The sequence below is a fragment of the Nicotiana sylvestris genome, chromosome 6 (genome assembly GCF_000393655.2).
Source record: "Nicotiana sylvestris chromosome 6, ASM39365v2, whole genome shotgun sequence".
Classification (NCBI taxonomy): domain Eukaryota; kingdom Viridiplantae; phylum Streptophyta; class Magnoliopsida; order Solanales; family Solanaceae; genus Nicotiana; species Nicotiana sylvestris.
Genome location: NC_091062.1, coordinates 31,938,520 through 32,010,608, shown reverse-complemented (window position 1 = coordinate 32,010,608; position 72,089 = coordinate 31,938,520). Strand labels below are relative to the sequence as shown.

The 72,089-nt window shown below is 39.1% G+C and overlaps 2 protein-coding genes across 2 annotated transcripts; both read right to left on the bottom strand.

Moving 5' to 3' along the window:
• Positions 1-13,814: 13,814 nt before the first annotated feature.
• Positions 13,815-18,402, bottom strand: LOC138870441 (uncharacterized). Its single transcript, XM_070148245.1, has 7 exons — positions 18,013-18,402; positions 17,669-17,781; positions 17,507-17,564; positions 17,102-17,386; positions 16,582-16,993; positions 15,637-16,040; positions 13,815-14,705 (listed from the first exon to the last, which is right to left on the bottom strand). The coding sequence occupies exons 1-7, from the start codon at positions 18,400-18,402 to the stop codon at positions 13,815-13,817; spliced, it is 2,553 nt and encodes an 850-aa protein (XP_070004346.1).
• A 3,943-nt stretch (positions 18,403-22,345) lies between these two features.
• On the bottom strand, positions 22,346-24,643 carry LOC104234442 (uncharacterized). Its single transcript, XM_009788005.2, has 5 exons — positions 24,282-24,643; positions 23,623-23,699; positions 23,465-23,513; positions 23,078-23,127; positions 22,346-22,848 (listed from the first exon to the last, which is right to left on the bottom strand). Exons 1-5 carry the CDS (start codon positions 24,613-24,615, stop codon positions 22,594-22,596), a joined length of 765 nt encoding a protein of 254 aa, XP_009786307.1. The 5' UTR covers positions 24,616-24,643; the 3' UTR covers positions 22,346-22,593.
• Between the last annotated feature and the right edge of the window lie 47,446 nt (positions 24,644-72,089).

Sequence of the window (72,089 nt, the reverse complement as noted above, 5' to 3'; positions counted from 1 at the left end):
TGTTCATATTTCTTTTAAAAACAATAATAATAAAGCGGTTAAAAGATAAAATTTGCACATAAGTTCATATTTGTATAAAATCAGACAATCAAGCCGAATATAACAGTTGAGCGACCGTGCTAGAACCACGGAACTCGGGAATGCCTAACACCTTCTCCCGGGTTAACAGAATTCCTTATCCGGATTTCTGGTACGCAGACTGTAATATGGAGTCATTCTTTTCCTCGATTCGGGATTAAAATTGGTGACTTGGGACACCCTAAATCTCCCAAGTGGCGACTCTGAAATAAATAAACCAATCCCGTCTCGATTGTCCTTTAATTGGAAAAACTCCCTTGCACCCTCGCGGGTGCGGAAAAAGGAGGTGTGACAGCTTCTGGCGACTCTGCTGGGGACTTGGCCCAGAACCACTGGTTCAGGGTTAGAAATTCGAGCTTAAAATAACTGTTATAGTTGGCTTTATTTATTATCTGATTTTTACATGTTTATGCTTAATATGCTAAATGATGCTTTTACCGCTTTAATATTATCTGAATTGTGTATAAAACTGCTACGAAACTCTTCTTCTTTCTGAGTCTTCTAAATTTATGGTGTACACGTGCGCGTGACCCACCTTTCTGTTAGAAGTCATACCAAATAAGACGAAGTTGGGACAAGTAACTAGGCCGGGCAGACTTTCGTGCTCCCGGTACGTTGCCCCCATTTCGGCTCAAGCTGTCCACTTGGGTAAGCCAGGGCTAGAACAATATGCCTCAGGTTTTTTTTCACTTAGAATAACTCAGCTTCATGCCGGATCCCTAGTAGGAACGTTTGTTTGCATCACGTGCATTTGACTTTGGAGGCTCAACACAGGGGTTGGGTCTGTCTAGGACAGGTGTACCAAAAAATGAAAATGACCATCCTGATGCATCTTACTTGCTGCTATTTGCGCATTTATTTGATTCGGACTTTTGTGTTGACTGACTTTTGAATATCAGGAATAATATTTTGAAATTGAAAAAAATAGCGGTTAGGGAATTGATTGTTTATTTTTGGAAAAAAAAACAATGCCCAAATAACTGTCAAAACTCTGCCGAAATTTTGAGAAAATGAAAAAAAAATATTTTATTAGTTTGTTTTATTAAAAGCAAAGGAAAAATAGAAAGAAAAAAAAAGAGTCGTTGTTCTGTCTTGTTTTTAAAAAACAAATTAGAAAAAAAATAGTTTGTCTTGCCATAAAAAAAATGAAAATGAAAAAAAGTCTTGTTTTAAAATGAGTTTTTATTTATTTATTTGTTTAGATACCAAAATAAAAATAACTAATAAAATAAAAAGAGTCGCGTCGAAAGTGGTTTTATTATTTGTTGCAAATATGTATATATATAAAAATCCAAAAAAGTTGTTCTTTATTTCCAAAAAATGTATATATATCTTTATTTGTTGCAAAAATATTTGTCGTGCCAAAAGTCTAGAAAAGTTTTTTTTAGACTCTCAATTTTCAAAACAAAAAAAAAATCCAAATTTTTTTTTTCCGTTATTGACTTCTTTAGAAAGTCTTTTTAATTATTAAAAAATATATATATATATATAATAAAATAAAATAAATTTGAAAATATTTTCCTTCTTCTTTAAAAATTGAAAAGAAAATTCAAAATTCAAAAAATATTTTTTTTAGAAAGCGTTTCTTTTATTAAAGGTAAAATTCCAAAAAAAAATATTTTCTTTCTTCTTAGAATAAGAAAAAAATATATCTTCCTTTTACTTTTGAAATTCTCAAAGTTCAAATCAAAAGAAAAGGAATTCTTAGAAATCTTTCTTTCAAAAAGAAAATCAATCAAAAATCCAAAAAAAAATATAAAAATACTTCCTTTCTTCTTTTAAAGCAGTTCTTTTACAAAAAAAAATCATAATTTAAAATCAGTTTATTTACTTTATTCATGACCGGCCCGAACTACGCGGGTTTGATTCTCACCGGATGTGAGATACGTAGGCAACCCTCATCGGGTCCAACCCCCATTTTTGCTAAAATAGCCAAAAACCAATAAATAAATAAAAAACATGTCAAAATTTTAATTTTTTTTCATAAATAAGTCGGGCAGTGTCCAGCCTCCACTTTTTGCTCAAACAAAATAGCCCAAAAAAAAATATGTCAAATTTTAAGAGTCATAAAGAAGTCGGGTGACGTTGTTTTATCAAGACATAGCCGAATGTTCCCGAATGGGACGCCAGAAGGCCGACTTTGCATAAACAACCACCTTTTGGGTCATGTTTAGGATTTTGGTCTAGTTGACCCACACAGCCTTAAAAATCTTCGTCCCCGAGGCGCTGAAGGGCCGTGTTTGCAACACCAGGTTTTTATTGTAATTTAAAAAAAAATAAAAATAAATAGTCGGCGGTCAGGTGAATACCGTTTGAATTTTGTCATAATAAGCCGAGCCAGCTTCGGCCGCGTCTTAAACCGTTCTTGCCGAAATAGCCTCAGAGTATCTTTCAGTTGTCGAAAGGCTATTTTCGTAAAAGAACGGACAAGTGTGTAAAGTGTCATAAAATAATCCTCTCCGGCCTCAAAATTTGGACGGGGCCACATTTGCAAAAATAACCGTTTGGTTGCATTTGTCAAACGGAGAAAGGAAGCTGGCCGTTTGTTTTGGAGTTTGTAAAACTTTTGATTATAATATGTGGGTCGTTTGATTTTCTAGTTTGTAGGTCATTTTTAAACCTTTGAAACCCAATATGAAAATTGAAAAAAAAATGATTAGTATTGCTTATCTTTTATTGGTCCGAACTACGCAAGGTCTGATTCATGCAGGGGCATGATACGTAGGCAATCTCTATAAGATTCGACCACCACAATAAAATATATATAATAAAATAAAATAAAATATAAGTGAATAAAATTTTCAAGAAAACTGGGACGACACAAGCAGTCGAGCAAATGCATAATAGAAAGGGGATATTTGTCTAGGAGCATTGCATCTCAACGTGTAATTATATATGTGTTAAATTCTCAAAACTAACAAGTTTGTTCATTTCCAGAATTCAAGCAGTTAGTTTCTCTAAAGAGTATACTGGCATATTATCATTATCACACGAGATCAAAAGGACGAATACCCGAAAGTATGTCTATCCCAGATGTTGACACAGGTATTGAGCTAGAGGAGATGGATGTCGGGAAAATGAAAGAAGAGATGTTTAAACTCAAACAGCAAATGGCTGAAATGTACCAGGCTTGGTCTACAGGGCAGTTACCCCTATCTTACCCAACTAACCCTGCTCCATCAATGACCCAAACTCAGGATAATATTACCACTGAATTATCCCCAAATTTCCCCATTTACCAACACTACCGAGGAACCACCTCTCAAACACCGCAGTCTCCACCTCCAAAACCAGTTTCATACTTTCCTCCACCTGTGACTCCTGTTTTCGTAGCACCTCCCCCGGCTACATTCCACAAATCTCCTAGTGAGCCTACATTCCAGGCCCAGGACAACCAATATTACCCCCCGGAGCCCACCCTCAAAGCCTCCGAAATCCATTCAACTGCTCCTCGTTTTGATATCCCAACCGAAATTGACAAGCCAGCCAAAAATGCTGAACAAGAAGAAATGTTCAGGAAGGTCAAAAGTCTAGAACAATCATTCCGAGACATGCAGGGATTAGGTGGGCAAGTCAGTGTAGCTTACAAGGATTTGTGCTTGTTCCCAAATGTACAATTACCAGTTGGTTTCAAGATGCCTAAATTTGACCTATACGATGGGCACGGCGACCCAGTAGCCCACTTAAGGGGTTTCTGTAGCAAGATGCGAGGAGCTGGGGGAAAGGATGAATTATTGATGGCTTACTTCAGTCAAAGTCTAAGCGGATCAGCTTTGGAGTGGTATACACGCCAGGACCATGGGAGATGGTACACCTGGGATGACCTGGCACAGGCATTCACATACCATTTCCAATACAATCTGGAAATCATCCCAGATAGATTATCTTTGACAAAATTTGAGAAGAAACATAATGAAAGTTTCAGAGAGTATGGTTTTCGGTGGAGAGAACAGGCAGCAAGAGTGGATCCTCCTATGAAGGAGAGTGAAATGGTAGACTACTTCCTCCAAGCCTTGGAACCAACTTACTATGCCCATTTGGTTTCAGCGGTAGGGAAATCATTCAACGAGGTAGTGAAGATGGGAGGTATGGTGGAAGAAGGCCTCAAGACAAATAAAATTATGAGCTATTCAGCAATTAAGGCAGCTACTCAAGCTATTCAAGGCAGGGTAGGAGAAATCGGAAGAAAGAAGAGAGAGGAAGCAGCGGTAGTTGGTTCAGGAATTTGGTCGGGACCCAGAGGTTCACCGCCTTACTATAATCAACAACGACCTCGCCAATCAACTTACCACCACAATTCATCCCAACACTACTATCACCTTACAGAGCCCCATTCTTCCATTAACCAAGCCCAAACATATACTCAGCCTCCGGTTCGCTCGCAATGGCGCGCACCGGCTCCCCAGAACACACATACACCACTGCAAAACACCTATTCACCACCAAGAGCCTACAAGAACCCTCCAGGGGTAGGTTTCCGGGGAAATCAGGCTTTCAGAAATGAAAAAATACAAAGAACATTCACTGAGTTAGGGGAAACCTATACTGCCGTGTTCCACAAATTAAGGCAGTTAGGCTTGTTGAGTCCTGTTGAGCCCAGATTGCCAAATCCCTTTCCCAAAAATATGGACCACTCGGTAAGCTGTGAGTATTGTTCGGGGGCTCTCGGTCATGATACCGAGAAATGTTGGAAGTTGAAACATGCAGTACAAAATCTTATTGACACCAACAAGATTGAGGTTCAGACACCAGAGGCACCCAACATCAATCAGAACCCGTTGCCGGCACAACTTGAAACCCACATGATTGAGCTAATGCACGAAGGAGGGAAGCTAAAGAAACCCTCACAAACAGTGATGATGATCCGTGTCGGTTCAAAATAAATGTTAACCAGTGGGAAAACGGTGGTATAGTTGGAAAAGGTGGATAACAAGCCAGTTATGGTGTTGGGAAAAGGGTCCAATGAGGCAGATGTACAGTTTGTGGGGTTGAAAGCAAAAATCAACAATTGAATGGCTACTCCTCTTCCTATACGAAGGGAGTCTTGGTAGTGGGCTCTGATTTTCTTTTTTGTTGTCTGGATTATTCCAGGGTTGTAATCCAAATCTTTCTTGTGCTCGCCAAAGTGTGAAACCTTGCTATCCCGTATTTTAATAAAGTGAAAGTTTTTTTCCCTCATTCCTTATTTTGTTTTAATTTTTCTTCTTATTTTTGTCTTCTGAACAGTTCTCTTTCTACTGATTCTAATGACATGGCATGCACGACGGATCTTCAACCTAGTCTAAAAAAAGAAATCAATCAATCTGATTTCGAACTTATAGTACAAGATTGTGATGATAAGTCGGAATACGATGAGGACTAAGCCTTCAGAAAAATTAACAGAGAGTTGAGCCAAGTTGAAAAAAAAAAAAAGAGCCCAACTCAAATGACACGGAAGCCGTCAATCTAGGGGATGCGGATGACATCAGGGAAGCTAAGATAAGCATCCACATGGAACCAAACATCAGGGAAGAACTAATCAAAGCACTTACTGAATTCAAAACATTTTGCATGGTCATACGACGACATGCCGGGCTTAAGCACCAATCTAGTGGTTCAAAAATTGCCCACTGACCCGGCATTACCCCCCGTCCAGCAAAATTCAGGAAGATCAAAACCAACGTGAGTGGGAAGATTAAGGAAGAAGTGACCAAACAGCTGAATACTAAGGTTATTCGGGCCGCTCGATATCCTGATTGGTGGGATAATGTGGTGCCAAAAAAAAAAAAAAAGGAAAATCCGAGGTATGTGTTGATCATCGCAATCTAAACAGAGCAAGCCCGACGCTTTATGATCCACAGATATCGAAGGGAAATGCGTCGACATGGCTATCAATTCTGACGCAGTTAAGAGATATTATGATTTCTGGTAATTGTAATTGTTGTTTGTTTGTACTTAGCATTTATCAGAGAATGAAATGACGGAGGCAATTCTTTCTTCTATCCAAACACTTTGACCTTTGCTTCCCCTTTTGAGCCTTATTTACTCTTTCATACCCCTCTTTTGGAATCTGTAATGAAAACGAAAAAAGTAATGATAATAAGAACAAAAGAAAAGTCAAGAAAAAAAAACAAAGGAATGGGAACTACGTTTGACCTGATTCCTCAAAGAAGGATACGTAGGCGCCTCACGGCTCGGTCATAGTGTAACATAGTGTGCATAAGGTAACATATTGTGACAAAATAAAAATCCCCAAGCAAGAAAAACTGGGGCAGAAGTTGGCGCTTGTAATTTTGGCAAGAAAGTTTGATTCCAAGAGTTGTACTATTTTACCCCTAAAAATTATTTTTGAACTTTTGATACCCCCTTCTCCTTTCAGCCATACACAAAAATCCCTATTGATGTCCAAAAAAGACCTCCCGATCAGTATCTGAGAAGTGCTAAGTCAATGCAAATGGAAGTCGGGAATAACACTCTGATCCCCAGCAAAGAAGAAGATCATAAGCTGGAACTGAATTGATAGCCGAAAGAATCCCCAACAGAGAGAGTCATATCGGCAACACTCCAATTCCCAGCTGAAAAATAAAATAAAATGAGAGAGTCTTATCGGTGAAAACCTTCACAGGCACCATAAGGCGACAGGAGTTGAGAGAAATGAGAGAGTCTTATTAGTGAAAACCCCTCGAAGGGCACTATGAGGCGACAAAACAAGATTGGCGGGAAGGATCCGCAAAGAGTTGAGTGCCTGTTTATCCCCAGCAACATGAGGCCGTCTGGAAGGTTGATTGATACAAATAGACTGGGTTGATTAATCCGGAATGCGCGACATGAACGTTGGAATCGGTTATATCATTCAGATAAGTTCTTTTCTTTCCTTTTCCCTAGCATTTGTTCAGAAAGACTTCTTCTTTTTTCTATTTTTTGAAATCATCACTTTTTCATTTCTTGGTTTAAAAGACTTACCTTCCCAGCAGTTTGTTTTTGAAAAGGATTTTCAGAGCTTACTACCAGTTGCCAAAATGATGCAAAGCAAAATGCGAATAGGACACGCCAAAGATAAGGCGATAAAGAGAAAAGAAGTTGGTCGCAAGACCAAATGATGAAAGGGGCCTAGATCCCAATAGGACCAAATTTCCAGGGGAAGTTGGAGAAAAACAGGAAAACAACAGTTGAGAAAATTGTGGACCTAATTCCAAGAGGGCCCCCGACAGATCATCGAGATGTAGGAGCATCCCCAACAGATTTTCGACCAAGTTCCAAGAGGGTCGGACAACATAGAGTGGGGAAGGGAGAAAGGGAAAAAACCATCCCAGTAGGAGTATCATAACCAACCGGGTTTTTAAACTAACAAATTTTGTTTGGTTTGAAACAGGTAAATGGAATGGCAGTGAAGACCATAAGGGAAAATGCAAACTGGGGCAGAAAATTTTCTTTTCAGTTAGAAAATTTTCTGGAAATCAGGTACCCATTTGGGGAAGAATAAAGATAGCACCAAGGAAGTGGTCTTTGAACCAGGGTTTCCCCCAACATAATAAGCTTCCAATGGAGGAAGTTGATCCCCAGCAGACAAAACAAAGAGATGACATTTGTGCTCAGAAAAGCAAAGAGCCATTATCCTCCCCAGCAGCTTCCAGAAGAATGAAGCATCGATTTGAAGGGATAAAATTCCCCAGCAGCGTTATCCTCAACAACGTTATCCCAAGAAGATAACACTTTTATCCCCAGCAGTGTTAAGAAAGAAAAAAAAAAGAAAAAAAATTGAATTTGAAGGAAGGAAAGAAAGGAGACTCCCCAGTGGTATTATCCCCAGCAATCAGGCATCCACCTGGAGAACAAGGATGAGTAGTTGAAGTATTAGTAATCAGGCATCCACCTGGAGAACAAGGAAGAGCAATGAAATATCAGAAATTCAGGCGTCCACCTGGAGAACAAGGAAGAGCAATGAAAGAAACAGCAATCAGGCATCCACCTGGAGAACAAGGATGAGTAGTTGAAGTATTAGTAATCAGGCATCCACCTGGAGAACAAGGAAGAGCAATGAAATATCAGAAATCAGGCGTCCACCTGGAGAAGAAGGAAGAGCAATGAAAGAAACAACAATCAGGCGTCCACCTGGAGAACAAGGATGAAGAAAAGAAATAGCAATCATCTGGAGAACAAGGATGAAGAATTGAATTAACAGTCAGGCGTCCACGTGGAGAACAAGGAAGAACAGTTGAAATATCAGAAGTCAGGCGTCCACCTGGAGAACAAGGAAAAGCATCAAAACTGGGGCAGAAGATTTTCTGCCATGGTCGAAAATTTTCTCAGAAGAACAAGGAAATCAATTCAAGTTTTAAGAGATAGCAAGACAACAAGATTTGGAGAAAAACAGTCGGAGGTAAGACAATTCCAAGATGTTGAAAATGGGATCATCCGCCCTCGAATAGGATATTTGGGTTCATCCACCCTCGAATAGGATATTTTGGGATCATCCGCCCTCGAATAGGATATTCTGGGTTCATCCGCCCTCGAATAGGATATTCTGGGTTCATCCGCCCTCGAATAGGATATTCTGGGTTCATCCGCCCTCGAATAGGATATTTTGGGTTCATCCGCCCTCGAATAGGATATATTGGGTTCATCCGCCCTCGAATAGGATATTTGGGTTCATCCGCCCTCGAATAGGATATTTTGGGTTCATCCGCCCTCGAATAGGATATTTTGGGTTCATCCGCCCTCGAATAGGATATTCTGGGTTCATCCGCCCTCGAATAGGATATTTTGGGTTCATCCGCCCTCGAATAGGATATTTTGGGTTCATCCGCCCTCGAATAGGATATTTTGGGTTCATCCGCCCTCGAATAGGATATTTTGGGTTCATCCGCCCTCGAATAGGATATTTGGGTTCATCCGCCCTCGAATAGGATATTTTGGGTTCATCCGCCCTCGAATAGGATATTTTGGGTTCATCCGCCCTCGAATAGGATATTTTGGGTTCATCCGCCATCGAATAGGATATTTGGGTTCATCCGCCCTCGAATAGGATATTTGGGTTCATCCGCCCTCGAATAGGATATTTGGGTTCATCCGCCCTCGAATAGGATATTTTGGGTTCATCCGCCCTCGAATAGGATATTTTGGGTTCATCCGCCCTCGAATAGGATATTTTGGGTTCATCCGCCCTCGAATAGGATATTTGGGTTCATCCGCCCTCGAATAGGATATTTGGGTTCATCCGCCCTCGAATAGGATATTTGGGTTCATCCGCCCTCGAATAGGATATTTGGGTTCATCCGCCCTCGAACAGGATATTTTGGGTTCATCCGCCCTCGAACAGGATATTTTGGGTTCATCCGCCCTCGAACAGGATATTTGGGTTCATCCGCCCTCGAATAGGATATTTTGGGTTCATCCGCCATCGAATAGGATATATGGGTTCATCCACCCTCGAATAGGATATTTTGGGTTCATCCGCCCTCGAATAGGATATTTTGGGTTCATCCGCCCTCGAATAGGATATTTTGGGTTCATCCGCCCTCGAATAGGATATTTTGGGTTCATCCGCCCTCGAATAGGATATTTGGGTTCATCCGCCCTCGAATAGGATATTTTGGGTTCATCCGCCCTCGAATAGGATATTTCGGGTTCATCCGCCCTCGAATAGGATTTTATTTTTTAAAGTTGTTGAAATCAGGAGCCCCCTCTGAAGAACAGAATGGCGATGTATTGGTTGAAGAGAGGAATGACATTCATTTTTAAAGTTGTTGTTGAAGTTGGGAGCCCGCCCATAGAACAGAGGCATACATTTCAGTCTTTAATTTTCAAGCATTGAACTTGGGAGCCCGCCCAGATAACAGAGGCATACATTTCAAGTCTTTAATTTTCAAGTATTAAAATTGGGAGCCCGCCCAGATAACAGAGGCATACATTTCAAAATCAAGTCAGAGGACAATAAAACAGAGGGTTACAATAGGAATCCCCAGCAGGAAACAATAAAATTCCCCGGCACCGGGAAACAGAAGGTTGCAACAAGAGGTCACAGTACAAACTCAAGTACATGTGTCAAAAGAAGTAAAGCACCGAAAGAAATGCAAGCAGACAAGGAAGCAAGGCAACAAAAACAAATTGTACTCTAGCCTAGCTTCTTGTTTTTTTTAAGCACGGTGTAACAAGGAGATCGGTAAGCAGTAGTAATAACATGCAACAACAGTAACATTGCAGTCCAACGGTAGTCCCAGCTACCAAAATTTCTCGAACTACATTGACCTGATTCCTGTTTAGCCCAGGATATGTAGGAAACCTTTGAAGCAAAGGTTCGGTCAAATCTTTTTCAAAAAAATGCTTCAACGGAGTACTCGGATGGGCAAAAATCGCTCGCTTTATCTTTGCACGAAAACCCTTCGTGTCTCCGGGCAAAGAGGGGCAGCTGTAAGCACGTGATTTTTGCCCTATATGAGAATTACTCCCAAAAAATTCAAAAATAAAATGATTTTTCTTTGGTGTACAATTTTGTGATATTTTGAAGAATTATTTGTATTTGTTTGTGCGTGTTTATTCGCTAAATTAATAAAAAATACAAAAATATGTCGCATTTTGCATGTAGGATTTAATTCTACAATTGTTAGTAATTAAAATTGTTTTACAAAAATTAAAAATTACAAAAATAGGCATCGTTTGCATTTTTAGCATTTAATGTCCAAATATACAATTTTATGCTTAATTAATACTTAATTGTGCGTTAATTGTTATTGGGAGTTAATTTGCGCCTTTATAACTTAATTTAGTTCTTAATAATAGTTTAAGTATTTTTATAATTTAGTTTTAGAAAAATAAAAGAAGAAAAGAGAGCGAAAATATAAAGAAAGTCGGAATTGAGCCTCTTCTTCAATTTCAAGCTATAGGCCCAAAAAATGGCCCAATCTTCCCTACGACCCAGTCCATTTCGAACTGGGTCGACCCAGTCCATTAACCCAACACCCCTTCTTCATTTTTGTCCAACACAAAACAAAACCAAAAAAAAATAAAAAAATAAAAAGTGAATTATCACTATTAATAGTTTTATTTTTTGTTTTTTTATATATATAAAAAAAATCCGAAAATATTTTATTTTATTTATTATTTTTATTTTAAAAAAAATATATATATATAGTAATTTCGGAAATGATTTTAAAAAAATAAAAAATAAAAAAATAAAAAAATGTAAAAGAATGTAGAAAATTTAAAAAAAAGTAAAAAGTTTTAAAAAATTTAAAAGTAAAAGAAGGTTGGAATTAAAAAATAAATATAAAGATATCTGAAAATTTAAAAAATTTAAAGTAATTGAAAGTAGCATTTTTAAAAGAAAAAGAAAAGATAGTGGTTTATTTTTTAAAGAAAAGTTAAATAAAGTGAGATTCTCTTTTAAAAAAATAAAAAGTGGGATTTTAAATAAGATAAAGTAATTAAAGTTGGAATTTTAAAAATAAAAGTAAATAAAGGTGGGATTTCTTTTTCTAAAAAAATAAAAGCAATTTGTAAGTGGGATTTCTTTTAATTAAAAAAATAATAAAATAATAAAAAACAAATCTGAAAATTTCGAAAATTTTGCTATAAATAGAAGAGAAAATTTAGGAAGAAGGGTGGAAAAAAAGAGAGGAAAAACTAGATAGAGAGAAGAAAAAAAGAGGGGGCGGAGTGAGAAGTATACACCCGATATACATTCTGTATACACTGAATATACAGGGGCAGAATTCATTTTGGAGAGTTTTGAAGTTGAAAAAAAATAGTTACTGCTTCATTGCCTCGCTTAAGATCTGAAATAGTCAGAACCTTCCTGCCTTTTACTTCTTCACTATACTTGGAGTCGTTTATAGTCTCCTGGGTTTTCTGCTATTCCTACTGTACTGGTTTGCGATGTTGCTGAATCTGCTGTTGCTGTGTTATTACTGCTGCTGACTTCTCCTTCTTTTGTTCTTGTACTGCTGTTTCCAGGTACACATTTGTACAATCTCGGCTTGAAGCAAAAAATGAAATATTAATCAGGCTTTGTTCCTGTTGAATTCCTCCTGTTTAGATTTGTGGTTGAATATAATTTTTCTTTCTTCGTATAAAGATGTAGTTGAATGATTAATGAATAATGAGGTTGCATATGTATACTTTCTTCATCTAATAATGTTAGTTTAAATTACGGAGAATAATTAATCTGTTTTGATATTATGGTCAATCTCATGTTCTAGTATTATTGAATAACAGAATATAAAATGAAAGCAGTTTTTCTTTGTACAAACTCGATCGCAATTTTCCATTCGCATTAGCCGTAAACTAATAACTAATAAGTTACGTTTTTCAGCATGTAAATAATTAAGAGATTTTCTTTTAGTTTAGAGACGAACTTAATAGAAAATATAGTCATTGTAGGTTTATCCTGTAAAAATAAAAATGAGACGAGCCTCGCCAAATAAAACGTATAGATTGCGGGGCCCTCACAAAATGTATGGTTTAATTAGAATTCGGAAGGACCGTTTAGCGAATTTCACGGTCTTCCCCAAAATAATAACGCGATAGTCTCTTTAGGCGCGTGTTTAATATTTTACTTTCTTAAGCCTGGGTGTGCATTTCATGTGACCCGAATCCAAATCCCAAAACATCAAATAAAACGTGTTCCGGATTGTGGGTGCATTTCATGTAACGCAGTCCAAAGACGTGTTTTAAGCGATGTTCATATTTCTTTTAAAAACAATAATAATAAAGCGGTTAAAAGATAAAATTTGCACATAAGTTCATATTTGTATAAAATCAGACAATCAAGCCGAATATAACAGTTGAGCGACCGTGCTAGAACCACGGAACTCGGGAATGCCTAACACCTTCTCCCGGGTTAACAGAATTCCTTATCCGGATTTCTGGTACGCAGACTGTAATATGGAGTCATTCTTTTCCTCGATTCGGGATTAAAATTGGTGACTTGGGACACCCTAAATCTCCCAAGTGGCGACTCTGAAATAAATAAACCAATCCCGTCTCGATTGTCCTTTAATTGGAAAAACTCCCTTGCACCCTCGCTGGTGCGGAAAAAGGAGGTGTGACACCAGTCAGTCATTCAAGGTAGAACTGCACCTTGTTCGCCTGCCTTAGAGTCACTTTCCTATTTTCATTATATTGTTTTTACTTTGTTTCGGACAGTATTGTATTTCTTTTCAAACATCGTGTTTAGTTAAACCTGGAATCTCATGTACTTGTGAATCCACATCTTGGATTATTTGCGCTAGATGTTGGTTTTAGACATATTGTATTTATATCAGAGATTGTCTTTTCGTCTTGTTATTATTTTATTGTCAGTCTTTTATAATATTTCTTCTTGATTCTCTGTTATGTATTGGCTTGCTTAATAAGTATTGTTAGGTGTAGAGAATGAAAAGAGAGTGAATTTTGGAAATTTTCTGTGTGTATTTCTCTGCACAGTGTAATCTATATATACAAAAGAATAGAATCTAGTCTAAATAAACTTTGCCAAGTGGCAGTATTTTACTAGCCTATTCCTAACAGCTATTGTAATAAACTAAAACAATATTTACAAAAGAATGATTCTATCTACTATGTAAAATTTCTTTTTCTATCTTCTGGGTTTGTCTTAGAATGGGCCAATGAAATAACTGAAGCTTTAAGGCCCATTTGATGTAGAACTAAGTCCAAAATAAAAGAGGCCTATTTAGAGTTGAGTCCAAGTCCAAAAAGGTTTGACCCATCCTTTCTATAAGATACACCCTTCTCAGACACAAATCAAAAACATAAGTAACCTAGCCGATTTTGTCTCCATTGTCTTTCTTCATTACCTTCATCGGAGAATTCGAGAGAAACTTCTTTTTCATTTCTAACACCAACACCCCCCTCCTCAAGTTGGAGGGGGATGAAAGGACACCCAACTTGTTCAAAAGATGGTGATGAAACGGCCCTGTGAGAGACTTGGTAAATAGATCTGCGAGCTGAGAAGAGGAGCGAACATATGAGAGTGAAATTAGGTCGACGAGGAACTGTTGTCTGACAAAATGACAGTCTAGTTCGACGTATTTAGTTCTTTCGTGAAAAATAGGATTTTTAGCGATATGAATAGCCGCCTGACTCTCCAAATGAAGAGGAACATGAAGTGAAATTGGGATAGAAAGATCATCAAATATGCGTACCAACCAAGTGATCTCAGCCACAACTCGTCGCATTGAACGGTATTCAGCTTCTGTAGAGCTGAGAGAAATGGATGTTTGTTGTTTCGATTTCCATGAAATTGGGCATGATCCAAGAGAAATGTAGAAACCACTGACGGATTTGCGCGAATTAGGACATGTGGCCCAGTCGGAATCACAAAATACAAGGAGTTGGTATGAAGGTGAAGAAGACATAAAGAGCCCAAGTCCAGGATCTTTCAATAAATAGTGGAGGACACGAAGAGCAACATTTAGATGAGACTGTCTAGGATCCTGCATGTATTGGCTAAGGTGTTGTACAGTGTAGGATAAATCTGGTCTTGTATGTGTCAAGTAATTTAGCTTGCCCAACAAATGGCGATACAAGGTCGGGTCAGGGATAGAGTCACCAGACTGAGCAAGAAGGCGAGCAGATGGGTTAAGAGGACAAGAGACAAGCGACTTGTGGAGAGAATCAAATTCCTGTAGTAAATCAAGGGTGAACTTCTGCTGAGACAGAATCAAACCATGAGACTCTCATATAACTTCCATTCCCAAAAAATAATGTAAGTATCCAAGATCCTTGATTCTGAACTCCTGATGTAAAATTCTTTCAATTCAGTCAATTCCTTTGTATCACTCATTGTTAGTAATATATCGTCGACATATACTGTCACAATAGAGATAGATGAATTTGTTCGTTTAAAAAACAAAGAACAATCGTTCAATAAATGTGTGTATCCCTTGAAATTAATAGCAGAGTAAGCTTAGAATACCATTGCCTAGAAGCTTGACGAAGTCCATAAATTGACTCCTTCAACTTACAAACATGGTTAGGAGAAGGTGGTGTAAAGCCAACTGGGAATTTCATATAGACTTCTTCGTTTAAATCACCATGTAAGAATGCATTTTTCACATCCAATTGATACAGACCCCAACTTTTCTTAATAGCAACAACTAAAATGCATCTGACGGTGGTCATCTTGACCATCGGGGAAAAGGTCTCATTGAAGTCTATCTCATATCTCTGTATATCACATCTTACCACCAATCTATCCTTTAGTCTTTCCACACTACCATCTGAACATTGTTTCACCTTATAGACCTATTTGTAAGGTAAATCCTTTCTACTTGGGGGTAATTCTATGACTTCCCAAGTTTTATTGAGCTGAAGAACAGCAATTTCCTATTCCATGGCTTCCTGCCATCCTGGGTGATGTGCAACCTATGAATAACTAATAGGTTCATGCATATTAGATAGAGAATTGAGCATAAGTTGATTAGTGTTGGAAAGATTAATAAAGGATAAGAATTGAGGAGAGACTGGGGCAAGAAAACATGTAGTACTCATATTTGAGAGGTGAAAATCATTACAAATGTAATCCTTGAGGTATGTAGGAGGATTGTGAGGTCTGGTAGATTTTCTAATTAGAGTATCTACCATAGGTTGATAAACGGGTGAAGATAGTGAAGGTAAATGGAAACTAGAAGATGAGCAGCCTGGTAATGATCCAACTGGTAATGGGCTGTTAGGGAATAGAGTTGTACCAGGGTTAGAAGTAGGAGAAGAAACAGTAGGGGTAGGAGAAGAAGAAACAATAGAGGTAGGAGAAAGAGTAGAAATAGAGTGTTGGTTGTTAGATGAAACCAAAGGTGGGGAAGAATCTAAGTTTAAGGGAAATGAATTGTTTAATGTGGTTGTTGGCAGATAAGGAGCCCCTATAGAATCAGATTTGATAGAAGGAAATGGAAAAAATTCCTCATGAAATATTACATCTCTAGAAATAAAGACCTTTAATGTCTTCAGATCAACTACCTTATAACCCTTTTTGCCATGTGGATAGCCTAGAAACACACAAGGAACAACCCTTGAATCAAATTTGGTTCTATGTCTTGAAAGGGTGGAGGCAAAGCATAGACAACCAAAACATCTTAAATTAGAATAGCTAGGTTTGGTTTGAAAAAAAGGACTTCATAAGGAGTCTTGAACTTTAATACTCTAGAAGGGTATGTGTTGATCAAATAAGTGTCTGTGAGCAAGAAGTCCCCCCAAAATGATCCAGGTAAATGAGATTGAAACAATAGAGCTCTAGATGTCTCTAGTAAGTGCTTATGTTTTCTCTCCATAACTCCATTCTGTTGTGGAGTGGATACACAACTGGTTTGATGTATAATCCCTTGGGAAAGAAAAAAATCTGTTTGAACAATTCCAAAACCCAATTCAGAAGCATTATCTTATCTGATTATCTTGACTTTTGTATGAAATTACCTATCTGCCATTACTAAATAAGATTTTAACACAGTGAAAGCATTTGATTTGTTACTTAGTAAGTAGGTTCAAGTCCCCTACTATAATCATCAACTATATTGAGGAAATATTTATAACCATCATAAATAGGATCCTCGTAGGGTCCCCAAGTATCCACATGGATTAGTTCAAAGATCTTTTTGGTTGATATAGAACTTGAAGGAAAAGGAAGCTTGAATTGTCTAGCCATAGGACAAATAAGACAAGGAGTAGAATGAGTAAAGCATGAAAGAACAGAAACATCAGAAAATTTCTTCATATTACTCAAAGGCATATGGCCTAACCTATAATGCCATAGCTTTTCTTTTATATTGGAATCGGGAAAAGCAAAATAAGAATTAAAAACTGGAACATAATATAAACTCTGCCTAGATACAAAAGTACTAGACTTAGGGAAGCTTTTAAAAACTGGGGCTACAAGTCTTGACTTGAGAATGAAGAGTCCTTTTGTCTCCTTACCAATCTCCAGGGGGCTCTTCAGTATAGGGCCCTACAGCAGAAAACAAGAATCAAGAGTGAAAAGAACATACTGTTGGAGTTGTTTGCATAACTTGTGCACAGACAACAGATTGATTCTAAAAGAAGGCACGTACAGTACATTGTGCAAAACTAGGTTTGGTAATAATGCAACAGAACCTGAATATGTAACTTTTACTCTATGTGAATTGGGCAGATTGACCATGACGGGTTTAGGCATGACTTTATAGTTAATAAAGAAATTTATGTTAAAAGTCATATGCTCAGTTGCTCCACTATCTAATATCAATGATTCACTATCAATTTGAATGAAACAGGCAAAAGAATTGAAAATTTTGGCTATACCAGCACAACTCAGATTTGCAGAGGCTTCAGAGGTTCCTGCACCTTGCTGTCCTATGTTGACCTGTTGCAGAAGCTGCAATAATTGTGTCACATTTTCCTAGGTAAGTGACTATGTTCCTAGTACATTAGTGTTTCCTTGGATTTCTTCTTTATTTGTGTTAAACACAATATTAGTATGTACATTCCCTTGAAACTTCCTCTGCTTAGTGAACTTAAAATCTGCAGGAAACCCATGAATCCTATAGCATTTATTAATAGTATGCCAGGTTTTTTTTGCAATAAGTACATATTCCAACATTCTTTCTAGGATCAAAAACCCTTTTGTCCCTTATTTTCATTGAACCTTCTTCTATTTCCTTGTTGGTTTGTAGCAAGAACGGATCCAGATTCTCCTGGATATGCAGGAGCAACATGAATCTCCCTCTGCTTCTCATCCTGTATCACTAGTGAATAGACCTGCCCAATGAAAGGTAAGGGTGAAGACAACAAAATATTGCTCCTAACACCTATGAATATGTCATTCAAACCCATCAAAAACTGCAACAACCTTTCATCTTGTTATGCCTTAATTCTTCACCTTAGCTCCACATTCACATTCACAAACACATGCTGAGAAAGTGTTCAAGGTATCAAGATCATCCCATAAGCTTTTTATCTTAGTGAAATAGGTTGATACACTAGAATTACTTTGTACCACAAACTAAGTTCTTTTTGTAACTGAAATAACTTAGCTCCATTAGTTTGTCCAAATTTGTCTTCTAAATCACTCCACAAGTCCTTGGCACTTTGAGAGTAAAGAACACTCTCACCTATTTTCTTAGGTAGAGAATTGAGTAGCCATGACAATACCATGTCATTACACCTTGCCCAAGTCTGTTGATGTCTAGAATCAGCTTGTGGAATAGTAAGAGTTCCATCAATAAAGCCCAGCTTATTTTTTGCAGATAAAGCAATTACTACAGCTCTTCTCCATCCATCATAGCTTCTTCCATCAAAAACTGTGGACACAAGATTCATCCCTGGATAATCCGAGGGATGAAGGTAATAGGGATGTGATGAATCAACCACTCCACTCATAACTAAAGCTGCTGGTACAACTGGGTCGACTGTGGAAATGGATCATGCGAGAGGATCCAGAGTCTGTCTAGTGGTACTCATAGCTGAAGAGAAAAAAGCAAAAACGAAACAGCAAAATCGTGGAAGGATCGTGAAAAAATGAAGCAGTTCAAGCCTGCTCTGATACCATGAAGAGAATGAAAAGAGAGTGAATTTTGGAAAATTTTTATGTGTATTTCTCTACACAGTGTAATCTAATATATATAAAAGAATAGAATCTAGTCTAAACAAACTTTGCCAAGTGGCAGTATTTTACTAGCCTATTCCTAATAGCTACTGTAACAAACTTTTGTAGCAGACTAAAACAATATTTACAAAAGAATAATTCTATCTACTATGTAAAATATCTCTTTCTATCTTCTGGGTTTGTCTTAGAATGGACCAATGAAATAACTGAAGCTTTAAGGCCCATTTGATGTAGAACTAAGTCCAAAACAAAAGAGGCCCGTTTAGAGTTGAGTCCAAGTCCAAAAAGGTCTGACCCATCCTTTCCTTAAGATATACACTCTTCTTAGACACAAATCAAAAACATAAGTAACCTAGCCGATTTTGTCTCCATTGTCTTTCTTCATATCTTCATCGGAGAATTCAAGAGGATATTCTTTTTCATTTCTAACACCAACATTAGGCATTATCACAACACCAATTGATTGAGATTTCGAGTCGTGACAAATTCCTCTTTCTTTTATTGTAAAGATTAACCTTATTTGTTCTTGAGCTTTTTTCTCCACAAAATTTCATATCATATATGTGTGACTATTTTTTACTCCTAATAAAGTGGGATAAAAATTCATGAAAAATTGGAGTCAAATTAGAATAGAACTATAAAAAAAAGTAATTTCTTTTCATCTATCTGTCTAATTTTTGCAGGATAGTGTTATTCAATATCTGTATTGATGTAAGGTAATAAATATTTATGAAATAGTTAATCTGCACGCAAATTAGCTCAAACATATGTATCAAATATGTGAATCAATGTGTTTGTCACTTCTTTGATTTTTATCTATGCTATCGAAAATGATCTCTTTTGTTTGAACTTATTTGCATGCAACTCAACCATTTCATACATACATGCTACCTTTTATCAATACATCAAATAACTCCCCTTCAAAAACTAGATAGATAAACAGATTAAAATCACCTTTATGATTCTGTTGAAATTTGAATTTAGATTTTTTATGAATTTTTCCCCACTTTATTAGGAGTGACAATTAGGTCACACATATTTGCTATGATTTTATAAAGAAGAAAGCTAAAAAAAATAAAAATACATCTTTCTAATGAATGAGAAAATACAAGATATAAGAAATAAGTGACCAAGATAATCTTTTTTTCAAGGTGGAGTCCATCTCAACAAAGAAATAAGTTATAAAATAGGATATATGAGACATGGAACCCTTAACGAGACATGACCATAATTGGGCTGGTTTGCTAACGGCAAGGATATATTTATTTTATTTGTAATAGTTAAGGGATAATTTTGGACCATGCTTATATGGAGCGAAAGTGCGTGCTAATCACGCTTCATCAAGAGCGCGTAGATAGGAGATATTTTTATTAAAGAATACTAAAATAAAAATAATTATAAAATATAACAAAATATAGTGTATAGCGGAAACTTAGTGGACTGAACTGCCCAAACAGAAGATAAAAAGTAAATAAAAAAGATCAAATTCTCTCCCAAAGATAGGTCAAATTACTCATGTAGAAGTGTTAAAATGATTTTTTTTTTCAGTTATGCAAGTTTTAAGGGCATTGGACTTGGCCATTTTGCCTTTTTTAAAATTAATTCCATCATCTTGACCAGCTTGAGTACATCTTAATCAATTGGTTACATATTATTTCGATATCAACCAAGTATCAAATAACTTTCTTAACCAAGAATTAGGTTTGATGGCACTGTAATTTGTGTTTGCAATTTTGACTTTTCTTTCATGTCGTTATGCCTAGAATTCTTAAAAACTAATTGATGGTTTTTCTCTACGATGCAATTTTACTAGCGAATTTTAAGTTTGTTTTGATATTAAAATGTAATTTCTGTACATACTAACTTTACAAGTTAAAATAAATAAATTAAGTACATTGTTTAATCGTCTTATCACTTATGAGAGTTTCTGGTAATATATATATTGGTACCATAGTCACTGTCTCATTTTTTCGATTCCTTTCACTTCCATTTTCCAATTCTCCCATATAAGAATAATTTTCTAAGAAGAGTAAAATATCTAGCTCCTGGAGTCAATCAGTCCATCTTGCCATCTCTATTTGATTATCATGAGTATATTGAAATTTTAGCTACTTGCTCATCGATTAATTCTCAAAATGAGAATTGTTTTACTGCTCAACTAAAAAACCACCAAGATGATATTTTATTATTTACTGATGCAAATCTACAGATAGATGCTAGATGAGCGAGTATTGATGTGCGGCTTTAGATGGCCTTGGGAATCTGCTTCATGCCACTGGATCCCCAATCCAGTTTGTGAGAAAAGCCACGACCGCTGAAGCGCTTGCGATAAGAATGGCTCTTGAACGTGCAAGTACAAATGGTTGGAAGAAGGTGAAAATTTTATCAGATACAAAGACTGTTATAGATATGATCCAGAAAAAAATTAATATCTCATGGGAGATAGAAGTGACTTGTGAAGACATTTGGAAGCTCTCAACTTTGCGTGATCGTGTCAAATTTGTTTATATTCCTAGAAGTCTAAACAAACTAGCACATAACTTAACTAAGTTTTCCATTACTTAGTTAAAGGAAGAAAGAATTACAAGAAAATACACATGACTTCACACCATAACAAAAAATGGCCCCTGTTTTTAAGTTTTACCCAACCTAGCCTATATTGTGCATATTTTGAAAGCACTAGCAAATTCAAAATCTATGTTCTTACAACCATTGCTTCTAAAAGCTATGGAGTTAAATTTGTATTCTCACAACCATTGCTTTCACTCTCTCTTCTTCTCATATCTTCTACATATGCTTCAAGAGATCGTCCGCCATTGCTGCTTCTTACCTTGTGTCACTTGGTTGCAATGTAAGAAAATTGAAAAGTAGAAGTGTAGAAGTCCACCATTGAAGGCCATTCAAAGCTTGGCTTTCGAAAATAGGATTTTTTGAGTTTGTTAGTTGTTTGGATAGGGTGTTGTTCCAAATGATTGAAAATATCAAAAGGAGTTCAAAATTTAAATTTGAAGTGATTTGGAGTATATTTGAGCTAGAATTGAGTTAAATTTTAGAAAAGACGCAAAGAAGAAGACGAAGCCAGTTTTTTGTATAATTATGTATAATAGTGTATATGAGTGTATAAATACATCTTATACAATTTTATACACCTTTATATAAGCGTCTGTAGATGAACTTCTTCCACGATTTTCAGTTGCAATTCTTGTTCAAAACCAGCCCAAATCTCCATTAAATGACTTTAAATTTTATATACAACCTCCTTATACTATTTCTAACAAGTCTAAATAACACTCACTCCAAATTTCTCACAAAATCAAGTTCGAAATTTAAACCCACATATTTAAACTTGTTAAAAATCTAATTTTCACCATCCAAATGGATTTAGTTTGTTGAACTAATATTTGAGTCACAACTACTGATTCGAAAATTAACTTAAAAGTTTGAGCAATCTTTTTTAAAAATTAAATAGTAATTTCTAGAACCAATTGAAGTTGGATGCTGAATCTTAGCCGATTATTTTTGTGCTAGATGGTTGTAAACTGAAATATGGATTATAAAATTATAAAGTAGGGAGCTCAGTTGTTCTAATGTGAAATTTTCCCTCAGAGGAAGTATCTTGGGAAAATTATTTTCCTATGGGCACTTTTGCTCAAATAATATCTACCTTTAATGGGGGAAAATGGAAGCATTGATAACTTTTATTAAAGAAGACAAATATAAGAAGATAAAACTCAACTTTTATTAATAACTTTTTTATCATGTCCCCGAAGGCACAATGATTATTTGCTTCAACAATAACTATCCCGGTCCCAAACAAGTTGGATAACTATTCCGGTCCCAAACAAGTTGGGTGTTTTATTTGCTTCAAAAATAAAAATAAAGTCAAAAACAAACTTCAAAATCAGGAATCACATAAAGGCTTGCGCAGTCTCACAAACACTCTATATGATCACCAATTTCAAAATTTAGGGAGCCAATTCCAAGGCACGGAGAAAATCTTCCACAGAGTTTTCAGCAATAGACTGAGCCACCATGTCTTCTATTCCAGGTAGAACATGTTCGTTCGCCGCCTCGGTTGGAGGCTGAGGGATGTAGACGTCAGCAGGAGGAGGAGCAAGCGGGATCGATGGAAATTGAGTCAACATAGGCACAAACTTTGAGGAACCAGCTTGATCCTCGAAAGGTAGCATTGTTTGGAACTTCGTCGCAACTTTTTTCATCTGCTCCTACATTAATATATACTATCATCAAGTTGAACTCGATTTACTTATCACTAATTCTTTTCTTCATGAGTTTAACTAATAAAAAAGATAATGTAACAAATTTTATACTATCAGATCACTGTTATCCATTATATCAGGTAATTAACCTGACATTAGTTAAAAGATCTTTCTTCGCTTATATATTCTTAGTTCCTTAAGAGAATCAAGAAGTGAGCGAGGAACGTACCTCCACCTCGTGGAGCAGCTTTTGTTGTCTCTCTTCCAACGATAGCTTCTCTATTTCCAGAAAATAAATGAATCAATTAAATGAAAGAGGTAAAAATTTGACCTAATTAAGCATATCAGTAAAATAGCATGGAGATCTTATATCAATTTATGGCATGAAAAAGTAGGCATGAAATAAATATGATAAGGGTTTTGATAAAGGATTCAGGATTAATTTAATTTAAAACAATAGCATGATTTGAAATATCACTATGTAACCCCCCCACCCCCACCCCCAAGGCAATGCTAAGGAAGAAATGGAACAGGCTCGAGTCACTGAGAGAGCAAAGTGGGTAATTGACGTGAGGGGTAAAAGAAAAGAAAAAGAAGAAATGGAAGGCTAATATACTCATCGGCTTCCTTCTCGCATCATCCGGCTCCTGCGCCATTCTATACTTCTGCAGAGAATAACATATTTTGAGTAATATTAGAATATTGGATTAATTAGTATTAAAACTCTATGAAGAATGAAGATTAATTAATTAAAGATTATTACAAGATATATACCTGTAAGTGACTCTTAATGTGGTACAGAGTTAATGCCCTGACTTGCATTTTTCTCTTAATCGCCCTTGGCTTAGCCTCTGCAAACAGATTGAAACATAAGTAACCTAAAACATAAGTAAAGTGATATTTTGGAGTATGTTAAAATTACATCTCTAAAATTTACAATTTTCATTACGTTATATGTTTAAATTTTTGCATAAAATCTGAACGAATCAGATCTATTAAGCGCAAATAAGTGATTGTAAAAAGCGAAACAAAATAAATGATCACCATAACTGAATTCCACAAAATAAAAAGGATTTCATATGAGGAGCCGCCTTTCGGCCAAGTATTAATTAGTATTTGAGAAAGATAGATTTGCATACTAGTTAGTTATTACTATTGATACGCAAACATATCACAAATGGTTGTGATGAGATGGATAGGATCTCTCTACGGTTCACTAGAGTCCTTGGATTCTGAGTCCTGAAAATGGAAAAGATCCTGATATGGAGCGTTTTCCCTTTAACAGCGGGGACACAACACGGACACAACGCGGATTCAAATTAATCGGAGTTCCAATACAAATACCGAACAACAAATGAGAAAAAAAAGAACATGCAAACACACAGTAGTTACACTAAATATATATAGAAATAAAAAAGTAAAAAGTCACTAACCCCATGCTCCACCAAGTTCAGCAACAGCATTGACAAATCTTTCATGCAACTCTTCAGTCCATTTCATGCGAGGTTTGACCAATCTAGGCTGGTCAACTTCTTGTTCAACATGAGGCACATTACCATCAAAGAAACGAAGATGGTTATCATGATCATTATTCATCACATTCATTCCTCCATAAAATATCAGAGGTTGGTGGTTTTGGTTAGCCAAGGCTGGTACATTGTTCAATGGTAAAGGGTTTAGTGGTTCCTGAAAATGACGGTCCAGAATTGGGATTCTTCTGTATTGACGAGCGTTGTCATTCATGGCAAAAGGCACAAGGGGAAGCATTGTCACAGAGTTCACAGAAAGAGAGGAAACAACAATAGTACTGAACTCTGTGAATGGGATGTAGAGAGAAACCTTATGACATCCTTTTATAGTTGTACTCACCAAGGAGAGGACCACCCTTTGAATTCTCATAATCTTAAAATAACAATAAATAATAATAATAATAATAATAATAATAATTATTATTATTGTTATTGTCCCTTTTAATGTATTTCGCATCGCGGCGAGTAAGAGATTATAACAAGAACAAAAAAGCAGTTGCATGGATCTTGATTTACAAAAGCAATAGATGAAAGGCCTTTTAATTTTACACTTTTCATGAGGTTCTTATGTCCTTTAAGAAAATTATACATGAGGGAGCTTCAATACAATTTTATTTATTTATTGCGTAAAATGTATGATCATTTTTTATTTCAATATTTTGTGATTTACTTATAAATTCTTTAAAGTCAAAAATTTCATATTTAAAAAATCTAATGAATCAAGTCATTAGTCTTCAACTTTGGCTAAATATTAAACACGCTTAACTGCTAACCAAAATTCGCGTAAGTGTGTTTTAGTAAGTAAAGAGTGAAGAGGAAAATAAAATAAAATGATCATAGGCAATGACACGTCAGAAGTGCAAGTAAATCAATCATATCAGACATTGTTAAGTAATGCATTAAACTTGCATTACTAAACGATGCCGTTTATATTTATTTACACATGTGCTTCTACTATATACATAAGTTCTTACCATTGCGGTGAGATTCGAATAATATATTGGAAATTATGCATACATAATTTAAGAAATACTTACTATTTTCTTTTCTACACCTTTTGTTCAACTTTTTCTACACCTAGATTCGCGCGAGAATGGCTGAAAAACTTAAATAAATAATTCACTTGTGCCTGCTCTTCTACCTATTTAATTATATCAAAATTATAATAGCACTTTCTCCTCCTTACAACTTAATTTTAAAACATACGTTTTACCCTTCTTCCTTTTTTCCGCTACCCCTTTTTTTCAAAATTACAAACATCTTTTATGCGCCAAAAATGCCTAACAGTTCTGACCAAAAAATTAATAATAATTGCCTAACATTTTTCTACTCTGGGTTAGGAAAGTTCTATTACTAGTAATAAATACAAGCATATTTAATGAGATGGAAATTGGCTTTTTTGAAAAATAAATAGAATTGGCTAGGAGGACGAAAACTGAGCATTTTGATTTTGGATAAATCTTCGCATAGAGGGTGTCGAGCAGTTGTTAGACCAACTCAATGAATACATGATATACGTCTTCATATACACACTTATCACTAAACTATGGTTCATTAATACACATTCTCACGTTAATTCATGACTTATCATGGTAAACTAGTATATATGATATGATCTAAACATCAAATATGAATGAGTTTTTACTTGAGCGAGCAAAAATATATTTTCAAGATAGTTTGGGAAATTTGCTTCTTCTTTTTTTCCCCTCCTATCCTCCCAATTTTTAGTTCAAGTTGCAATCATTCAAACTATACATTTCGGCTTGGTGCACAAATAAGTTAACAACATGGTTAAAATAATTTTTATCTCACTTAACATCAATAAATAAACACCACGCAAGTTTACTTACAATTTATATAATTTGGGAATTAAGTTATGCTTTGAATTGATGTTAAGAAGTTAATAGTCCAGATCAGGGATGGCTCGAGGGGGAGGCTAGTAAAACTTTTGCTTTAGGCCCCCTAAATGTTGGGGCCCCAAAAATATTTTTAGTTGTAGGTTTACTATCTTATTTTCGTTTAGACAATATTGAAGTTTATAGAAAAAGAAAACAAAAATACTAAATCCTTATAAAGAAAGACTATCTATTTTTTAACAATAGAATTATTTAGAACTTTGAATTAAGATACTCAAATCTTCATATTGATAAATAACATTATTTTACAATAAGATCCAACGTAACCAATTATAAGTACGTGGCTAACATCTTATTAACTTAAATTTTATTACCAATGTGAATATTAATATTATAATTTATAAGATAACTATACTATAGATAAAAAGAAAGAAAGAAAGAAAGGAACCAATGTAATATTACATACTATATTTTACAAGATAACTATACTATAGACAAAAAAAATAAAATCAAGGCCCTTAATTAAAGTTTGGCTTTAGGCCACGAGTTTTATTGAGACGCATTTGGTCCAGACTCAAGCAATAATATAAGGACTACCACCTAAAATATTTAAAAATAAAAAGAAAAAATTTACTGCATGTTAGGGAATGAACAGGAAACTAGGAAATATATAAATCTTATCATATACTTGAAACGAAAATATGATAGGAAGGAAGTAACACTATAACATCAAATTAATATGTTCGCAACTGATTAATTAATAAGACCAACTATGGGAGGTAAATAGTTCTTATTGATAAGTGCTAATAGAGTAATATAATTGATTCAAGAAGCACATAACTTCCATGAAGCAGTCTTTAGAAAAAGAATGAAACCTAATTAATATAATATCTTTAACATTTTCTCAATATACACTTCCTCCAATATAAAAGAATATGAGCCTAATTGCATCTACTCTTCCTTGTAATTTGGACAATATTTTTTCCTGAATTTTGGAAAGCATTCAAAAATTACATAAAAATAATACTACACTTTGTATTCGGTAAAACGTTTTAGTAAATTAAACATTTTTACAAAAAAAAAAAAATTTATTTAATTCTCCAAGTAATAAAAATCATTTTTGGAATAAAGAGAGTAATATTCTTAATAACTTCTCATTTTATCTTGAGGACCAGCTCTAGAATATTTTTGCGCAACACACGACATATTTTTAAAACACTATAGCTAGTTAAGATAGATCGAACGTGTTAAGGTCTTTTTTGGATGTCATTAGCAGCGAAATATATGTTGGAGAAGGTTTTTTGATAATACTCTGAGGAAATTGCAAGCTCGTCGGGAAGCTACTAATGATCGATCTCCTGTACATCCTATGAGAAGTCGCATGCTAAAGAGCTTCAAGATTAGCTGGACTTAATTGGATATCAAGAACTACTGCTAGAAGATGATCTAAAAGGTTCAGAGATGCCTTGTAAACATTTTAACGTGCTTGTGACAATGGAATTCAACTTAGACCCGAGAAGCTGCTGAAAGTCAAGTTTAATTTGGGCTAAAATCTATTCCAAATCAATGACGTGGTTCTACTTAAGTTATTTACCTAGGAGTGTGTCACGAGCCCCCTCAAATACCAGTCGTGATGGCGCCTATCACATTACTAGGCAAGCCAACCAATCAATGAATTACAACCCTTTTCCTTTAACAATAAGTCATTTTCTAACACAGGTTTTAAATACCAAATTTCATTATAAACGTTTAAAGCAACAGAAAATATGCGGAAGTCAAATAAACAGGAAACTACACAGCCCCATAATCTGGTGTCATGAGTCTAGAGCCTCTAAATATACAAATCTGACCGTCTAATACATAACAAGTCTAAAATGCAGGGAAAACAAGGATAAGAGGAAGAAAGCAGGGCTGCGGACGCCATGTAGCTACCTTGCAGTCTCCGGCAAACTCTGACAATGCTGAGGACCCTCACTCTGCCGCTCGGGCACCTAGATCTGCACACAAGGTGCAGGGAGTAACATGAGTACGCCAACTCAGTAAGTAACTAAAGTAAATAAGGTCTGAAAGTAGTAACGAGCAGTTAAAAATCATATAACTGAAGAAACCAACAGGATAACAGGCCAACTTCACAGTTTAAAACCAGTTTCGTCTTAAAATCATCAAATTTCAGTTAAAAACACTTGAAATCATATACTTAGCAATTTTTCCAACAGAGGCTTATTTTAACAGAAGAGTGAAATCAGTAAAAATATCATAACTGGGTCCCTCAGGCAAGGTATCACTTAGAATATGGCCTCTCGGGCAGCCTCTCAGTCACTCGAGACTCAACTGTCGTCACTCAATACTCACTCTCAGCACTGAGGCTCATTAATATCTCATAGTAATAAAAATCATAGTAACCGCTGCGGCGTGCAGCCCGATTCGTAATTTATAGTCGACTACGCTTACTGGGGGTGTACAGACTTCGGAGGGGCTCCTACAGCCCAAGTGTTATACCCCATCCAATATACATATATCGTTGCGACGTGCAGCCCGATCCAGTATATATATATCGCTGCGGTGTGCAACCCGATCCTATATAAGTATCGCTGCTGTGTGCAGCCCGATCCATAATATATACATATAATATCCTCACTATTAGGTTCTCAACCTCTCAGTCATTAACCTCACCTCCTCTCGGGCACAACAATAGAAATTAGGGAACTCAGCCCAAACAGTCCTCACAATTAGAAGTGGAGTGATAAAACTGGTTTTAAACATTTAAACAGGTAAAACATGACTGGGGATATGCTTTCAACAAGTAAAGTGAGGAAAACAGTTAAAATGCCCCTAAGGGTCTCAACAGGTCGGCACAAGGTCCCAAACATGGTATACATCCCATAATATAGTATAAATAACTAAAATATGGAATATCATAAGGTTCCAAATCAAATACGTGGCTTAATAGTCGCTACGGGACGGACCAAGTCATAATCCCTACTGGTGCACGCCCACACGCTCGTCACCTAGCATGTGCATTACCGTATTTATCAAAACAAGTCAAATATCGTGGTTTGTACCCTCAATTCCAGATTTACAATAGTTATTTACCTCAAACCGGTGAAAATACTACTCCGTGATGCCTTTGCCCCTCGAATCGGCCTCCATTCACGTCGAATCTATCCAAAATCAGAATCACGGCGTCAAAATATGCTAAGGGAACGAACCCGAAGCGAAAACAATCAAATAATACCAAAAATCTCGAAATTGGCCAAACTCGACCCCCGAGCCCACGTCTCAAAACTCGATAAAAATTACATCACCGAAATCCTTATCCTCCTACAAGTCTATACATATCAAGAACACTAAAATTGGAGTCCAAATGACCCCTCAAATCCTCATTTAAAGTCTATCAATCTCAAGCCCTAATTCCTAAATTTTAGGCTTAGATTCTATGATTTATTAGGTAGATTTCACAATAGAATCGAGTTTTAAGTCCAAAGTTCTTACCTCCAAATGTTTCCCCTTGAATCCCTCTTCAATCTCCTTCAAAAAACTCCAAAAACGATCAACTATGGAGGAAATAAACCTACATTCGCGGACAAGACGACCTTTTAAACCTTCTGCCTAGGCCTGAAAATCCTTCTTCGCGAACGCGGTCAAAGCCTCGCGTTCGCGAAGCACAACTTAACTTTGACCAATTTTCCTCTTACGCGATCGCTACCAAACCCTCGCGAACGCGATCCTTTACCCAGACGGACCTTCACGAACGCGTTCCATCCATTGCGAATGCAATGAGTTAATTCCACTGAAGCTTAGCCTCTCTTTTCCTTTTATGCGAACGCGACTACACACTCGCGAACGCGATGCACCTACGCCTAGCCCTTCGCGAACGCGGAGATCTTATCACGATCGCGAAGGCTTAATTTCCACCTTCCTCGACTGACCCTTCGCGAACGCAAAGGTCTCTTTTCTGCAGCACTGACCTGCAATTTTCTACAGGTTCCAACTTCATGAATAGGCCCGATAGACCACCCGAAACTCACCCGAGGCCCCCGGGACCTCAACCAAAAGCACCAACACATCCCAAAACCTTATTCAAACTTGTTCCAATCTTCAAAACACCTCAAACAACACCAAATCAACTAAAACACATCGGATTCAAGCCTAAGTTTCTAAAAATCTTCTAAATCCTGCTTTTGATCAAAAACCCGACCAAACCACGTCCGAATAACCTAAAATTTTGCACACACATCCCGAATGACACAACGGAACTAGTGCAACTCTCGGAATTCCATTCCGACCCCTAGATCAAAATCTCACCTACCAACCGGAAATCGCCAAAAATTCACTTTCGCCAATTCAAGTCTAAATCTACTCCAGACCTCCAAAACTCATTCTGATCACACTCCTAAGTCCCAAATTACCTCCCGAAGATAACCGAATTATTGAAACTCACATCTGAGCCCTCTAACACATAAGTCAACATCCGATTGACTTTTCCAACTTAACCTTCCTTAAAAGAGACTAAGTGTCTCAAACCTTACCAAATCCTATCCGAACCCTAACCAATCAACCAGATCACATATAGAACCATTATACAAAGCAATTAGAAGTAGAAATGGGGGAAACAGAGCGGTAACTCATGAGATGACTGGCCGGGTCGTCACATCCTCCCCAATTTAAACAAACGTTCGTCCTCGAATGAGTCAAGAAACATACCTGAAGCCTCAAACAGGTGAGGATATCTGCTCCGCATCTCCCGCTCGGTCTCCCAAGTAGCCTCCTCCACGGGCCGACCTTTCCACTGCGCTTTCACTGAAGCTATATCCTTTGACCTCAACTTTCGAACCTAACGACCCAAAATAGCTTGTGGCTCCACTTCATAAGTCAGATCATCATCCAACTGAACCGTGCTGAAATTCAAAACATGAGACGGATCCCTAATATACTTCCGGAGCATAGAAACATGAAATACCGGATGCACACTCGACAAGCTGGGTGGCAAAGCAAGCTCATAAGCCACCTCCCCAATCCTCCGAAGCACCTCAAAAGGCCCAATGAACCGAGGACTCAATTTTCCTTTTTTCCCAAATCTCATAACACCTTTCATGGGTGAAACCTTCAATAGAACCTTCTCTCCAACCATGTAGGACATATCCTGAACCTTCCTATCAGCATAGCTCTTCTACCTCGACTGCGCTGTACGAAGCCTCTCCTGAATCACCTTCAGCTTTTCTAAAGCACCTGCACCAAGTCTGTCCCCAATAGCCCAGCCTCACCAGTCTCGAACCAACCAACTGGAGATCTACACCGCCTCCCATACAAAGCCTCATACAAAGCCATCTAAATACTCGACTGGTAGCTGTTGTTATAAGCAATCTCTACAAGCGGTAGAAATTGATCCCATGACCCTCCAAAATCAATGACACAAGCACGCAACATATCTTCTAATATCTGAATAGTGCGCTCGGACTGCCCATCCGTCTGAGGGTAAAAAGCTGTACTCAACTCAACCTGAGTACCCAACTCTCACTGCACAGACCTCCAAAACTGCGAAGTAAACTGAGTGCCCCTATATGAAATGATGGAAACTGGGACACCATGCAAACGAACAATCTCCATAATATAGATCGCTGCCAACCGCTCTGAAGAATAGGTAGTACACATAGGAATGAAGTGCGCGGACTTGGTTAGTCGATCCACAATCACCCAAATAGCATCAAACTTTCTCAGAGTCTGTGGAAGTCCAACAACAAAGTCCATAGTGATCCTCTCCTACTTCCACTCGGGAATATCCATCTGCTGAAGCAATCCACCCGGTCTCTAATGCTTATATTTCACCCGTTGACAATTGAGACATCGAGCTACAAATCCCGCAATGTCTTTCTTCATTCTTCTCTACCAATAATGCTGCCTCAAATCCTGGTACATCTTTGCGGCACCCAGATGAATAGAATACCGCGAGCTATGAGCCTCATCCAGGATCAACTCTCAAAGCCCATCCATATTGGGCACACAAATCCGGCCCTGTATCCTCAACACCCCATCATCACCAATAGTCACATCTCTAGCATCATCCTGCTGAACTATGTCCTTAAGGACAAGCAAATGCGGATGATCATACTGGCGCTCTCTGATGCGATCATATAAGGAAGACTGAGAAACCACGCAAGCCAATACCTGACTGGGCTCCGAAACATCTAACCTCATGAACCGATTGGCCAATGCCTGAACATCAACCGCACGAGGTCTCTCCCCAACTGGAATATATGCCAAACTCCCCATACTCACTGCCTTTCGGCTCAAAGCATCAGCCACTATATTGGCCTTCCTTGGATGGTACAATATAGTGATATCATAATCCTTTAGCAACTCCAACCATCTTCGCTGCCTCAAATTAAGATCCTTCTGCTTAAACAAGTGCTGGAGGCTACGATGATTAGTAAACACCTTACATGACACACCATACAAGTAATGCCTCCAAATTTTTAGCGCGTGCACTATGACAGCCAACTCCAAATCATGAACAGGGTAGTTCTTCTCATGGGGCTTCAACTGACGAGAAGCATAAGCAATAACTCTACCCTCATGCATCAACACACAACCAATACCAATCCTCGAAGCATCATAATACATGGTATATGAACCTGAAGCTGATGGCAAAACCAATACTAGAGCTGTGGTCAAAGCTGTCTTGAGTTTTTGAAAGCTCTCCTCACACTCGTCCAACCATACAAATGAAGCACCCTTCTGGGTCAGCTTGGTCAAGGGCGATGCGATAGATGAAAATACCTAAACAAACCGGCGATAATAGCCTACCAAACCAAGAAAGCTGCGAATCTCTGTAGCTGAGGATGGTCTGAGCCAACTCTAAACTGCCTCTATCTTCTTCGGATCAACCTAAATACCCTCGCTGGACACCACGTGCCCCAAGAAAGCTACTGAACTAAGCCAAAACTCACACTTGGAGAATTTTTCATAAAGTTTCTCCTCCCTCAATTTCTATAACACAACTCTCAAATGCTCCACGTGCTCCTCCTGACTATGCGAATACACCAGAATATATCAATCAAGACTATGACAAACGAATCAAGATAAGGCTGGAACACACTGTTCATCAAATGCATGAACGTTATTGGGGCATTGGTCAGCGTAAAAGACATTACCAAGAACTCATAATGACCATATCGGGTCCTGAAAGCTGTCTTAAGAATATCCAAGTCCCTGATCTTCAACTGGTGATAACCCAAACGGAGATCAATCTTGGAGAACACTCTTGCTCCCTGAAGCTGGTCAAACAAATCATCAATGCGAGGCAAGGGATACTTGTTCTTAATTGTTACTTTGTTCAATTGCCTATAATCAATGCACATCCTCATAGTGCCATCCTTCTTCTTCACAAATAGCACCGGCACACCCCAAGGCGACACGCTAGGCCGAATGAACCCCTTATCAAGGAGTTCCCGAAGCTGCTCCTTTAACTCTTTCAGCTCCGCTGGTGCTATACGATACGGCGGAATAGAAATAGGCTGAGTGTCCGGCACCAGATCATTACCAAAATCAATATCCCTGTCCGGTGGCATGCTCGATAGGTCTGTAGGAAACACATCTGGAAAATCCCTCATAACTGGGACAGAATCAATACTGGGAGCCTCAGCTCCAACATCCCTCACAAAGGCTAGGTACGAAAGACATCCCTTCCCAACCATACGCTGGGGCTTCAAGAACGATATCACTCTGTTGGGAACATAATTAGTCAAACCTCGCCACTCTATCCGTGGCACACCCGGTATAACCAATGTGACTGTCTTAGCATGATAGTCCAGAATAGCACGACACGGAGATAGACAATCCATGCCCAAAATGATATCAAAATCCACCATACACAGTAGTAAAAGATCCACTCGGGTCCCCAGACCCCCAATAGTCACCACACACGATTGGTACATACGGTCTACAATAACAGTATCGCCCACTGGAGTATATATATGAACAGGTGAAACAAGAGACTCACGGGGCATATCCTGATAACGGGCAAAGTATGATGACACATAAGAAAAGGTGGAACCAGGATAAAATAATACAGAGGCATCTCTGTGGCAGACTGAAACAATACCTGAAATTATGGCATCTAAAGCAACAACATCTGGTCTACCCGGAAGAGCATAGAAAGGGGCCTGACCACCACCTGATCGACCTCCCCCTCTAGGACAACCCCTGGTTGACTGACCTCCACCCCTAGCTGGCTGGGCGGATGGTGAAGTAACTGGGGCAGAAGTCGAGGGCTGACCCCTCTACTGAGACTGACCATCATGAAGACGAGGACACTGCCTCCTCATATGCCCAAACTCTTCGCACTCATAACAACTCCTCGGTGCTGGAGATGGGGACTAAAGGGAAACCCTGACACCAAAATGTCCAGTAGAAGGGCCTGACATGGAAGAACCCTAAACTGATGGAGCACGGGACGAACTCTGGGCTGGAAGGGCACTAAGTGATGAGTGGCCCTGATGAGAACTGTGAGAACCATGACCCGATGATGCCTCATGATAACCTAGGCGAGCTGAATGAGCCTGTTTGAATGGGCGGCCTCTGCCATGTTGGAACTAACCCCTCGAAGGAGCACCACTAAAGCTACCAGATCCCCGAGGCCTCTTGGCCTCCCTCTCCTCTCGCTCCTGGCGGCAAACTGACTCAATCTCACGGGAGATGTCAACAACCTCCTCGAAAGTAGCACCTGTCACCCTCTCCCTAGTCATGAGAATACGAAGATGATATGTGAGACCATCAACAAATCTCATAATCCTCTCTCAATCTGTGGGAACCAACCAAACCACATGGTGGGCTAACTCGGAGAACCGCATCTCATATTGCATCACAGTCATCTCTCCCTGATGCAACTGCTCAAACTGCATGCACAGATCCTCTCTTTGAGACTGTGGCACATACTTCTCCAGAAAGAGAACAGAGAACTGCTGCCAAGTAAGGGGCGCTGCACCAACAAGCCTACGCCTCTCATACACCTCCCACCAAGTGAAGGCAGCCCTAGAAAACTGAAAGGTGGTTAAAGCTACACCACTGGTCTTTAGGATCCCTGCTGTACGAAGCATCATCTGGCACTTATCCAAGAACCCCTGGACATCCTCGCCCTCTACACCGCTAAAAGTCAGAGGCTTGAGTCTACCAAACCTCTCTAGTCGTCTGGCATAACGAGTACCACAAACTCCTAAGCTGGTGCAACTGGCTAGGCTGGAGGTGCCCTTGGTGTCTGGAGTCCCTGCATAACCTGCTCAGGTGTGCGAGCAACGAGAGTCTGGGTGCCTCTCCCGGCCTGAGAAGTAGCTGCGGCCGTAGTAACTGAGACCGCCTGAGCCAAATCGGTACACACTGATAAGATCTGAGCTAAAGTTTCCTAAAGGCCTGGAATCACAATGGGCACAACTGGTGCCTGAGCTGGTGCCGCTGTATCATCCACAACTGGGACCTGATCTTGAACTGGGGCAACTGGTGGATCTGCAGGTGCTGCCCTAGCTGCTCTGCCCCTACCATGGCCTCAACCGCATCCTCGGCCTCTGGTGGCCCCAACTGGTGGAACTGGTGGTCGTCCACCCTGTCCGGTAGCATGTGTCCTCACTATCTGTGAGAGAATGGAATAATAGAAGTTTAGTATTCGGATCAACAAGTTCGCATGACAAGAATTTCAAGAATATGAAGATTTTCCTGAAGGTTCTGTAGCCTCTCGAGGATAAATACAAACGTCTTCGTACCGATCCGCGAGACTCCATTAAACCGGCTCATGACTCGTGAGACCTATGTAACCTAGGCTCTGATACTAACTTGTCACGACCCCCCAAATACCAGTCGTGATGGCGCCTATCATATTACTAGGCAAGCTAACCAATCAATGAATCACAACCCCTTTTCCTTTAACAATAAGCCATTTTCTAACACAGGTTTTAAATACCAAATTTCATTATAAACGTTTAAAGCAATAGAAAATATGCGGAAGTCAAATAAACAGGAAACTACACAGCCCCGCAATCTGGTGTCACGAGTCTAGAGCCTCTAAATATACAAATCTGACCTTCTAATACATAGCAAGTCTAAAATGCAGGGAAAACAAGGATAAGAGGAAGAAAGCAAGGCTGCGGATGCCATGCAGCTACCTTGCAGTCTCCGGCAAACTCTGACAATGCTGAGGACCCTCACTCTGCCGCTCGGGCACCTGGATCTGCACACAAGGTGCAGGGAGTAACGTGAGTACGCCAACTCAGTAAGTAACTAAAGTAAATAAGGTTTGAAAGTAGTGACGAGCAGTTAAAAATCATATAACTGAAGAAAACAATAGGATAACAGGTCAACTTCATAGTTTAAAACTAGTTTCATCATAAAATCATCAAATTTCAGTTAAAAACACTTGAAATCATATACTTAGCAATTTTTCCAATAGAGGCTTATTTTAACAGAAGAGTGAAATCAGTAAAAATATCATAACTGGGCCCCTCGGGCAAGGTATCACTCAGAATATGGTCTCTCGGGCAGCCTCACAGTCACTCGTGACTCAACTCTCATCACTCAGTACTCACTCTCAGCACTCAGGCTCATTAATATCTCATAGTAATAGAAATTATAGTAACTGCTACGGCGTGCAGCCCGATCCGTAATTTATAGTCGACTACGCTCACTGGGGTGTACAGACTCCGGAGGGGCTCCTACAACTCAAGCGTCATATCATTGCGGCGTACATCCCGATCCAATATATATATCGTTGCGGCGTGCAGCCCGATCCAGTATATATATATATATGCGGCGTGCAGCCCGATCCTATATAAGTATCGCTGCGGCTTGCAACCCGATCCATAATATATATGTATATAATATCCTCACTATTAGGTTCTCAACCTCTCTCAGTCATTAACCTCACCGCCTCTCGGGCACAACAACAGAAATTAGGTTACTCAGCACAAACAGTCCTCACAATTAGAAGTGGAGTGATAAAACCGGTTTTAAACATTTAAATAGGTAAAATATGACTGAGGATATGCTTTCAACAAGTAAAGTGAGGAAAATAGTGAAAATGCCCCTAAGGGTCTCAACAAGTCGGCACAAGGCCCCAAACATGGCATACAACCCATAATATAGTATAAATAGCTAAAACATGGAATATCATAAGGTTCCAAATCAAATACGTGGCTTAATAGTCACTACGGGACGGACCAAGTCACAATCCCTACCGGTGCACGCCCACACGCTCGTTACCTAGCATGTGCATCACCGTATTTATCAAAACAAGTTAAATACCGGGGTTTGTACCCTCAGTACCAGATTTACAATGGTTACTTACCTCAAACCGGTGAAATACTACCCCACAACACCTTTGCCCCTCGAATCGGCCTCTACTCGCATCGAATCTATCCAAAATCAGAATCACGACGTCAAAATATGCTAAGGGAACGAACCCCAAGCGAAAACAATCAAATAATACCAAAAATCTCGAAATTGGCCAAACCCGACCCCCGGGCCCACGTCTCGAAACTCGATAAAAATCACATCACCGGAATCCTTATACTCCCACAAGTCTATTCATATCAAGAACATTGAAATAGGAGTCCAAATGACATCTCAAATCCTTTTTTAAAGTCTATCAATCTCAAGCCCTAATTCCTAAATTTTAGGCTTAGATTCCATGACTTATTAGGTAGGTTTCACAATAGAATTGAGTTTTAATTCCAAAGTTCTTACCTTCAAATGTTTCCCCTTTAATCTCTCTTCAATCTCCTTCAAAAAACTCAAAAAACGACCAACTATGGAGGAAATAAACCCTACATTCACGGACAAGATGACCTTTTAAACCTTCTGCCCAGGCCTGAAAATCCTTCTTCGCGAACGCGATCAAAGCCTCGCGTTCGCGAAGCACAACTTAACTTTGACCAATTTTCCTCTTATGTGATCACGACCAAACCCTCGCGAACGCGATGCTTTACCTAGACGGACCTTCGCGAACGCGTTCCATCCATCGCGAATGCGATGAGTTAATTCCACTGAAGCCCAGCCTCTCTTTTCCTTCTATGCGAACATGACTACACACTGCGAATGCGATACACCTATGCCCAGCCCTTCGTGAACATGGAGACCTTATCGCGATTGCGAAGGCTTCATTTCCACCTTCCTCGACTGACCCTTCGCGAACGCGAGGGCCCTCTCGCGAACGCGAGGGCCCTCTCGCGAACGTGAAGCTTTATTTTCTGCAGCACTGACCTGCAATTTTCTGTAGGTTCCAACTTCATGAATTGGCCCGATAGACCACCCGAAACTCACCCGAGGCCCCCAAGACCTCAACCAAAGGCACAAACACATTCCAAAACCTTATTCAAACTTGTTCCAATCTTCAAAACACCTCAAACAACACCAAATCAACTAAAACACATCGGATTCAAGCCTAAGTTTCTAAAATCTTCCAAATTTCGCTTTTGATCAAAAACCTGACCAAACCTTGTCTGAATAACCTGAAATTTTGCACACACATCCCAAATGACACAACGGAGCTAGTGTAACTCTTGGAATTCCATTCTGACCCCTAGATCAAAATCTCACCCACCAACCGGAAATCGCCAAAAATCCACTTTCGCCAATTCAAGCCTAAATCTACTTCGGACTTCCAAAACTCATTCCGATCGCGCTACTAAGTCTCAAATAACCTCCCGAAGCTAACCGAATCATCGGAACTCACATCCGAGTCCTCTAACACATAAGTCAACATTCGATTGACTTTTCCAACTTAACCTTCCTTAAATAGACTAAGTGTCTCAAACCTTACCAAATCCTTTCTGAACCCTAACCAATCAACCCGATCACATATAGAACCATTATAAAAAGCAATTAGAAGCAAAAATAGGGGAAACAAAATGGTAACTCATGAGACGACTGGCCGGGTCGTCACAAAGTGGCCATGGAAAGACTCCAGATCGATGACCTGGTTTAAGATGATTGAGCTAGACAATTTTTTGGCTTTTCTTAAATTGGGTTAAGATTAGTGTTTACCGTGAAAATGGTTATAACAATTAAATTTGATTTTATAGTTTTAAAAATACGTGATTTATTTTTATGCTAGTTGTTAGGCAATGAGCGCTAAGTGAAAGACTAGAAAGCAAGGTTAAAGCTTAGAGACGATTTGATAATCGAACCGAGTGGCTGGAGATCGGGGCCTAGAACTTTCTTATTCGGGGCCTCGTGGTCGAGTCTGATGCCACGCCGAGGGTGGTCGATGGACGACTCACAGTTATAATAAAATCAAAGATGGCTCTTTATGGCTAATAATAAGCAATAAATGAGGAACAATGTATAGAACACAATAAATATGAATAATGAATGAAGTAATAAGATCAGGAGAGTATGTTAGAAAGTAGAGATAATAATAATAATAATAATAATTATTATTATTGTTATTGTTATTGTCCTTTTTAATGTATTTCGCCTCGCGGCGAGTAAGAGATCATAACAAGAACAAAAAAGCAGTTGCATGGATCTTGATTTACAATAGTAATAGATGATATGCCTTTTTAATTTTATATTTTTCATGAGGTTCTTATGTTCTTTAAGAAAATTATGAACGAGGGAGCTTCAATATAATTTTATTTATTTACTGCGTAAAATGTATGATCATTTTTTATTTCAATATTTTGTGATTTACTTATAAATTCTTTAAAGTAAAAAATTTCATATTTATAAAATCTAATAAATCAAGTCATCAGTTTTCAACTTTGGCTAAATATTAAACACACTTAACTGCTAACCAAAATACGCGTAAGTGTCTTTTAGTAAGTAAAGAGTGGAGAAGACAATAAAATAAAATTATCATAGTCAATGACACGTCAGAAGTTCAAGTAAATCAATCATATCAGACATTGTTAAGTAATACATTAAACTTGCATTACTAAACGATGCCTTTTATATTTATTTACACATGTGCTTCTACTATATACATAAGTTCTTACCATCGCGGTGAGATTCGAATAATATATTGGAAATTATGGATACATAGTTTAAGAAATACTTACTATTTTCTTTTCAACACCTTTTGTTCAACTTTTTCTACACCTAGATTCGTGCTAGAATGGTTGGAAAACTTAAACAAACAATTCACTTGTGCATGCTCTTCTACCTATTTAATTATATCAAAATTATAATAGTACTTTCTGCTCCTTACAACTTAATTTTAAAACTTATTACAAAACATACGTTTTAAAACTTTTACCGTTCTTCCCTTTTTCCACTACCTTTGTTTTCAAAATTACAAACATCTTTCATGCGCAAAAAATGCCTAACAGTTCTGACCAAAAAATTAATAAAAATTGCCTAACAGTTTTCTACTCTGGGTTAGGAAAGTTCTATTACTAGTAATAAATACAAACATATTTAATGAGAGGGAAATTGGCTTATTTGAGAGATAAATAGAATTGGCTAGGAGGACGAAAACTGAGCATTTTGATTTTTGGATAAATCTTCGCATAGAGGGTGTCAAACAGTTAGACCAATTCAATGAATACATGATATACATCTTCACATACACACTTATCACTAAACTATGGTTCATTAATACACATTCTCACGTTAATTCATGACTTATCATTGTAAACTAGTATATATGATATGATCTAAATATCGAATATGAATGAGTTTTTACTTGAGCGAGCAGAAATATATTTTCAAGATAGTTTGGGAAATTTGCTTCTTCTTTTTTCCCCCTTCTATCCTCCCAATTTTTAGTTCAAGTTGAAATCATTCAACAGTTGGTTACATGATTATCATAAGATGTGTCACAAAGGGCACATTGGTTCCCTAAGTTTGCCAACAGTTGCCAAGCTTCAAAAGATAGTAATTTTTCATCAATAGTAAGTTCAAGTCTTTCCCTATCCACAAAACATATTACATCACTTGGAGGTCTAACAAAAACTTTTTTTACTGCTCCCCTAATCATTACTTCTTCCAGCTGCTCCAAAAACTTGACTTCCCATATTCAGGCACTTTTTTGCTAGTTGATGAGTTGTCCTATTCCCCTGCCTGAAGGTGTGCTGGAGGATAACCTTCTGCCGGTGCATTAACCACCTGCAATCATTCGTAACCTTATTAAATAAATTATTACCTTTATGTATTAACTGTATTACCTCTGTGCAATCTGTCTCTATTTCAAGTGGGAATAGATTCCAATCCGTTGATGTTCTGAGACCTTCTCTTAAGGCTTTCAATTCTGCTGCTAGTGAACCATTTGCATGAGTTGATTTTGTAAAACCAACCACCCAATTACCATTGGCATTCCTGAAAACACCACCTAAGCCACAACTTTGATTATAGTTATTGAAATGGCATCAACATTTAGTTTAAACCAACCCTTTGGAGGTTTTTGCCAATTGATTTTAATGAGTAATTTCGAAGGGTTTATAGAGAGTTTTTCCGTGAGTAATTTGAATTCTATAGCCCTCTGCATAATAAGAGAATCAGTGATAGGGTTGGTAGTGTTATTATGGTTATTATTATTTCTATTTATCCAAATGTGCCAAATAATAAAGGAAAAATAGGGTTCCAGTTTAAGTATGTGTTATTAAGAGGATAGTTAAGGTCTCTTACTTGGATAAGCCAGTGTTTACCATTTAAACTATTGTGGATTTGCCATCAAAGGCAAGCCCATAATTTTTTGACGGCTTTGCGTTCTAGAAAAATATGTTTTATGGATTCTTTATTAGGACATTTACAGATGGGACAATAAGGGTCAATGTTTAGCCCAATTTGTGAAAGGGATTTCCTGCAGGGGATTCGATCATGAAGACATTTTCATAAAAAATATTTTATTTTATTGGGGCAGTCTAGTTTCCAAATTCAGTCAAATTCTATGTCAGAGTTTTTTTGGTGTTTCTAGAAGAGTATAACAAGACCTAGTAGTGAACACACCCTTTATGTTGAGTGACCAAATAGGTAAATCATTAGAGGGCCCTTGAGACGAATTTTGACCTTTGTGATATTAGCTAATAGTCCCGGAGGAAGAGGAAATGATAGGCCATCCATGTTCCAATTGCAACCATCAAAGATATCTCTAATTTTTGTCGTAGTATCCCTAGTGGAGGGTGGACCTATCACACTTTTTCTTAGGTTACCAAATTTGGGGATCCAATTTGTTTCCCATATGTTAAGATTGGAGTGAAGGTGGGGGGACCATATTATACCCTTAGAGAAAATTTCCTAACCTTTGCAAATACTTTTCCAAACGAAGGAACACCTATTTATGGTACTAGTACAATAGTATGAAATGATAAGCTTGGCCCAAGGAATTATGGCATTTGTGAGAAGTCTCCAACTTAGGCTAGCTAAGGTGCACAAATTTTTATTCAAAGCATTATGGATACCTAAGCCACCATTAGGTTTAGGCTGGCAAAGGGTAGACTAGTTGACTAGGTGAATTTTCCTTTTTTCTATTGAGCTACCCCATATAAAGTCTCTTTAGACTTTGTCAATTTCTTTTAGGGTTTGCTTGGGAAGAAGGGTGTATTGCATGTAGTGGTTGAGTATAGAATTTAGGCATGATGTTGCAAGTGTTGTTCTTCCTGCCAGATTAAAGAACTTTATTTTCCAGGAGGCAAGTTTGGTTCTCATCTTGTCGATTAGGAGTTAATGGTCCCTAGGCTTTGGACTATGGTTTAAGATAGGAAAACCTAGGTAGGTGCCAAAATTAGTACTTTTTTTGATACCTAACATAGTGGTAATATCTCTAATGAGAGTATGATTACAATTTTGGGAGAAGAGTATTTTTAATTTTTTAATATTGATACATTGACCTGGTAGGGAACAAAATTGGTCAAGGACATATTTAATGGCTTGACATGATTTATTATTTGCTTTAGCCATTAGGGTAAGATCGTCTGCAAATAATAAATGAGAGAGTTTTGGGCTTCTATTTCCTAAGGATATGGGATCCCAATTTTTAGTATCCACTTGGTGCTCTATGTATAATGAGCATTTCCAAGCAGAGAATAAAGATATATGGAGAAATGGGGTCTCCTTTTCTTATTCCCCTACTTGGCTCAAAATAATTTGTGATGGATCCGTTTACTAAAATTGCTATACTACTAGTTGAGATGCAGCTCAGTAACAATTTAGAAAATTTGGATGGGAATTTAAAGTAATCAAGAGTGTGACGAACAAAAGACCATTCTAAACGATCGAATGCCTTTTCTAGATCAATTTTTAGAATCATATGGCCCTGCTTTCCTTTTAATTTATTAAATTTAGAAACCAGTTCCTGGATGATAATGGCATTATCAGACGCTCTTCTATTTTTCATGAAGCTAGCATGATATAGACTGATTAATTAATCTAGGAATAGTTTAAGACGGTTTGCAAGGATCTTAGTAATTAGCTTGTAGATAGTATTGCATAATCCAATAGGCCTGAAGTTTTTAATGTTGTTGGCATTGTGGATTTTAGGAATAAAGGAAGAGAAAGGTTTTGTTAATTTCAGAAGGGGTTTCTTGGTTGTTGAAAATGTCATGACAAAGGTTACAAACTGATTGACCTATGTGATTCCAATATTTTTTGAAGAAAAAAGGATGTAGACCATCTAGACCAGGAGATTTAAAGGATTTGAACGAAAAAATAGCTCTTTTAATCTCAAAGTCTAGAAGGGGAGAATCTAGATTGCCTAGGTTGATTTTATTACAATTAAAATAATGATTTAGGGGGTTAGCCCAGCTAGTTTTTGAGTGAGAAGTGGTAAAAGTAAAGGTAAAATAATTATGAACATGAGACATAATCAGATTATGATCATTAATCCAATTACCAACATCATCTTTGAAGAAATTAATTTTGTTTCTTCTTTTCCTATTGGTGGCTGAGACATAGAAGAATTTTGTATTTGTGTCTCCTTTATTTAGCCACAAGACTCTGGACCTTAGTTTCCAATAATTTTCCTCAATTTTTAGAATGTCACTGCATTCATTTTTAAGATCTAATTCTAAATTATGAAGGAAAGTACTAGTAGTATAACTATTGGAAGTTTGGATACATTGGAGTCTAGCTAGTAATTTTTTCTTCCTTACCATAATATTACCAAAGGTGCTATTTTTCCAGGGTTTTAATTTTTCCACAAAGTTAAGGCTGGCTTTGAAGTAGTCACTACCATACCAAATATTTTTCATTATAGTCCAGAATTCTGGATGTTTACACCAAAAAGTCTCTAGTCTAAAAGGTATTTTATGAAGAGACCTATTTTTAGGAATTAATTCTATAAGAATAGGATTATGGTCAGAGTGGGTTCTAGGCAGGTGGATTATTGAGCTTTTAGGGAAGAGTTCAATCCACTCCTCATTTCCAAAAACTTTATCTAATCTTTCCATTATAAGACCTTTTTTATTATGCCTGTTGTTTGTCCAAGTGTGTTTACTACCTTTAAAACCTAGATCGAGCAAGTTATACTTATTGATTTTTGACCATATGTACCTAGCTCTACTATCCTTAATAGGTTTACCACCAAATTTTTCACTAGCGGCTAGAATATCATTAAAGTCACCTCCTACTAGCCAAGACCCTTTATAAGAGTTGCTAATATTTTCTAGATGCTCCCACATTATATTTCTCTTGTAGACACAAGTACTAGCATATATAGAAGTAAAAAGCCAAGGTTTACGTATAGGAAGTACCTCTATGGTTGCATGGATTTCTTGGTTCCTATGTACTGCATTGTGAACATTGATTACTTCATCATTCCACATCATAACCATGCCTCCTGACTGACCCTCCGAAGGAACTTCAATCATCTCCGTGAACCCAAAGTCATTAAGCAAGGCTACATGGTTAACCATTCTTATTTCCAACAGTGTCACCATGCAAGGACTATGAGTATCAATCATTTCCCTAAAATTTCTCTTGAAATTTTCATTGTTCCCTCCCCCTATATTCCAAATTATAAAATTTGTAGGATGGTTCATTGGTAGATTAACTTCTAGATTTGTCCTCTCTCCATTCTTCCTTACCCTCCCCCGAAAAAATACAGGGTTTCTTCTCATTGAAGGTACTAGGATCATCGCTTTGTTGCCCATTGTTGGATCGTGTGGTGGACGGATGTCCATCGAGCACTTGTATAGGGCTAACGGGCAGCTGAGCACATGCCTCTTCTCGTGCCTCTCTGTGAAGAGAATTTTTTTTATTCCCTCTAGGTTTGAGAGTTCTAGGACTTGCCCTAAGTTTAGGTTTAGAGGGACATCGTCCTCCTCCATTTCTACTTCTAATAGACCAGATATTTGGTCTGCCCGACGATGTTATGGATTTATTGGAGGGGGTACCGGTGGGTTTGGAATCTGCTGGTTCCCCTGGTTGATGTCCCAAGGAAGAAAGATGGGATTGAGATGGGTTTACATCTCCGAGGGGAAGAAGGAAGGTCCAAGGGAGTATTTTGAGGGTTTATGGGATTGAACTGGGGTGGCATGCTCCATTGCGTTCTCATGACCTGAGCTATTTGAGGGTTTAATGATGGTGCCATTGGATGAATGATGTTGTTTAGCCAAACTTGGTTTAGATAGTTGTTCATGGCTAACCTCGTTCCTTCTGTTATGAGTTGTGCTAGACATTGGGTATTGTGGAGGATTACTATTGCCTCTTGACCATTGATTAGGATCGTGAAGAATATTGCATGGCCCATGAGGCCTAGCTCTATCCAACTGGTAGGATGATAGTCTTGCGTTTGAGGGGGTTGGGCATAAATTATCTGAGGGTGTTCCTTAGGGTGAATGGGTGGAATGTTTTCCATGTTGAGAGGTATGTGTTGGCATAGAATTTGAATTAGACGGTTCCTTCTTCGTAGGGATGATGGAATCCTTGGCATTTTGGATAGGATAAGGAGTACTTAATGAACTAAGAGTAGGTGTGGGGATGATGTTAATGGAGGGGAGGGGCGGATTGGTGTAAGAATCAATGATTGAGCATTCCAGTTTTGTGTCTTTTAGTTGCTCAATGTCTTGATATATAGGACTATTGGTTGCTTCTTTTTGGTTTTCTAAGGGTGTGGCCATTTGGCTTCCCTATTCTTCTTCCATTGCCATTTGTCAACCATGCGGTGGGATGGTGAATTTGTCAAATCTTAAGGAAGGATTTTGTTGATATCCTTCGTATAACACTAGATTTTGGAAAGATTTTTGCTTTGGGGGGGGGGGGAGTAAAGTGTAACGACCCGGCCGGTCGTTTTAAGAATTAACGCCCCGATTCCCTATTAACTGCTTTCCCCGTATTTGTTTCTTCTATTTTGACTCACCGGGATATTTGGTTTGGAGTTTTGGAGTGTTTTGGGACACTTAGTCCCTAAATGAGAGCTTAAGCTTTAGAATTTGGACCGTAATCGGAGCAGTGTGAAGACGGCCTCAGAATGGAATTTCATCGGTTCTGTTAGCCCCGTTGGGTGATTTCGGGCTTAGGGGTGTGTTCGGATTGTGTTTTGGAGGTCCATAGCTTATTTAGGCTTGAAATGCCGAAAGTTGAATTTTTGAAGTTTTCGGTTCGGTAGTGAGATTTTGATATCAGGGTCAGAATGGAATTTCGGAAGTTAGACTAGCTCCGTAGTGTTAAATGTGACGTGCTTGCAAAATTTCAGGTTATTCGGGCGAGGTTTGATAGACCTTTTGATCAAAAGCGTAATTTGAGAGTTTTTGGAGTTCTTAGGCTTGAATCCGATGTTAAATTGGTGTTTTGATATTGTTTTGAGTGTTCTGAGGATTGGAACAAATTTGAATGATGTTTTAGGATTGGTTGGAATGTTTGGTTGAGGTCCCGGGGGCCTCGGGTGTATTTCAGATGCTCAATGGATCATTTTTGGAACATAGGAAATTGTAGAAAAAGTTGCAGCAGTCAGTTCTAGTTTCCTTCTTCGCGTTCGCGAGTGGGGTCTCGCGTTCGTGAAGAGGAGCTGGGGTTGGTGAAGGGTTAACGCTTTGCATTCGCGAAGGTACTCCGGCATTCGCGAGGCTGTGGGATCTTATACCTACGTGTTCGCGAAGGTCGTTCCGCGTTCGCGTAGGAGGAGGAGGTTGGTCATTACGATCGCGACTTGGGCATCGCGATTGCGAAAGAGGAAAGCTGGACCAAGCGGAGTTGTGCTCCGCGAACGCGAGGGTCCTTCCGCATTCGCGAAGAAGGAAATAGCTGGGAAGATTTTAAAAACCCAAAATCGAGGGTTTAAGCCATAATTCATATTTTGGACTTGGGAGCTTGGGAAATTGCAATTTTTGAAGAGATTTTAACCTGGGCGATTTAGGTAAGTAATTCCTACTCGGTTTAGACTAACTTCCATGAATCTATACTTAAATCCATCCTTTAATTTCGAATTTATGGTGGAAAATTGGAGGAAAGTTCTTAGACCTAAATTTCGAGTTTTGATTGGGGATTTAACTTTGGATTTGGAAAATTTTTGTATGGTTAGACTCGTGAGAGTATGAGGATTTTGAAAATATAAATTTTATCCGATTCCGAGACGTCAACTCGGAGGGCATTTTGGTCATTTTACTTAATTTCGCGTATTAGCTTAGAATTTATTTGTGGAATCAGTTACTTGAAGTTATATTTACATTACGCAATTGAATTGAATAGATTTAGCCATTTGGAGTTGAGTATTCGTGGCAAGAATGTGATTTCAAGTTGATTTTGAGCTGGTTCGAAGCAAGTGGCTTGTCTAACCTTGTGTGGAGGAACTCCTCTTAGGAATTGGTATTATTGATATTTCAAATGCCTTGTACGTGAGGTGACGAGTGCGTACTTGTGTTAATTGTTGATAAATCCGGTTTTCATTAAGTAATTATAATTGTGTTTTCCTTCCTGTTTATACTACTTGAAATTTAAGCCTGTTGTTAGCTTAGGGAAGCATGTCTATTCGACTTATTTACTTTACTTGCTCAAACTGCTTTATTTGGATTATGTGCAGCATGCTAGGTTAGAAATACATGTTTTACCTTGGTGTGGAATTTGAATCAAATTGTCTATCCTTCGTGTTGTTGCTGTGTCTTTACTTTGGGACTACGAGACGGTATCCCGGGATATCCCCCCTGCCTGTTTATATTTGGGACTACGGATCGGTATTCCAGGAGATCACCCTGCACTTTTATATTGGAACTACGGGACTGCACCTGGTAGATTCCCCATGTACTGGATATTTATATTTGGGACTACGAATCGAATTTTCGGTAGATCCCCGCGCATTATGAGTTGGACTACGGGACTGCACCCATGAGATCCACTAGATATTTATATTTGGGGACTATAGGACAGTATCCTGGGAGATCCCCGGTTGTTATCTCTGAGTTGAGTTGTACTCTTTTCCCATGATTATTTTGTCTCTGTTATAGTTGGTGTTGTTCTTTCTATTCTGTGTTATTTCTTACTGTTGCGCTTAGTTAATACTGTCTCATTCTATACCGTTATACCTTATATTTCATTTAATCTCAGTAGGGCCTTGACTTTCCTCATCACTACCCGACCGAGGTTAGACTTGGCACTTACTAAGTAACGCTGTGGTGTACTCATGCCCTTTCTGTGCATGTTTTTCATGTGCAGATCTAGGTACTTCCACTCAGTCTTATCACACTTGAGGCGAGGCAATTTGTAGAGATTTTTGAGGTATATCTTCCACGTCCACAGATCAAAGAGTCTCTTTCTATTCTCAGTACTAGTATAGCCCTTCTGTATTTTTCCTTGTTGATAGGCATTTCTGGAGATAGAGCTTTTTATGTAAACTCTTTGCTTGTGATTCAAGGGGTTCCAGATTTTAGGAGTGTTAGGTCGAGATTCTTGTATTGTTATATGCCAGGCGACATATTAAACACTGTTTCACTTTGTTATTTCGATTTTTAATTATTTTCTTTCCGCAAATTTTTTTCTTTTCTGCATTTGTGAGTCTTACCTTGTCGTAGAGACTAGGTGCAGTCACGATAGTTCACGGAGGGCAAACTGGGTCGTGACAAGTTGGTATTAGAGCTCTAGGTTCATAGGAGTCATGAATCACAAGCCGATTTATTAGAGTCTCGCAGATCGGTACGGAGACGTCTGCACTTATCTACGAGAGGCTATGTAACTATTAGGAAAATTCCACTTCATTTGATTTCCTTGTCATATGATATTTTGATATCACAATTCTAATTTCTATCTTCTATTCTCTCACAGATGGTGAGTACACGCGCTACCCGAGACGATCAGGCACCCGCACCCCCTACTGCAGTCGTCAGAGGCTGGGGCCAGGGTAGAGGCCAAGGACGCGCACGTGGTGCAGTCAGAGCACCCGCGCAAGCTGCCGCCGAGGTGACACTAGCACTTCCAGCCGGAGTCTAGGCACCTGATACGCCTACTGCTACTACTACTTCAGCGCTCCAGGAGACTCTTGCGTTGTTCATGAGCCTGTACACCACTCTGGCTCAGGCAGGGTTGTTTCTCCTTGCTGCAGCTACATCTTAGGCCGGGGGAGGAGCACAGACTCCTGCCGCCTGCACTCCTGAACAATGACTGCATGTTTATTACGTTCTAAAGATTATTCCTGTATAGCCTACAGTCCGAGATCAGCCCGAGGACAGGGCAGCGATTTCCGAGGATGAGCAACTAAGGCTTGAGAGGTTCAAGAAGTACAAGCCTCCTGTATTCAGTGGTCTAGCATCGGATGATGCTCTGGGATTTCTAGATGAGTGCTACCGTATTCTCTGTACCATGGGTCTATCAGGATTGAGCGGGGTTTCCTTCACTGCTTTCCAGCTTCGAGAAGCCGCCTATGAGTGGTGGCGCACCTATGAGTTAGACAGTCCGGATAAGGCTTCTTCCCTAACTTGGACTCAGTTTTCAGATATGTTCCTGAGAGAGTATGTTCCTCAGAGCCTCATGGATGCATGGTGTGCAGAGTTTCAGCATTTGCGCCATAGTATTATGACTGTGTCGGAGTATGCTGTCCGTTACACTAGCTAGGCTAGACATGCCCCAGCTTGGTTTCTACTGTTTGCGAGAGGGTTTGCCGGTTTATTGATGGGCTTATTCCCAGCATCAGGTCTAGCATGGCTCGTGAGTTGGAGATGGATATTTCTTATCATCAGGTGGTGAGCATTGCTAAGAGGATTGAGGGTATGCATGCTAGGGATAGAGAGGAGAGGGAGGCCAAGAGGTCTTGAGAGTCGGGCCATTATTCTGGTACCCGAGTCCCAACTGTAGGTCATCATGGTAGGGGTTATATGAGTCGCACTGTTCATTCAGCTCCCCCAGTGGCCAATGGTATTCCATCTCCTCCTAGGACTTAAGAGCCTTATTATGTACCTCTAGTATCTAGTGCGCCTCCTGCGTGAGGTGCTTTCAGTGGTCAGTCCAACAGACCTGGATCAAGCCAGTCACAGCTTTCACGTCCTCCCAGAGCTTGTTTTGAGTGTGGTGACACACGCCATATGGTGAGGGATTGCCCCAGACTTAGGAGGGGTGCACCTCCATAGACTTCTCAGCCACAGCATGCCCCCGCAGAGTTCTCAAGCTATGGTTACAGCTCCAATTGCTACCCCACCAACTCAGCCAGCTAGAGATAGAGGTCAGGGAGGTAGAGGTTGCCCTAGAGGGGGAGGCCAGGCCAGATATTATGCCCTTCCTGCCCGTACCGAGGCTGTCGCCTCCGATTCTGTCATCACAAATATTGTCCTGGTTTGTCATAGAGATGCATCAGTTTTATTCGATCCAGGCTCCACCTATTCTTATGTGTCTTCTTATTTTGCTCCGCATTTGGGTGTATCTCGGGATTCTTTGAGTTCCCCTATTTTTGTTTCTACTACTGTAGGAAATTCTCTTGTTGTAGATCATGTTTATTGGTCGTGTGTGGTTGCTCTTAGTGGTTTTGAGACCAAAGCCGATTTATTATTGCTTAGCATGGTAGATTTTGATATTATCTTGGGCATAGACTGGTTGTCGCCCCATTATGCTATTCTTGATTATCACGCCAAAACCGTGACACTGGCTATGCCAGGTGTACCGCGAGTAGAGTGGCAGGGTACCTTAGATCAAATTTACAGTAGAGTTATTTCTTTCCTTAAGGCTCAGCGTATGGTTGAGAAGGGGTGTGACACATATCTAGCTTATATGAAAGATGTCAGTATTAATACCCCTATAGTTGATTCAGTCCCAGTAGTACGGGATTTTTCTGATGTGTTTCCAGCTGATCTTCCGGGCATGCCGCCTGATAGATATATTGATTTTGGCATTGAGATGTTGCCGGGCACTCAACCAATTTCTATTCCTCTGTATCGTATGGCCCCTCATGAGTTGAAGGATCAGTTACATGAATTGCTTGATAAGGGTTTTATTCAACCCAGTGTATCACCTTGGGGTGCTCCCGTCTTGTTTGTGAAGAAAAAGGATGGTTCTATGCATATATGTATTGATTATCACCAGTTGAACAAAGTGACAGTTAAGAATCATTATCCTTTGCCTCGTATTGATGATCTGTTTGACCAGCTTCAGGGCGCACAAGTGTTTTCTAAGATTGATTTGCGCTTAGGTTACCATCCGTTAAAGATTTGGGAGCCTAATATCCCGAAGACTGCTTTCAGGACTCGGTATGGCCATTACGAGTTCCTTGTTATGTCATTTGGGTTGACCAATGCCCCAAAAACTTTTATGCATTTGATGCACAGTGTGTTCCGGCCATATCTTAACTTGTTCGTCATTGTCTTTATTGATTATATTATGGTGTATTCCCAAAGTCGGGAAGATCATGAGTAGCACCTGAGGACAATGCTTCAGACCTTGAGAGAGAAGGAGTTATATGCTAAGTTCTCGAAATGTGAGTTTTGGTTGGATTCCGTGAAATTCTTGGGTCACGTGGTATCTAGTGAGGGGATAAAGGTGGATCCGAAGAAAGTGGAAGCAGTGCAAATTTGGCCCAGGCTGTCCTCAGCTATAGAGATCCGAAGTTTTCTTGGCTTGACGGGTTATTACCATCGTTTTGTTGAGGGGTTTTAATCGATTACAGCCCCTATGACCAGACTGACCCAAAAGGGTACTGGATGGAAGAGTGTGAGGCAAACTTTCAAAAGCTCAAGACAGCTTTGACTACAACCCCAATTTTGATATTACCTATAGGTTTGGGGTCTTATACTGTCTATTGTGATGCCTCGAGGATTGGACTTGGAGCAGTATTGATGCAGGACGGTAGGGTGATTGCCTACGCGTCCACATAGTTGAAGGTACATGAGAAGAATTATCATGTCCATGATCTTGAGTTAGTTGCTATTGTTCACGCCTTGAAGATCTGGCGTCATTATTTGTACGGTGTGTCTTGTGAGATTTATACTGATCGCCGGAGTTTGCAGCATCTGTTCAAGCAGAAGAACCTTAATTTGCATCAGAGGAGGTGGTTAGAGCTGCTGAAGGACTATGATATCACTATTTTGTATCACCCGAGCAAGGCCAATGTGGTGGCCGATGCCTTGAGTCGCTGGGTAGAGAGTTTGGGGAGTTTGGCTTATTTACCAGTAGTAGAGAGGCCCATGGCGATGAATGTTCTGGCCTTAGCCCGCCTTTGTGAGATTAGATCTTTCAGAGCCTAGTCGGGTTCTAACTTGCGTGGTTTCTTGGTCTTTAATATTTGATCGTATCAGGGAGAGTCAGTTTGATGACCCACATTTGCTTGTCCTCAAGGACAAGGTTCAGCACGGTAATGCCACAGATGTGACTATTGGTGATGATGGGGTATTGAGGATGCAGGGTCGGATTTGTGTACCCAATGTTGATGGGCTTCGAGAGTTGATTCTAGAGGAGGCCCACAGTTTGCTGTATTCTATTCATCTGGGTACCGCAAATATACCAGGATTTGAGGCAGTACTACTGGTGGAGGCGGATGAAGAAAGATATAGTAGGGTTTGTAGCTTGGTGCCTCAATTGTCAGCAGGTGAAGTATGAGCTCCAGAGACCGGGTGGGTTGCTTCAGCAGATAGAGATTCCGTAGTGGAAGTGGGAGCGGATCACCATGGACTTCGTAGTTGGACTCCCACATACTTTGAGGAAGTTCGATACCATTTGGGTGATTGTGGATCAACTGACCAAGTCCGCGCATTTCATTCCTGTGTGTACTACCTATTCTTCGGAGCGTCTGGTGGAGATTTATATTCGGGAGATTGTTCGTCTGCATGGTATTCCAGTTTCTATCATTTCAGATAAGGGTACTCAGTTCACATCACAGTTCTAGAGGGTCGTTCAACATGAGTTGGGTACTCGGGTGGAGTTGAGTACAACATTTCACCCTCAGACGGACGGACAGTCCGGGCACACTATTCAGATTCTTGAGTATATGCCGCGCGTGTGTGATTGAGTTTGGAAGGTCTTGGGATCCGTTCTTGCCATTGGCGGAGTTTGCCTACAACAACAACTATCAGTCCAGCATTTAGATGGCACCGTATGAGGCTTTATATGGTAGGCGGTGTAGATCCCCGGTTGGTTGGTTTGAGCCGGGTGAGGATAAATTATTGGGCACAAACTTGGTTTAGGATGCTTTGGAGAAGCTTAAGGTGATTCAGGATAGACTCCGTACAACCCAGTCCATACAGAAGAGTTATGCGGACCGGAAGGTTCGTGATGTTTCCTATATGGTTAAAGAGCGGGTTCTGCTTCGGGTTTCGTCTATGAAGGGCGTTATGAGATTTGGGTAGAAAGGAAAGTTGAGTCCGAGGTTTATTGGCCCTTTTGAGATATTGCGGCGTGTTGGGGAGGTTGCTTATGAGCTTGCCTTACCTCCCATCTTGGCAGGAGTTCATCCGGTATTTCATATTTTGATGCTCTGGAGGTATCATGGGGATCCGTCGCACGTGTTGGATTTCAGTTTAGTCCAGTTGGACAAGGATCTATCTTATGTTGAGATGCCAGTGGCAATATTGGACAGGTAGGTTAGAAAGCTGAGGTCAAAGAACATTGCATCAGTGAAGGTTCAGTGAGGGGTTCAGCCGATCGAGGAGGTGACCTGGGAGACCGAGTAGGATATGTACGGCCGTTACTCTCATCTTTTCACTACTTCAGGTATGTCTCTATGCTTGTTCGTGGACGAAGGAATGTTTAAGTGTAGGAGGATGTAACGACCCGGCCAATCATTTTAAGAATTAACACCCTGATCCCCTATTAACTGCTTTTCCCGTATTTGTTTTTGCTATTTTGATTCGCCAGGATGTTTGGTTTTGAGTTTTTGAGTGTTTTGGGACACTTAATCCCTAAATGAGAGCTTAAGCTTTTGAATTTAGACCATAGTTGGAGCAGTGTGAAGACGGCCTCAGAATGGAATCCTGTCAGTTCTAATAGCTTCGTTGGGTGATTTTGGGCTTAGGGGTGTGTTCAGATTGTGTTTTGGAGGTCCATAGCTTATTTAGGCTTGAAATGCCGAAAATTGAATTTTTGAAGTTTCCAGTTCGATAATGAGATTTTGATATCGGGGTCGGAATGGAATTCCAGAAGTTAGAGTAGCTTCGTAGTGTTGAATGTGATGTGCTTGCAAAATTTCAGGTTATTCGGGCGAGGTTTGATAGACTTTTTGATCAAAAGCGTAATTTGAGAGTTTTTGGAGCTCTTAGTCTTGAATCCGATGTTACATTGGTGTTTTGATGTTGTTTTGAGCATTCCGAGGATTGGAACAAGTTTGAATGATGTTTTAGGATTGGTTGACATGTTTGGTTGAGGTACGGGGGGTCTCGGGTGTGTTTCTGATGCTCAACGGATCATTTTTGGAACTTAGGAAATTGCAGAAAAAGTTGCAGCAGTCAGTTCTGGTTTCCTTCTTCATGTTCGCGAGTAGGGTCTTGCATTCTTGAAGAGAAGTTGGGGCTGGTGAAGGGTTAACTCTTTGCGTTCGCGAAGGTACTCCCGCGTTTGCGAGGTTGTGGGATCTTATACCTACGCATTCGCGAAGGTCATTCCGCGTTCGAGTAGGAGGATGAGGTTGGTCGTCGCGTTCGCGACTTGGGCATCGCGATCGCGAAAGAGGAAAGCTGGACCAAGCGGAGTTGTGGTTTGCAAACGCGAGGGTCCTTCCGCGTTCACGAAGAAGGAAATAGCTGGGCAGATTTTAAAAACCCAAAATTGAATGTTTAAGCCATAATTCATATTTTGGACTTGAGAGTGTTAGGTTGAGATTCTTGTACTGTTATATGCCAGGAGGCATCTTAAACACTGTTTCACTTTGTTATTTTGGGTTTTAATTATTTTCTTTCCACAAATTATTTTCTTTTCCGCATTTGTTAGGCTTACCTAGTCGTAGAGACTAGGTGTCGTCACGATAGTTCACAGAGGGCGAACCGGGGTCGTGACATTTAGGGTAATAGGGGTATGATTATTAGGAGGGTTAGTAGTGTCCATTAAGGTACTATTTTTCATGGCATTATTTGTATCTAAAATGTTAGAATCTTTTGATGCCACGTTGGAGTCACTCATACAAGTGTCATTTTCTCCAAAGGCCAAGTCATCACTTAATTGAATAAATTTATTATTACAAAGAAAATTAGTATTAGCTATAGTAGTTTTTGGAGAAATCATTTGCTTATTGTCTAAGAAGTGGTTTTTGGCTAGACTAGTGGTTTGATCTTTAGTAATGATTGGTTGAGTATTAGCTTTTGAGGGTTGATTAGAAGTGGGATGATCTTTAGATTTATATTGAAGCATTTGAGTATCCAAATACTTCCCTGTATTAGCATTAAATAATTTAATCGATATACCTAAACCATTACTGCCTTTTGCTTGGGTGTTAATAGGTTGAGTTGGAATTTTTCTACCTTGATTTCTTCTCTTATTGAATGAAACAGTTATCCATTCTGCTTCAGTATCTCCCTTTGTATCTGTAGGTTGATGCTCTTGTCCTGCATGGTAAGGATCATTATTTTGTTTCTTGATATAGTTGCACTGTTTCATTGTGTGACAACCGACCACAATTTTTGCAAAGAAAATCTTCCCCTTCATAATGAATGTATTGCCTGTGGTGTCCAACAAATAGGTAGGGTTGGACTGGGATTTCTAGAGGAATTTCAACACAAATCCTTGCATATCGACCTCTTAGGGTTGTTGATATGCATGTGTCTATTTTTGTAGGCGTCTTATTGCATTTCCAATTTTTTCTAGGATTTTACCATCGTAAAATTCTGTTGGCAATTGAGGGAGCCTAATCCATACAGTGGAGATAGTTAATTTTTTATTTTTAGCCACACAGTTTGGTTTCCATCTGGAGATGGACAGAAAATGGCCATTTATGAACTATGGACCTTGATGGATAGCTTTGTCCATGTTTTCCTTCTTTTTGATTTTGATGATATAATAGTCTTCTCCAAGATCAATTAGTGAGAAATCTTCCGTTGGATTCCATAGATCTTGAATTTTCCTCTTTAGATAATGATGTAGCATACATTTTCCTACTAGTTTGATTATGATAGAATATTTCCATAGTTCATAGATACGTTGTCTATCTTCCGTGGAGAGGAAATTTTTTATAAAACCTCTTGTGCTATCTTCTGGATCATGCACAAACTCCTTTTCTTCCATTGAGTTTGTTGTGTAGACCATATCTTCACGTTCTATTGTAGGAGCAAAATCCATTGGATTTGACTCCAACAATTTATCTTTGAAGGATGGAAACTTTTTCAAATCATTTTGCGACGGGTTGTGATGAACTATGTCAGGTGGTTTTGGAGGGATAGTGTTTTGGTTTTCAAAGGGATGGGAGTTCATCTTAGAGAGAGATTCTAAGAGAGAAGTATACTATAACTAACACAAATAAGTTAATAACATGAGTTAAAAATTTAACTCACTTAACATTAATAAATAAACACTACGCAAGTTCACTTACAATTATAATTCGGAAAGTTATGCTTTGAATTTATGTTACAAAAATAATCCAGACTCAAGCAATAATATAACTATATAAGGACTACCACCTAAAATATTTATTAATAGAAAGAAAAAATTACTGCAAGTAGGGAATGCACAGGAAACTAGGAAATATATAAATCTTATCATATACTTAAAAGGAAAATATCATAGGAAGGAAGTAATACTTTGACATCAAATTAATATGTTCGCAACTGATTAATTGATAAGAACATGTTGGGTTTTTAAGCTTATTTTAACTTAAAAGAGGGTGAATGGGAAATGGAGGGAAAATGAAATATTTGAGTTTCCCTCCTTGAGAATGGGACATTGTCCTATATTGGAGGAGGAAAAGACTTTTGATAGGTATATATACAATTGCTCTTCTTCTAGCTCTTAAAGAGTTAAGAAGAAGGCAAGCCTCGCGCCGTCATCGTCGCTCTCTCGTCTCGGCTTCGGTCAATTGATATGATTAATTTTTTTGGACCAAATTTTTTTGTAATAGTAAATATTAACATAATATTATTAAATATCCATTTTGTGTAACGAAAAATTAATATTAAATCCAAATTATCCGTTTTTTGTAGTGAAAAATAATGTCTCCCCTTTGGTTTGAATTCCCATTTTAATTTGCGTAGATGGCCATTTACATTATGGCCATTTTACGTGAATAGTTATACCTGATCCTGGACGAGTTGCACCTCTTCGGTTTTGAACTCAACATGTTGGCTACAAATAGCAGTCCATTCTCTCAGATTGTCCATATAAAATTTTGAATTCTCCTCCTTTCTTCTTGTCACGACCCGGATTTCCTACCGTCGGGATCGTGATGGTGCCTAACTTTTCCGAATGATAGGAAAGCTAATAGATAAAGATATGTAACGATCTGTCCAGTCGTTTCATGAGTTACAACCCCGTCTCCCCCATTTCTGCTTCCTTGTGTGTTGTTTAGCTGTATTTCATCATATCGTGTTGGTTGTGTTGTGTTTGGAGTGGTCTTAGGGTGGAATGAGACACTTAGTCTCTTATTTGGAAGCTTAGGTTGGAAAAGTCTACCAGATGTTGACTTATGTGTAGAAGATCTCGGATGTGAATTCTGATGGTTCAGATAGCTTTGTTAGGTGATTTTGGACTTCGGAGCGTGTTCGGAATGTAATTTGGAGGTCCGTGGTAGATTTAGGCTTGAATTGGCGAAATTAGAAATTTGGCATTTTTTGGTCGGCAGTGAAAATCTTGATATCGGGGTCGGAATGGAATTTCGGAAATTGGAATAGGTTCGTTGTGTCATTTGTGACGTGTGTGCAAAATTTCAGAACATTTGGATGAGGTTTGATAGGTTTTGGCGTCGTTTGCGAAATTCAGAAGTTTGGAAATCCTTAGGATTGAATTCGAGAGTGATTTGGCATTTCGATGTTGTTTTGAGTGATCCGAAAGTTAGAATAAGTTTGAATGGTGTTATGTGACTTATTGGCATATTTGGTTGAGGTCCCGAGGGCCTCGGGATGAATTTGGGTGGTTGACGAAAAGTTTGGCTTTGAGTTGATGTTGCTGATTTTTGCTGCTATTGTCATTTCCGCACCTGCAGATTGGGGACCACAGGTGCGAGGCCACTGAAGCGATAAAGAGATCGCAGGTGCAGATTAGGTTGCAGGAGGGAAGGATCTGACTGCACCTGCGAGCCCGCAGATGCGAGGCTTGGGGCGCAAGTGCGGAAGCTGGCGTTTAAATGTCTTTTCGCAGGTGCGCTCCTCGGACCGCAGGTGCTAGTCCGCTGGTGCGACGAATTTTCCGCAGGTGCGGAATCCTTGGGGGAAGAATGTATATATTGACCCTTCCCATTCCCACGTTTTTTTGAAGTCGGGATTGAAGCTTTTGAGGGATTTGAAGAGGGATTCAAGGGGAAACACGTTGAGGTAATGTTTTTGAACCTAAAACTCGATTCTATGGTGATTGTCAGTTGATTAAGCATGAAATTTGTGGGATTTAAGGATGAAAATTGAGGAATTAGGGCTTGGAACTTGAGAGTTAAAATTGGGCGATTGAGGGGTCAAATGAAGTTAGATTTTGGTAAATTTGGTCTGTATGGACTCGTGAGAAGATAAGGATTCTAGTTTTGTGATTTTTGTCGGATTTCGAGACATGGACCTGGTGGTCGGGTTTGGCCAATTTCGGGATTTTTGATTTAATTTGATAATTTTCGCATGGGCTTTGTTCCTTTAGTGTGTATTAATGATGTGACACTGATTTTGAATAGATTCGTGATGATTTGAGGCCGAATCGAGCGGCAAGGGCATTGCAGAGTAGATTTTCATCCGATTTGAGGTAAGTAATGATTGTAAATCTTGTCCTAAGGGTATGAAACCCCGAATTTCACATCGTTTCACTATTATGAGGTGACACACACGCTAGATGACGAGCGTGGGGGCGTGAACTATTGGGGATTGTGACTTGATCCGTCCCATAATGGCTATTAAGTTGCGTATTTGACAAAAAACTATTTGATACTCATGTGTTTTGGAAAGTATTACTATGTTTTGGGTTGAATGCCATTTTTGGGCCTCGTGCCAAGTTGTATGGACCCTTAGGGGCTTTCTACTACTATTCCTTACTGTTTTGATTTAATATCTGTACTCAGTCATTCTATGTTTTACTGATTTCATAACTCATCCTTATTTACTCCAGTTTGATGCTATAAATGATATTTTGGGCTGAGCACCATGTTTTACTATTAGCCCGAGTGCTTGAGAGGTTTCTGACTAAGTAAAGCCGAGGGCATGTGTTGTGAGGATATTATGGGATCGGACTGCACGCCGCAACATATTGTACTATTTTGTGATATATGAGAGGCTGAGGCCTGATTTATTATACCACGAGATGGCTTATTATAGCGCTTGGGATGTAGGAGCCCCTCTAGAGTCTGTACAAACCCAGTGAGTGATATGATGTTGCCCGAGGGGCTGTTCTTGATTCATGTTGTGCCCGAGGGGCTGATTATGAGTGTTTGTAAGGTAGCTCGAAGGGCTGGTCCTGATTGATGTTATGCCCGAGGGACGGTTTATGATACATGTCTTGCCCAGGAAGGGGGGGGGGGGCTATTTATGATTTTCATCATTTTACCCTAAAATTCTTTGAATCTTTGTTGAAACTGTTAGAAAGACATTTTTCAAAGGAGTTTTACTGAAATTGGATTTTTAACGAGATGATTTGATTTATATCCTGTTTTAAAGACATACTGTACTTACTATGGTGTTATGACGTGGATTATGTGTTTTCTTACCGCTCAGTCTTTATTTACTTTTATTACTTACTGAGTTGGCGTACTCACATTACTCCCTGCACCTTGTGTGTAGAGCCAAAAGTCTCCGGTCATGATAGCGAGCGTTGATCCATCATCCATCGCGGATACCAGGAGTCAGCAAGGTAGCTACATGGCGATCGCAGCCTTGCTCTTCTCCCTCTTATCTTCCTTAGACTATTTTTTTTTGTATTTTCTAGACTGTAATAGACTTTGTTGTATTAAGACAGTACTTAGTAGATGCTCGTGACTTGTGATACCCCGATATCAGGCTTATATTTCTTTCCGCACTTGTTATTTAGACTCATGCTGTGGTATTTTATTTGCTAATAGCTTAAAACGTCTTTGTTATGAAATATTGGTTTGATTTGGGATTGTGTCGGCTGGCCTAGTTTCATGATAGGCACCATCATGACTGGGTTGGTTTTGGGGTCGTGACAAGTTGGTATCAGAGCCTAGGTTACATAGGTCTCACGAGTCATAAGCGGGTTTAGTAGAGTCATGCGGATCAGTATGGAGACGTATGTACTTATCTTCTAGAGGCTACAGAACCATTAAGAGGAACTTCACATTCTTGAAATCCTATCGTGTGAAACTGTTGATTCTGATAACTAAAATTTTGTTATTCTATTCTCTCACAGATGGTGAGGACACGTGCTACCGGATAGGACGAACGACCACCAGTACCACCAGTTGGGGCCACTAGAGATCGAGGTCGCGGGTCGAGGCCGTGGTAGGGGAAGGGGTGTAGCCCGTATATCAGCTAGGGCAACACCTGCAGATCCACTAGTCGCCCCAGTTCATGATCAGGTGCCAGTTGCGGACGCTCCAGCAAGACCAGCTCAGGCACCGGCCGTGCCTATTGTTATCCCAGGCCTTCAGGAGGCCCTAGCCCAGATTCTATCAGTGTGAACTGGCCTGGCTCAGCTGGTCTTCGTTACTACAGCCACAATTACGTCTCAGGCCAGGGGAGGCACTTGGACTCCCACCGTTCGCACACCTGAGCAGGTTGTGCAGGGACATCAGACACTGGGGGCACCTCTAGCCCAGCCGGTTGCAGCTGCTCAAGACTATATAGCTCGTGGTATGCCAGAGGATGAGCAGCGCATATTGGAGAGGTTTGGGAGACTCCAACCTCCGTCATTTACTGGTATTGAGGGCGAGGATGCACAAGGTTTCTTGGATAAGTGTTAGAGGATGCTTCGGACCGCAGGTATTCTGGAGAATAGTGGGGTATCATTCAATACTTTCCAGTTCTCTAGGGTTTCACTTAATTGGTGGGAGGCTTACGAGAGGCGTAGGCCGGTTGGCACAGTGCCCCTTTCTTGGTAGCAGTTCTCCGTTCTCTTTCTGGAGAAGTTTGTACCTGAGTCTCGCCGAGAGGAGCTGCCCAGGCAATTCGAGCAGCTTCGTCAGAGTGATAGTTCTGTTACATAATATGAGATGCGGTTTTCTGAGTTGGCTCGTCATATGGTCTTTTTGGTTCCCACAGACCGAGATAAGATCAGGAGGTTTATTGATGGCCTCAGCTTCGGTTGCTTATGACCAGAAAGAGAGTATCTGGTGCCACTTTTGATGAGGTTGCTAACATAGCTCGACAGATTGAGATGGTTCATGGTCAAGAGAGGGTTGAGAGGGAGGCCAAGAGGCCTCGTGGTTTGGGTGGATTCAGTGGTGCTCTCATGAGGGTCAGTTTTAGCACGACAGAGGCTGTTCATTTAGGCATGCTCAGTAAGCTCGCCCAGTTCATCGTGGGGCACCATTGGGCCATGGTTCTCACAGTTCTAATCGGGGCCATTCATCACTTAGTTCCCTTCTAGCCCAAAGTTCGTTCCATGCTCCATCAGTTCAGGACTCTTCCATGCTATGTTCTTTTAACAGTCATCCCGGTGCTAGGGGTTCCCTTCAGTCCTCGTCTCCAGCACCAAGGGGTTGTTATAAGTGTGGAGAGTTGGGTCATATGTGGAGTCAGTGTCCTCGTTGTCATGGGGGTATGCCTCAATAGAGGAGTCAGCCATCAACTTCAGCACCAGTTACTTCATCACCCACCCAGTCAGTTAAAGGTGGAGGACAGTCAGTTAGGGATCATCCTAGATGCCATTGCTTCAGATGCTATGATTATATGTATTGTCTCAGTTTACCATAGAGATGCCTCTGTGTTATTTGATCCTGGTTCCACTTTTTCATATGTGTTATCATATTTTGCTCATTATTTGGATACGCCCCGAGAGTCTCTTATTTCATCTATTTGTATATCTACTCCGGTGGGCGATACTATTGTTGTGGACCATGTATATCGGTCGTGTGTGGTGACTATTGGGGGTTTGGAGACCCGAGTGGACCTTCTATTGCTTTGTATGATTGATTGTGATGTGATATTGGGCATGGATTGGTTATGTCCGTGTCGTGCTATTTTAGACTATCATGCTAAGACAATGATGTTGGCTATGCCGGGGGTGCCACAGATTAAGTGGCGAGGTTCGACAAATTATGTTCCCAGTATAATGATTTCATTTTTGAAAGCCCAACAGATGGTTGGGAAGGGTTTTCTTTCTTATATGGCCTTCGTAACGGATGTTAGTATAGAGACTCCTACCATTAATTCAGTCCCGGTAGTGAGGGACTTTCCGGATGTATTTCCTATAGACCTGCTGGGCATGCCATCAGATAGGGATATTGACTTTGGTATTGATTTGGTGCCGGGCACTCAGCCCATTTCTATTCCACCGTATCGCATGACACCAATGAAGTTGAAGGAGCAGTTTCAGGAACTCCTCGATAAGGGGTTTGTTTGACCTAGTGTGTCGCCTTGGGTGCGCTAATTCTATTTGTGAAGAAGAAGGATGGCACGATGAGGATGTGCATTGATTACAGTCAGTTGAACAAAGTCACAATAAAAAACAAGTACCCTTTGCCTCGTATTGATGATTTATTTGACCAGCTTTAGGGAGTGAGGGTGTTCTCCACGATTGATCTCAGGTCGGGGTATCACCAGTTGAAGATCAGGGACTCGGATATTCTTAAGACAACTTCTAGGACTCGATATGGTCATTATGAGTTCCTTGTGATGTCTTTTGGGCTGACTAATACCCCAGCATCATTCATGCGTTTGATGAACAACGTGTTTCGGCCCTATCTCGGCTCATTTGTTATTGTATTCATTGATGATATTCTGGTGTACTTGCATAGTCAGGAGGAGCACGCTGAGCGTTTGAGAGTTGTATTGCAGCGGTTGAGGGAGGAGAAGGTTTATGCAAAGTTCTCCAAGTATGAGTTTTGGCTTAGTTCAGTGGCTTTCTTGGGGCATGTGGTGTCTAGTGAGGGTATTCAGGTTTATCCGAAGAAGATAGAGGCGGTTCAGAGTTGGCCTAGGCCGTCCTCAACCATAGAGATTCACAGCTTTCTTGGTTTGGGGGGTTATTACCATCGATTCGATTAGGGATTTTCATCTATTGCATCACCCTTGACCAAATTGACTCAAAAGGGTGCTCCTTTCAAGTGGTCGGATGAGTGTGAGGCGAGCTTCCAGAAGCTTAAGACTGCCTTGACCATAGCTCCAGTGTTAGTTTTTCCATCAGCTTCAGGTTCATATATGGTATATTGTGATGCTTCTAGAGTTGGTATTGGGTGTGTGTTGATGTAGGAGAGTAGAGTGATTGCTTATGCTTCTTGTTAGTTGAAGCCCTATGAGAAGAACTACCCTGTTCATGATCTCTAGTTGGCTACCATTATTCACGCGTTGAAGATTTAGAGGCCTTATCTCTATGGTGTGTCTTGTGAGGTGTTTACGGATCATCGTAGCCTCCAACACTTGTTCAAGCAGAGGGATCTCAATTTGAGGCAGCGGAGATGGTTGGAGCTACTAAAGGATTATGATATTACTATTTTGTACCATCCGAGGAAGGACAATATAGTGGCCGATGCCTTGAGTAGGAAGGCGGTGAGTATGTGTAGTTTGGCATATATTTCGGTTGGGGAGAGACCTCTTGCAGTTGATGTTCAGGCCTTGGCCAATTAGTTTGTGAGGTTGGATATTTCAGAGCCCAGTCGGATCTTAGCTTGTGTGGTTTCTTGGTCTTCCTTGTTTGATTGCATTAGAGAGGGCCAGTATGATGATCCTCATTTGCTTGTCCTCAAGGATAGAGTTCAAAACGACAATGCCAGAGATGTGACTATTGGTGATGATGGGGTATTGAGGATGCAGGGCCGGATATGTGTGCCCAATGTAGATGGGCTTCAGGAGTTGATTCTGGAGGAGGCCCATAGCTCGCGGTATTCCATCCATCAGGGTACCACAAAGATGTATCAGGATTTGAGACACCACTACTGGTGGAGGAGAATGAAGAAAGATATAGTGGGATTTGTAGCTCGGTGTCTCAATTGTCAGCAGGTGAAATATGAGCATTAGAGACATGGTGGCTTGCTTCAGCAGATAGATATTCCAAAGTGGATGTGGGAGAAGATCACCATGGACTTCGTAGTTAGACTCCCACAGACTTTGAGGAAGTTCAATGCCATTTGAGTGACTGTGGATCGACTGACTAAGTCCATGCACTTCATTCCTGTGTGTATTACCTATTCTTCAGAACGATTATCTGAGATTTATATCCGAGAGATTGTTCGCCTGCATGGTGTCCTAGTTTCTATCATTTCAGATAGAGGTACTCAGTTTACATTGTAGTTTTGGAGAGCCGTGCAACGAGAGTTGGGTACTCAGGTTGAGTTGAGCATAACTTTTCACCCTCAAACGGGCGGACAGTCCGAGCGCACTATTCAGATATTGGAGGACATGTTGCGCGCTTGTGTCATTGATTTTGGGGGTTCATGGGATCAGTTTCTACTGCTCGCGGATGTTGATACCCAATTTTTCCTTCATATATATTTAAATATGCATACATACTTTTAAAATATTGTGTACGCATTTACAAACATGCATAAGTGTTTTATAATTTTAAAGGACTTAAAACAATTTACTTCTATATTTTTATATTCAATAATCATTCCTCGTATTACTTTTATGAAGATTTAATCGTCTAAATTCATCATTTATACCCATATAATGCTTAAATATTTTAATTGCATTTTTTATAATCACATTTGCATTTTTAGGCTAGAATTGCATATTTTTACAACAATAGCCTATATATATGCACAATTATATTACCCATATAGAAAATGATTTGTCATATTTTTACAATATTAAGTAAGTATTTGAAAGCATTTTCATGCACAAATCACATTTTTATCATTTATAAATTATTTTACTAAATTAATTGGGTATTTAAAATCTAGCCCTAGAAAATACCCAATCTCAAACCTAGCCTAGTCCAATTATCCATACCCATCCAACCCAAACCCAGGCCCAAATACCCATTTAATTTAAACCCACCCTACCTAACATTTAACCCTGGTCGTTGATCTCAGAAGATCAACGACTCTAAATCAACCGACCTCTTTTAATATAACAAAATCCCTAAGCCTACCCATTTCTTCCAGACCCGCCGCCCTCATATGCTTTCATCTCTCACCCCTTTCTAACCCTAATGCCGTCACCTGTTATCTCCTCCGATTCCGACCTAAAATTGAATCAGCTATGGATTCCCTTACATTATCGGTCTCTCTTCACCACTGGTTACTCATCTACGACCCTATTTAGTTGCTTCCTAACATGGCAAAGCAAATCTGGCCAAAATCGAGCCAGACCTAGTTCAAGATCTTTTATGCCTTGACTATTTCCATCTATATTCATTCCAATACTTGTGAGTACGAATACCTTGAACAATCTATTTGACTTATGCTCAGCTGTGTGATCATGTTGGTACTTATGCCTATGGTTAATCCTGCTTGTGTGACTAATTCTATCCTCTACATCTTTACTACATGTTTAGTTGCCTGCTATCCTGGTTAATTTGTTAAGGCTATAAGTGTTCTATGTATATTACTGCCTACCTATCTCCCTGCACCCCATTCATGTACCCTCAATGAAATCTCCATGTGCTCCCAATCCCTTTTCACCCCTGTGCAAACATGTTTGCTAAAGTGTATGTGGAACTGAATCTTCTATGATCTATTGACTGTCTACTGAATTTGCTCTCCTCTGAACTGTTTTCAAAATGTGTTCTTCTAAAACTAGTTCCATTCCTAGCATTTTTCTTAAAACTTGTCTATTCCATAAGATCTTTTACTCCTAAGAAGTTATCTCCACATTGTTTTCACTAAGTCTTTTCAAGCACTCTCACTTACTCTTAGGTTATTAAGTTTTGCCCCTATGGTACGTGTACTGCCTAGGGATCCTTGAGATCCCTCTGAACTCTGGCATATTAGGGCTGACTCTTCCACACTGCACATAATCAGTCTTTACTGAGCATTTGAGACTACATTGAAGTCTTAGTATTCCCAGGTTTATTTTTGGGCCTGCTTCAGGCTCCCTATAGTATTACTCTACATTTCCTTTGTGTAATTTATGCAATTCCGGTCTGTAATAATTATTTGTAAACAAATACTTGGGTAACTAATAAAAGGGAGGGTAGTTGTGTGATGCTATGGGTAAAATTGGGTAGAAAACATGCTATAGGCTTTATATTCTGTGAATCTGCATTAGAATCCATATTTCTAGGATTGATGTGTTCGTTGGAACCATGTTGAACTTGTGCATTAGATATCCTGTCTTTAGGGCCTTAACGCTTACAGTTTCAGCATGTTGCACGTTTAATTCCTGGTTCTTCGCAAGTACTATCACATAGGTACCCTGCTATTAAATAATCTTAATAAAAAAATTGTTATGCATTAGATACCATGCTCGTAGGAACTCTGTTTGAATTTGTTTGAACCATGTCTATTAAATCAATAGCTGTCCATGAAAGAGTTTAAAACAGACACACACATAGGTATCATGCCTCTAAACACAATTAATATATCACCTGTTATAATCTGTAGATAAGCATGCCTATAGGACAAAAGAACTTCAAACTGTTTCCCAGAATCATAACTGGATATACACACTTAGGCAAGCCTTAGGACGTTAAATAAGTGTGAAACCAATTCTGTTTATGTGTGAAGTTATCCAGGCTTAACATGCTATAAAACTAGTAGGCAAACTGGTTAGGATTCTGCCACTTCCCTTAAAACAAACGTTGCATGTTCTGTTTTGTGATGTTCATCTAGATATCATGTTCCTAGGATTTCCGAACTTATTCAAAATTAGTTGTTTGAGACGTGCTCTTTATTTGCTTATGTACATGTGGAGGTAAACATAAGCCTTAACTGCTTTTCCCTATTTGATTGTCCTATATGTTCTTTGCTTGTCTCCTAGATTTTCCCTTTTAAAACACTTTAGGTTGTCTAGAACTGCCCAGATTTAGAGGTCCTAAACTCCTCCAGGACCACAAGGAAGGGACGGGTAACAACACACTTAGAGGTTGTTAACTAAACTCGCTTATATAACCACTAAGGGGAGGGTAATGGGTAGTAAAGGATATGATGATCTGCGCGCTAATGTCATGTGTAGCCCCTCTAGTTGAGGAGGATTACTGCGCATTGCACAGATTGATCTTGTAGGCTAATCAACTTAGGACTTCCCTTTCCCAATTCCCATATATGTTTAAATTCTCTAAACTTCCTTTTCTTTACCTATACATGTGTAAACTGTCCAAACCTCACTTACTTTCATTATCTGAATTTCCTTGGTCATATATGTATTTAGACTGTGAAACTACCTTTATCTGCAAATATGTGTTAAAGCTGTTTACTTGTTAAAATGACTAATTCACATAGTTTAAGTCTGACCGGGACCCACCGTTGTGGACTGCGAGGGGTGCCTAACACCTTTCCTTTAATGTTATTTCGAGCCGTTACCCTAATATCTGGTAATGTAAACTAGTTAATCGCTCTGGTGACCTAACACACCATAATCCATTAGGTGGTGACTCTTCAAATATCTAATTCCCAAAAAGAAATGAGTTGTTCCCCCATGAATGTCGAAACCCGAACTCCGCGAAGGAAAAAGGGGGCGCGACATCGGAGTTTGCATATAACAATAATTATAAGTCGAGTATTCAAATGGCTCCATATGAGGCTTTATATGGGAGATGGTATAGATCTCTAGTAGGTTGGTTTGAGCCAGGTGAGACCAGGCTTTTGAGTACAGACTTGGTGCAGGATGCTTTAGACAAGGTGAAAGTGATTTAGGAGCGGCTTCGTACAGCGAAGTCGAGACAAAAGAGTTATGCTGACAGGAAGATTCGTGATGTGTCTTACATGGTTGGGGAGAAGGTTCTACTGAAGGTTTCACCCATGAAAAGTGTTATGAGATTTGGGAAGAAGAGTAAATTGAGTCCTCGGTTCATTGGGCCTTTTGAGGTGTTTCAGAGGATTGGGTGTCACACCTCCTTTTTACTACACCCCGGGTATAAATACAAGGGAGTTTTTCCAATTAAAGGACAATCGAAACAGGATTTATTTATATTAAATTCAGAGCCGCCACTTGGAAGATTTATGGCGTCCCAAGTCACCGGTTTAAAATCCCGAATCGAGGAACGGTTGACTCTGTAATACAGTCCGCAAATACAGAAATCCGGGTAAGGAATTCTGTTAACCTGGGAGAAGGTGTTAGGCATTCCCGAGTTCTGTGGTTCTAGCACGGTCGCTTTGATCATACTTGGATTATTAAAATTGTTTAATTACTGATTTTTAAAACCTATGTGCATTTACCTTTCAACGCTTTTTAATCAAGAAAATTATCTTGAAACGGGTTACGCGCACGTATACCCATTTGTTTGGCGCGTCAAAAATCATGTCACGCGAACGTGTCCACAATTAATAACGCTTTATTAATGTTAAGAAAATTGGGCCGGAGTTGCGCATACTCCGATTTTGCTTTTAGAATCGTAATTATGTCACACGAACATGTACACAACCACGATAGTATTTTATTAAGATTGTTTAGCTCAACATTGCACGAACGCATACGTTGGTCTTAATTCTGGAACCCGTAATCATGCCACACGCAACAGAAAAAGTTATTAAAAGGTTTTACGCCTATCAAGTTCTTTCTCAACCTATTCATTCTTAGAGTTTAGCCCAATAGACCTCTCTTTATTTCAATATCTACCAGATTAGCTCACAAAACAAACCAAATAATCATTCCAACATGCACATCATGAGATATTGAATTTAGAAGCTCTTTGTGATCAAATCACTTTGAAACTGCCTAGGAGGAATTAACAGCATATTGAGATTTGAGACCAAGAGAAGTCCATATCGTTAAGCGCACGAAATCATTAGCCTGATTACTAAAGCTCAAGAGTTTTTGCATCAATATGTAGTACTTTAGATATGAGCAAGAATCAAAAATATATTTTCTTCCTACTAATTAGCAACCATCAAATTAAAGGGCCATAATTATTCGCCCAATTGGTATGGTAATCCCTTTTAAAGAAACTAACACAATTGATTTGTAACATTGGGGAACTGGGCCAATCTTAAAATGAAATTGTACCAACCCCAACTAACAGTGAAGAACCCTGTTTTGAAGCAAATAAAAGAAAACTCATGCAGCAGGGCCTATCACTTTCATTTCTTATTAATTTTAAAATTCTGGGCCCAAATTGAGCCCAAGCAGAATACCCAAATTCTTTAAAGCCTCAGAACCAACACCAATTAGACTCGACATCGAGTCTGTATCGTGATCTAGTGATGGCTGAGCAGCAAAAGTTCAGAATGAACCTAAATAGCCAGTCACAACATACAAAAAACTCCAAGATTTTGAAATAGAAAACAATTAAGGATCCAATTCTTGAGAAACTATACAACATATGATTCAAAATTTTCAAGGCCCTAAATTAACTTGAAATGCTGATATTTAAACCTTAATTAAACCTCACGTTGACAAAACTTGTAGAATTTAAAACAATCAAATCTGCTCGATTGACATGCAAGCAACAGTAGATAACCAGTGAATCATTTTCAACATAACTAAACTAACTTGAATTTCCCCTAACACTGATAGTCACCAAACCAGTACATTAGAATCTGTTCTCTCATGAATTCTAGAAAATCATACTAAAGCTTTCAATATAATCCTTGGACATTTCAAACTCATTCAGGAGCAAATGTAAACACAGAACATGCTTGCAAAATACTTCGAACCATACTGATCTCAAATAAGAATCATACGTACATGTCCAATTACCTATACATACAACTATTGAACATACACAACAGAATCATACATACATGTCCAATTACCCATACATATAACTACTGAACATACACAGCATTAAATGTGCAAATGATAGCTTAGATAACATCAAAAACTACATATCTATTACAGAATATTAAAGTAGAATGAGAAACAGGGGAAATTAAGTTCAAATGCAGCCTGTATCCAATTAGTATTCCACCTGATTTACATGTTCAACAATCAATCATTATTCAGGAGCTAAGAAGGTACCTGAGATTGAAGGGACAAAGAAATAAAGAAGGATCAGCAATTTTTAAACAACAGAAATCGGCAGCAGCAACAACACAGCCCAAATTCAGCAAATGAAACCAGAAAATTGATTTACAATCCAATGGAACAATAGTCTTTAACACAATTTAATCAAAACCTTCCAAAAACTAGTATCAAATCAACTCAAATCCCATCACTGAACATTATTGTTTCTAGAGCTTAAAAGAATCAGGAATTACTTATGCTCAATGGTACAGTAGAGAGTTTTCAGCTGATTTATCGGATTCTTATTTCTAAAAAATCTGTATTTTTTCAATACTTTCAAAATATCAGAATGTTCTTCTCCTCTATGTCTGAATGTCCTGCCTCCCTTTTTTTGTTCTCTGATCTTCAACCTTTAAATAGGCATTCAATTAGTGTCATTCCCATTATCAATTCTGCTTTTCATTTCTTAACTATCCATTAACTTAGTGCTTTTAATTAATTCAGTAATGCAATTTGTACCCTACCACTATTGAGAAGCTTCCTAAGTTAGGTAAACAATCTCCTTTATTAAATAATTCCTAAACTACCCCTTAAGTTCCTAATTATTCAATTAGAATCTCTGAAAGTTCTAAACATTTACAGAATTGCTAGGCAACCAGAACCAAAGGACATTAGTTTCTGAAACCTAAATAGGTTTAGCATTGAAACAGAGTCAACAATAACCCTTCATATGAACAATCTGAACTGACATTAGCAAGAAAAGAACAATGAAGAGCCTATTTGAGATTCGACCTTTGACACATTTAACATAATCATTTTAACAAGTAATCAAAACATCACGAGGATACTAATATGCTGCCTATTAGAATAATATAAACATAAATTGAAAACTGGAAACTTGCTGATTCAATGGCAAACTCATGAGCTTAAACAACTAAAATAGAAGCTGGATACAAACCTAAAACTAGACAGAACGGATAAACCAAAATTTGGGCACAATCCTTTTTTTTAGGAATTAAAATAAAAGTTAAAGATGGACAGAAATGAATGAACAAACAAATTAACATAATAGGAAGATACTATTATAATTTCAATCCAAAGTCAGACAACTAAGATACACAAAGTAGAAAAGAAGAAGAGATAGAGATGAAACAAACACTAAACGAACAGAAATAATGAAGGGAACTTACCGGCTAAACTTGAAATTACACTCGATACTCTGATTTATCCGAAACTGATGCCAATCATTTGTTCTTTGTCAAGAACAA

What these genes read in the sequence shown, in the direction of transcription:
- LOC138870441 (XM_070148245.1), bottom strand. Translation starts at nt 18,402, where the DNA reads ATGAGTGGAGTGGTTGATTCATCACATCCCTATTACCTTCATCCCTCG. An exon ending in AACTTAGTTTGTGGTACAAA is followed by an intron (nt 17,782 to 18,012) that starts GTAATTCTAGTG and finishes TTCATTGGGCAG; the next exon opens with GTCTATTCACTAGTGATACA. An exon ending in CGAGGATCCTATTTATGATG is followed by an intron (nt 16,041 to 16,581) that starts GTTATAAATATT and finishes GTGTGTTTCTAG; the next exon opens with GCTATCCACATGGCAAAAAG.
- LOC104234442 (XM_009788005.2), bottom strand. Translation starts at nt 24,615, where the DNA reads ATGCTTCCCCTTGTGCCTTTTGCCATGAATGACAACGCTCGTCAATAC. An exon ending in TGAACTTGGTGGAGCATGGG is followed by an intron (nt 23,700 to 24,281) that starts GTTAGTGACTTT and finishes ATCTGTTTGCAG; the next exon opens with AGGCTAAGCCAAGGGCGATT. An exon ending in ACATTAAGAGTCACTTACAG is followed by an intron (nt 23,514 to 23,622) that starts GTATATATCTTG and finishes TATTCTCTGCAG; the next exon opens with AAGTATAGAATGGCGCAGGA.